Raw genomic sequence first — 70,480 nt, 5'->3', positions numbered from 1 at the left:
CCAGGCTCTTGATTTGGTGGCAGGGAAGCATTACCCCCAGGGAAGCTTCATCAAGGATTTGTCGTTTCCAGATCTGTGAAAATATCGGTTTGCAAATCATCACTTACTTACAAATTAACAAAAAAGTTCCCTGCTTCATAAAAAGTGTTAGGAAGCAATCAAAAAAGGAAAGAGTTTTCTATTATTTTATTAGGGCCCACAGTCTTTCCAGTCCACTGCAACGACTGTATGTTGTGCATGAAGAATAGAAGCGTCAAAGGAGTGAAAATTGTGAGTTAAAACTTCGGGTACCTGTTTACAGGATATGATGCATAATTTGACATGCCTGAAGAGCAGCACTGCAGGGTCTGTGCTGTTCATTCTTGCCGCTCAAGAGCGCAGCCCTGTTTTTTCACCCAAATGCTTGTTTGTCTTTGACTGTAAGGTAGATGATTGTTTAATTTCACACTCTGGTGGTGGTAGAGGAACAGTTTATCACCATCTCTAAAGCAATCCTTACCAGAATTCAGTCTCTCACACTCTCTGAAATTAGAAAATCTCTTTTAAGAAGGTTGCTCCTGCAAGTGAATTAGTGTGGGAAGGAATGTGAAGAGAGGGAAGTCAGCCCTGACGCTAGCTAGCAAACGCTAATTTGTGGACTGGAGCGCCACAGCACCAAGGAGGGGATCGGCGGTGGTAGGCCATGTCTTTTGAACAGGATGCTCTCTGCTTCGGAGGCCGTTACCACACACCCAAGGGCAGGTATGAAGGCATGGCACGGCCCCGGTGAGGACTCCCTGCAGTGCTGATGCTGAAGGCAAAGAAGATCTGGGTACCCCCTGCGCTCTGCGGGCGGTGGTGCCAGGTTTGCAAGGACGAGCAACCAGAGGGCCAGGAAGCCCTGACCGGGCTTTCTGAGTGTTACCGTTAGGAATAAGATGCAAGGACAGGATTGGTGACAAAAATCACAGAAATAGCATATCTGTCCCAGACACGACCAAACCAAAAAGAAAGCAAGTCCTGGACCCACTATAAAGGAGCAAGGAACATAAGAGCCAGTGTGCCGGTGGACACAGTTGCCTCTCCTGTGCTGCCTAACAGCAGTGGTGAAGAAAAGAAAACTAGACATGGCTGGGCACACCGCTTCACGCTTTAGATGTCGCGCGTGGAACAGAGACAGCCTGTGGACACGTCCGTACCCACACTGCTGTGGCCACCGTTCGCTGGCTCAGGCTCTTCGGCACGCATACGCTTATAGCATGAACGCACAGGTGGACAGGGTTTTTTTTTCCCCTTACTTTCCTGATTGAAAAAGCACATCAACTGATTTCCAGTGATTTAAAAATTTAAAAAAAAAAAAAAAAATCCCCAATGGGTCTGATTTTTCTGCTGTATTGCTGCAATTCCAGTCTGCTGCTGCTTCATTTTGATTTAGGTACAGAATCAGTGCACCCAGTCATCTTTCACGACTGGGTGACCAGGAGTGGGGCTTTACGATTGCTACAATCAGGAAAGTGATTGCAATCACTCGGCTGTTACGGGAAATTGAATTAAGTGGAGGAGAGTGCATGAGTGATTGGATTACCAGTTATAGTTCTACACAGAACATCGTTAAAATCTTGTGATTAAGAAAAGCTGTTCTTGATTAGTAATACAAGATTTCTGGCATTTTCTGTTATACATTTTTGTGGGGAACAGTGAAAAACATCTCTGTTTTGCAGTCAAATCAGCCTGCATGTATGCTAGGCAGGGCTGTGGCAGATCGGCCTTTTGGGAAAGGAGTGTTTGAACAAGGGACTTAGTATTTCTGGCTGTAGCCCAGCATTTATATATTCAAGTAAACTCCAAATATTCAAATATATTCCAGTAATTCATCCTGTAGACTTTTGGTTCCAGAAAAATAACGCTGTGTAAACAAGGTGCGCTATCTATACTAGCGCACTTTTTGTTGTTGTTTAACAGAAAATTCAGCTCCCTCAACATTATACAGGCCGCAGTCTTTGTCCTACTACCAACATGGCTGCTCTTGCCATAGCTGTAATCCTACCACTGCTGTCAAAATGCAAACAGCCTGTTTAAAACGTGAATTTTAGTTGGGAGGATTAAAGGCTGTTTCCAAGAAGCAAGACCTGCCACAAGTCTTGTCCTTTCCACTCCCACCACCAGGCTATTCATTGCAGATGTGACAGGTCATAGCGCGTGGATAGAGCCATGGGCTGTATCATCAAGCTGGAGATACTTTTCAGTTTTGAATATGAACCAAAAGACTTAAATTCTTTTAGACCAGAAAAGAATTCATGTTTCTGTCATGCAACATCTTTTGCAAACAAAACTGGGTTAAATTGTGGGAGGCAGCAGTTTCTCATTAGCAAAAACCAATTTTGTAAGTGGCCTGTTTTTCCCCAGATCCTACCCGAGAATCCACTTAATTTGATGAGAACAACCCCTGCTGTCACACAACTCCTCTGCATCTACGGGGGACAAAATTTAAAGTTGCACATCCCTATTCTTGAAGTTCAAACCATCCCCCTCCCCGAGACAGAAAGCATTATGTTTTAATGAAAACACCAACGACTCTTAGAGCCCTGCACTAAATGACTACAACATGCAGCTTCATTACAGCTCAGTACTTACATAAGAGCATGAGTCAGGCTGCCTGACATAATTAATGAAAATGCAGAAGCTAAAACGTAACCTAAGTACATTTAAACACTCTTATGATCGCAACCCACTTTTTAAATTGAGGTGGTGAAACAACAGAGCTTAGGCTGTGCAATCTCAGCACTAGATCACTTCCAACCACTCACCTCGGTCTCTGTTAGTGCTGTATGTCCACAGAAAGGGAACAGCGAGCGAGCGCTTCGCACCATTGGGAGATGACGCAGCTCCTCTCAGTCGTGTAGCTGCTGCTGCCCTTTTCTCCCCCTGTCTGTGGCCGGGGGATGTTTTTACAGCAGCTCGGTGAAGGGAAGAGTGGGAAAGCGTCAGCAGACACGGGCAAGCAGAGAGCAGCAAGGCTGCCTGAGCCAGAGCCACCAGTGAGGACACTGGCACTTGTGGACAGCACATGTAGTTCTCTGGCCTCTTCTAAGTAGTGATCCAGCTGCTGCACGCTCTGTAAAATGCAAGGGAAACAGATGGGAAAGCCAGTGTCCCTGCAGAATGTGCTAGCCAGCGCCTGTCCGGTTACCACTGTATCTCCCATGGCCACCCATGCACCCGGAAAGTAACCGTGACCTGAATTTCAGCAATTAGGTTGGCCCCCACTTCAAATTTACAAGGAAAACTTGGCATCTATCACCTCAAAGAGAAGGGGGGGGAGAAGAGGCTGCAGTTCAATTGTACAGCAGTTACAGAGGTGTATTCCAGACCCCCGAGCAAATCCTTAAGTGCAGTCCCAAGTAAAGGTACAAGGAGTGGGGAAATGGTAGGAGGGCTCTTGCCCACCTGCCTTCCAGTTTGCGGGTGCTTGATCTCCCACCCCCATAAAGGCTAGAACCAGCAAGAGGACCAGCTAGACAGTAGTGGGAGGGCGAGAGAGCCGGCTGCCTGCGCCCAAACCACGCCAAGAGACCAGTGGGCCCCGCTGAGGTGGTCTCCCCTTAACCTGAGTGCAGGAACCCAGCGCACCGAGCCAGACTTTCGGACTACTGCAAAGCGAGCAGAGGCAAGCGCAGGCCCAGGGCCCAGGAGCATTTTTTGCCTTCTGGTTTGTCTCAGACAGTCGGGAAGGGACAACAAGACACAAAAACCTGGGGAACTGGACAACCAAAAGATGCAAGAGAAGCCCTCAGCTCTGAGAGGGAAGTTGAAATGCACGTGACTCAGCTGAAAGTATAAATTGAGTGATGAAACGCTTTTTGTTTTTTCTTAAAAAAAAATAAAATTGGGATCAGTAATTACAAAAAAGCTGCATTTTGAACATACCTGGATTTTCAAGCAAGCAGGACCTTGAACGTCGGAAGAGGTAGGAGGTTCAGAAATGGAGGGGAGGACAGGCTGAACATGCAGGGTTAAGGCACATAGAAAATAATTCTCTAGCAAGGGGGAAGAGAGTGCTGCATTTCCCTTATTCTTAGAATTGCATGTTAAAAAGAAAGCGGGTTTAATACTTGTGAAATATAAAAATAGCTTTAAAATTACTTAAAGTGTAGAAATTAAGGCAAACAAAAAAACCAGAGACACACACTGTCAATGTAGTCCCACCTCTGAAGATATGCCAGGCCTCTTGCATTATTCATCACAGGCCAGTGAAGTAACGTCTTTACCTCAATGAGATAATATGGGCTATTCCTGAGAGACATGCTTCTAGTTTGCTGTAATGCATTTTAGGAGAGACAAGGACACGGTAACGTTTCAGTATTTTAATTTAAAAGATAGAACAGTAATCTTGACAACAGCTGCAAATGTATAACCAGCCACCTCTGTCCACAAAACCGAACGTACAGTGCACAGTACAAAAATGTTCTGGGCAGGAAACATTTTGTTTTGTCTAAATTTGGGCAGAACTTAACATACTGCAGTGCCATTTACTGCCACTACTATTCACGTCCAGCAGAATAATTAAACAAATAGCTAGCAACAGATTTTAAGCAGAACAAAGGCAGAACGGGGGATACGTGACAGTCTCTAATTGCTGCAACAAATGACTACACTTGGCTTTAGGCAAACCTCAACAATTAGAACTATCCTCAAAAATATACACCAAGCTGTCAGGAGCAGTAGCACACAGCCATATAGATGTTATTGCCACAAAGCAGAATTCTTGAAATAATTAATCTAAATAAAGGGCCAAGATGCAGCAAGGGTGAGTTTCAAAAGTAACCTAAAACACACCTAAGAAGCAAGTTCAGATTCACTTTCCAGTGTGTGTCAATATACACAGTATAATTAATGCTGTATTGTTACCACTTATCAAAACAGCATTTGCAAACATGAAATCACCGGGCAGGAAATTCATGGGCCATGGTGGTAAGGTTCTGCTAGCGTGCTTCTCAGCTTCTCCTGCTGAGTTATGGTGAAAGACATATCTCTGCAAATAAAAGTCTGCATCCTACTTTGGAATCCATCACACGTTCTACCACCATTTCTCTAGGGTTCTTAAATGTTAATATTGTGTGGAAAGATACATAAATAATAAATTTTTTTTATAACTATTTAAAAAAAACAAAAAAGGCATTTACAAAGTGCATGGACCGGCTTTCAGGAGATGGCTGTTTCTGTCATTGTTGCAAAGTGCTGAAAATCAGTACTGTATGTTGGGGAGGTGAAATTTCAGTTTTTACCTCATATGGGTGAAAATAAGTGGGGGCTATGACTTAACCGCTGCATGCGGCCTCCTTCCAGATACTGGAGATTAACATTCAGGTAGAACGTTCTGGTGGGAGCTGCTGAACCACAAGGAGGGATGAAGGAAAGAGAGACCCTCGCAAAGATTCAGGTACAAGCCTTACTATCTTGTGTGAACGCCCAAACTAGACAGCTGTGGAAACAGGACTCGGCTCTTTTTCAAAGGTGCAGGCGATCCAAGCCGCCTTTCTCTTCATTGACTCTACAGAGCAAACCACAAACTTCACAGGCCTGAAGCTGGGCAATGTGCATACCCTTCAAGAAGCCAAAATTATGCCCGTCTAAATGCAGCCCTCCTATTATTACCAGTTAGCACCAGTGGATGCTCAATGGTTGCTCTGCTGTTACAGTTCAGTTGATATTTTGCAGAATACAGCTTAGAATAATTGCACTTGGCAGACCTTAACCAGGCAGGAAAAGAAGAATAAATAATTAATACATAAAAATGGGTCTTTCTTGCTACCTTAGCATCATCTGCATTGGGAGAGGCACAGAAGAATAAGCTTCCAGTCTAATGCACCACAATCAAAGCATACTCACCACTCCAATGCCTTCTCCCTTAAACCATCTGCTAAAGCATCCAGCGGGGAAAGAAAGATCAAAATGTGGCATCTAAAAGGCATTCAAGGAACGCAGTGGCACTTGGGTTAGCACAGGGAGATGGCCACAGTGTCCCTCAGTCTTTGCGGTTTTCCTCCCACCCTCGCTCAGATGTAACAGGATGGAGATGTAGGAGATGGCATGTAAGCAGGCAAGCAAGAGCATCGACATTTAGAAGCCTAAAGTCCCCACATAGCTGATAAACTGAGCAGAAAAACTTCCAAAGAGCAGGCCTGGACACCAAAGTCTGATGGCACGGTTTGAGAGCCCTCAGCATCAGCTCCTTTTGATGGATACTGGCAATAACCACACTGTCTAGAGATGTATTTACTGGCCCCATCTGATGTTTTATAGCAAAAGCTGCACTTTTATTCTTCTTTAAATTCTTCTTTAATGCGTCAAACCCTCAAAATCTAATCACAAGGGGGAAAAGGTAGTGATGAAAGCCCTGTATTACCTTGCTAGAAAAATACGTATCAGAGTAAAACGCCTTGTGCAACACATACTCAGAAACCACTGCAGAGAAATTCTCCTTTGACGCATCTGCAGTTACTCAAGTCTGTGTGGAAAAATACTTTAGAAACGTCAGCTCTGCTGAATCTATTTACTCAGGGCAGGAGTTTATGAATCAATGTTAAAATTGTGGCTATTTTCTCCTAAAAATTAGCCTCAAATTAACCATTCATGCACCTTCAATACCATAAGCACACATACAAAAGGAAGGCGTTAGCTTAATTCCTGGCTTTCTGGTTTTTTTGTTCAGCCTGATAACACACAGTATGTGATGATGCGCAATTATAGGCAATTAATTCAAATATCTGGGAAAGAAGAAATCACATCTGCAGTTAATCATCTTGTTCTTTTTCCAAACCATAAATCATTTTTGTAAGGGAAGAGAACAAAGACATAAGAGATATAATTAAATGTGACATTTTCCACAAATCAAACGCTTCCTACAAAAGTGCCGATAACATCACAGAACAGCAAAGCTTTCCAAATTGCTCTAGCGTTTGTATGATGCTCATCACCTCTCCAGGCTCATTTGAGGCAGGGTGCGATACCTATTATAGGCTACCGCGATGCAGAACTGTCACTGCTAACCTAGGAGGTAATTTCACGGTACTGCTCCAAATCCCATCAATGGCCTTGGCCGAAATCACTTCCCAGGTGAAATTGTTCCTTTCATGTGCTGAACTGCAGTTGACACCTACAGTCTATCTATAGCCTGGTCTATAATGGCGGGTGCGGGCTCAGAGTGAAGTTTTGGCCCTTTGGAAGGAAAAGGCAGAACTTAAAGCCCACGCGTGAGCTGGGTGACGCTTCCCAGGTGAGTCCATTCATCACAAACTACCACAGGGCCAAAACGGGCAGAAGCTGTAGCAGTAAAGCGCAGACTTGTTCCTTTCAAAGCAAGACTTGATTTAGCTGAAATGTTCATGTTACAACGTTAGACAATACCATTCAACAATTAGAGAAACTCTTGTACTTCATGTAAAAGTAAAAAGTTTAGTTCGGTTCAGAATTATTTTAAGGATTTCAGTTTGGCAAAAGAAAAAGGTGTCCATTCTAGGGTCCCACTTGGAGGATTTTTTGTGTTATTATTTTTCCCATTTTCACCATCAAAACGGAACAAAACCAAACCATCCAACTGCCCAATGTTCCTCTACAACTCTAACTGGAATTTTACCCTGAAGAATCATTTTCTTTAGATTTAACAAGCTTTATCTTTCTGAATCGACTTCCAGGAAGTGGAAAAAAAAAAAAAAAAAAAAAAAAAAAATCAAGCTTGTGCCTCCATCTCAATATAATATTATTCCCAAAATAAATGGAGGTTTGCAGTACAAACAACCAAGACAACTCAGACTGATTCTGTTAAAGAGAGAGGTAGTTTAGGTGCCAAAAGTTAGGTTTGGTTTCACTTCGGGGGATGGTGATATGAAAAAAAAAAAAATTAAAAAATCTAATACTTAAAGAAATACTATTATGATAAGAAAAAGTTTGTAAAATGTATGTGCTTGATATTTGTGCTCTAATTTATCAGCTTACAGCATCTGTGGCATCAAATGAAAAGCTAGCTAAAACCAGACTAGACTTGCTTCATTGCCCGATTTGAGCAGGACTTCAGAAGAAAATGAAGAATAAAGAAGGAAAATGAAGTCAGTTTTCTTGAGTAACTACTGACTTTCGGTTTCCAAACAGAGAGATTCTCTAAGGGAATTTTATTTTCAAAGATGACTTGGTAATTTCTGAAAATTGTGAGTCTCAAACTGGGCAAGTAGTACCTCCAATGATTTAAAGTCATATCAGAATTTTAATAGATAATACTCATAATGAAAAAAATTGTTCTATTAAAATTAAGATACTATTCCTAACAAAAATAAATATTTTTTCTCTAATAATATTACGATTTTAAAAGACTGCTTGTAAACTTCCCTGCAGTTTCAAGCCACTCAAACCAACCCAGTATAAATCTCAAAAAAAAGAAAAAAAAAACAAACAAAAAAAACCCCACAAACAAAAAAAAAACAAAACAGAAAAAAGGAATGACCATCAAAATTTTTTTAAGGTTTTCGATTCAGCTCTAAATACATTTACGTAATTGTGCACTAGGACAGTTACAGCTGAAAATATTTCCAGCTGTACTTACTCAGCTATCAGTTCATATTGTGTTGTTCAGTCTAGATTTCTTGCAATTTCTGGACTGTGAAGAACAACATTTGTATCTCTCAAACAAGTTACGGTCTTTATTCTTCACAGAAATCATTGAATACTGGTGTTTTGATCTACAAGGAACGATACATTCTTTGAAAGTTTGGGGTTTTCCCAGTAATTTATGTAAGGATTATGTTTCCATATATTTCAATTTGTTTCCTTAGTATTAATACTACATTGCTTCCAAAACCAAAACATTCGTGGAAAAAAATAAAAAAGGTAAGACTAGCTATAGACAAATTTACCAGTTCAAAGACAAAGCTATGTTCTAATTCTGGAAAATTCAGAAGAAATGTTGTTCATTCAGTTTACTGATCTTCCTTTGTCGTATACCCTGAGCCATGAAATTATATTATTATCCAATTTTGCAAGCAGACATGTGCTGTCCTTGAAAAAAAAAGATTATAATCCTATCTCTTTATGGTAGGTGTAGCCCACAACAGCTATTCAAACCAGCATGCTCTTCACATATGACCTGCGTAAGTCCCCAAAGGACGGGGGATCTAAGTAGGTGTAAAATCACTTTAGGAAACCAAATGACAAAATTACTATTGAACAATTTCATGGTTAATAAGATTAATGATTGAATTGGCCCAAAGCCACTCTTTCATTAATTCCACAGTTTACTCACAGGGCGGGAAGGGGGATGTTCAGGAGAAAAAAAAAAAAAAAAAAGTCCCACTCTGGTTAATAATTAACACGCATGGGCACGCCTGAATGGGAACCCAACCCACTCAGAGAAAATTCCACAGTTGTGCAAATCATTCTGGCATGTGCTTTAATCACATCGGTTTACCGCATGAACTGTTGAATCAAGGTCTTAGCTAACTACATCCAAAGCCTGTTTGTGTCATCTCAATGACGTATCAGATGGGGTCAGGCATGTAAGCATATTCCCTCTGCTCAGTGACATCAGAAGATCTTGACTAGAGCTGTCAACTGAATGAAAAACATAGTAATACCACGTAGTTCTCAAAGCCATCTGGGGATTTGTGGCAATTTATTTTCATCAGAGCCTCTTTGATTACATTGAACCAAGTCTGCCTTTTATACAGTGCACTAAAATAACCCAGAGAGTGCCAGAACACCAGCACTGTACACCAGCTCATCTGCTGCCTATTTCTAGTGTGCAACACAGTGCATTGGTGGGCTGCTTGGTGCTGAGCCCGCCATCCTGCACACACTGCACAGCCCAACAAGCAAACATGATAAAGAAAGGTACTTTGCTATCCTTCATAACATTATGGCTTCTTATCTTTCAAATACCAAAGCACAGACTCACTCTGAATCTGCTTGTCCTGTATCTCTGCTGTCTTCTAGGCCATCTTTGACCCAGAAAGAGATAAGTAAACCAGGCATCGCTTATTAAATGGCTAACTAGAGAATTTGCTCGCTCTGTGCCCCCACAGAGGCAGAGGTGCTCGCCAGCTGCACATGACTCACCAGAAGGGACAGAGAAAGCCAGTCTGTAAAAGGCCAAATTCTCAGTGGCTTCAGGAGAAACATAATCTGTACAAGAAGACTGGGTTAAAAACGTGCGCGTGAAAGTGCAGAATGCGTTAAAACCTCACTCGGGGCCTCGATATCCAAGGCGAAGAGCACAACCCTTCCCCACTTCCAAATGGGCAAAGTGACAAGAGCCTGAACACCACTGAAGTCAGGAGTACCTGTGGTACCCCTCAGTAGTTAAAGTCTTTCAGAGTCTGCGTTTTCCCATGCTGGATCTCAGCATTAATATCCCCTCCACAGGAGCTCCCGGACTGTCAATCATCTTCTGCCAGAGGTGCTGTTCTTCCCCTTGAGAGTCCATCCAGTCAACCTCCTTGCCGTTACTTACGCCTGGCAATCACAAAAACATGAGGCATTTTGCCATATTAGAAAGCAGGTACTTGATATCCTCGCTCATTCGCTCCAACAGTGCATAAGAAAGATGACGAGCACTTTACACTATCGCCTGTACCGGGAGTTACACTGAAAACGGGTAGCTCCTGGAGAGCACCAGTTTGTCATTAAACTCCTTTGTGGCATAGAGGCACATAATAACATCCTTACTCTGCACCACAAGCAACTTTCTCCTAACAGAGAAGGAATGGATTCACGCCTCTTCCAGATCACACCATTGTCAGCAGAAAGGCTTCTGCTGGACAAAAGTAGTCCCCTTCTCATTGAGATGCTAAGAAATGCTTCCAAGGTATTCCCAGTTCTTCTAGGCCATGCAGAAGTACAACTGGGCACCAAATTTTTCTGTCTCACTCAATGGAGGAAAGAACTAAATCATCGACAGATTACATGTTGCCTTCTCTCCCTCTTCAGTTTCCGCAAGTTCCCATATACTTTCCATATACTCAGTAACATTTCTGTGCTTCATGTACACAGATCACATGGAGCAAGGAAGAAGGAGAGCAGAACAAGAATAGCAATCATGAGTCAGATGGGATCTTACCATTTCCAGTGCTCAAACGGACACCTCCTAAAAAAATATTACTGGAGAGCGACTCCTTGTCCCACACAGTCAATTCTAGGCAGACATTGCGTATATCCCTCGAATTCAAGCCACTGAAAGCAAAGGTATGATTCCACTGGGGGTTCACACTCTTCTTTATTATGGGAGTTTTGTGTTTTGTAGCTTTGCTGTCATCTGGGAGCAGGTATCTGGGAGAGACAGAAAAGGAAAATTGAATACATAGACAGGTTGTCACATAACATTCACAAAGAATTACAATCATGTCGAGGCTCAAAAGGGATCAAGACCCCATCTCCCCAGTGTTATTAAAATAAGCATATACCTGAAGTGTGTATTTTTCATTTGTGCTCCCTTTGTTCTTATAGTTACAACGTCAGTTACCACCAGCAGAAACTGGAATTAGGTCCCCTTGCCCCAGGTTTTGGGTCTTAACCGCAAACTTTTTATTTCAGTGAGGCTAAATACAGACAGAATCATAAAGATGTTGGCTAGAAGGGGCCTCTGGAGTCACCTCAGCCAGTGTCCCTCTCAAAGCAGGACAGGAGGTTCTCCAGAAAGAAATGGAAATGACTGATAAGGAAGGACTTTAGCAGGTTGGCATCATTAATTTGAGTTGCCTAAAGTCCCATTGAGTGCAGAAACACAAATGCTATGAAGTCTGACAAGCTCTTCCCATTTTAATTTTAGTGGAGAATTCCTTCAATAAAAGTAGAAGAACTTAATACTTTAGTTGAAAATCAGAGGTCTCTACAAACTTTTATAGTCTGTACCTTTACCTCCTTCAGCAAAGCTAATGGAATAACTATGTGGTTGCACATAAATACTAAAGGGTCAGACATACAAATTATGCCATTAGACCTCGATCAGGATTCCTGTGCAGACTTTTACTTGACAATAAACATGAAGTGGTTTACTGCAGTGGGCTAACTGTGGGCTAATCTACATCCAATGTCCTCAAGCTAACAATGCAGATTAGACCACTGCAGCACCTCAACTGGTTCACAGCATCTTGATTATGCATTTCGCCATGACACGACAGACCAATAGTCCGAGGAAAACACACTCCTGTTCCACTGTACTGAATAATCCATGTCAGCAACAGCAACCACCACTAACTAAAGACAGTCCAGAGAATTATTTGCCACGCATTCCTACTGCTAACGTAAAAAGGTTTTGACAACGTTTTCTCCCTGAAGTCTGTTGTGAGCTCCAGGTGGGAACAAGCCATAGTGGGATCAGACACTCTATTTCCAGTAAAAGGAAAAGCCTTCACATCTATCAGGAAAAGAGAGATGCCACGGGAGCACAAATACATAGGAAGAATAGCTCAAACTTTTTCTACATGAAGTGTATGAGCTCAGTGATAGTTTGAAGCACACTATAAGATTAAGATAAATTCTCAGCTCCACCAAGGAATTAAAGCCAGGATGTGTTCTGTGGTCCCCATTTAGTAACAACATTCACACCATTACTAATGAGCTAGAGCATATCTAAAAATCAGCAATTCTGAAATCTAGCATTGACAAAAACTGGCAAAAAAAAAGTTTTAAGGCATCCAATATTTCCTAAATGTAACATTTCTAATGCATAACCTCTATTTATGAAAAATCCAATATAGTGAGGCATGCAGGATTATGTTTTTTATTCAAACACAAGTATATCCTAAATGTAGCATTTTCTGTATAGTTTGAACTCTGACAGTCCAACAAAAAATGCTGCTTATCTAATAAAAAGGCATATGTGTCACACTTTGTATATTTTTATGTACCCACATGAACACAGGCATATAAGTGACACAGACCTTAAATTTCTCAAAATTATGCATCTTTAAAATCAAACCTGAAAGCCATCACAGAAATTTTAAACATCTTCTTTAAAAGAATATAAAACGTTACCGATGAACCACAACTAGAGTTAAGGCACTACGTTTGAAGTCAGCGATAGAATTCCTGGGAACCCTCAGGGTTTAAATGTGCTCCTTGACACTGTACTACATGCTGAAGAGCTTTCCCCCCCAAAAAAAACACCCAAAACTATTTATAGTATAAGAGAGAAAAATATTTTCTCATTTAGCATATTTACTTGAATAAAAACAGGCCTTCCTCACACACACAATGAATTTTCTCTTTCTCCATGTTGTAGGTTCCATCCATTAGAAAGAACCTCAGTTTGATGGAGTGTGACAGCTTTTATAGGCGCTATTTGCAGTTTTACAAGGAATTCAAACAGATTCGTATCTTCCTGAAAACAAGTTTCTTATTCAGGATGTGGTCTGGCTGCGACTCTTGGTAAAAAATACATACCCTTTCAATTTGCTGAAAACGTAAATGTCACCATCAGATCAGGTATCATCTCCAGTGCGAGAACCCTCATTTACAAATTCTTGCCTCCAGGAGTGATGAATGTTCACCTACCTCTCTCTGCCAACTCAGTGGAAGTGTTTTCTTTTACCAAATGTTATATTCTGTAACAGCATGCACATTAGCACCCTGGAGACTTACGTATGAATGGTTCTGTTTCTTGACTGAGTGGTACTTAAACACAACTGTATTGAACCACTGGGACAACTTATACCTCTCTGCCCTTATTCCACAGCATCCTTCCCTTCAGCATGACATTTCAAGCTGCCAATAGCTTTTCAGGACTGAACACACACATATAGATATGTTGAAAAAAATTGGACCAGACAAAATACGGTTCAGTGCAGCCATTAAAAAGTAGGGAGAAAAAAACCCCCACAGACCCTTTCACGAAAGTGTCAGATGTGCCTCCTGATTTCACTGCTGTTAAATTCTTTGCTTCTTTGATGAGGACTTCTAATATACCTCCAGATGGCATGTGAGAGTCTCCCTTCTTTCCTTTTTTAAAGCTCTTCTTTCCTATACATAGAACAGAGTTGCAACATCATCACTGGAAATTAGATATACACTGCAAGACTCATTTGGAAATGTAAATTGTCTTGGCTAGATTTTCTTTTTTAATCATTTACTGCAATGGGATTAAAATATTCCTTATAAGGAGATACTGATTCTCTGTGGGTAGAGAAACTGTTAAGGCAGGGACAGAAAATTCACTCCATATATGATAAAGAACTTGCCCACGTAACTAGCTAGTCCTTGCTAGACACAACAGTGTCCTGTCTGAAGTCCTGCACAAATCTAAGTATTTGTGGATTACTATCCCGAACACAAAGAACTGCAGGTCCTGTAAGCCCTACCCTCTTTTCAGCATTCACTTCCACCAGTGACGTTAAGGCAGCCCTACGCCACAAGCAAGGTGTAAATGCAAAGCTGAAAACGCAGAAATACACCGCACGTGTTCCACGTGTAAGGATGTGGTGCCCCTCGGAGACCGTGACAAAGGACACGGTGCTCACCCACACGCTACTGCTTTCGAACAGCAGCGTGAGGACACGTGTACTTGCTGCCGCTGCAGGTTCCAAGAGGCTTATCAGCGGGGATTGTACACGCTGATTCAGGCTGAAAACATTAGAAAAAAAGATCACGAGTGATGTTAAAATGTACAAGTTTAAAAAAATTCAGACAGTGTATTTCTGGCATTTGCAAACAATTTTTAAGAGTGAAAACCTGGGAATGACTGCTAGCAGAAGGAATGTAATTGTCAAAAAAAGAAAGAAAAAGTCTAATACACCTATCAAACCCTGATGCTAACAAGCAATACTGTCACTAAGACAGTGGTGCACCTGCGTCTGGTATTATCCATGTACACCCAGGTGCTACTCACTGATTGCTTTCACTTCAGATGATTGCTGTTCCTCATGCTACTACAATGCAAAGAGTTAGTAACTATTTTCCCCTGTTCATCATTGATGAAAATAATGGCTTACCCTAAAGAATTCAAATAAAAATTTACAGGACTGAATTACAGCAGTAATACAGTACAACTGGGCAGAGGTAAAGCTGTGTGAAAAAACAGTCATGGTGAGGAGCTAGGTAAGCTTAAATATAATTAAGCGTGAAGAACTAAGTGAAGTCTATTCCTTCATCAGCTGTACGCTGCATATAACTACCTGAACAAAGTACCCACAGGCTATGATGTAGCTAGTTTATTTCTATGTGGCTGTCCTCAATCATATTATTTTTAATTAGGACACAGCCATGCATCAACACTTGACTGCACACTCCTCTTCCCTTCTCTCTCCTTAAGTTCAATGCAAGAGAAGAGGATGGAGCAGGAGAAACATACTCACAGTTCAAAATTACCACAGATAAAGACAACTAGTATATTTGATACCAATCTGCACAAATACTGTCACTTCACCCCAGGTTAGGACTTTTAATACTCAGAGATGTTATTATACGCTGCCGTTAATGTTTGCTTTACCTTGAAACTGCCCTAGAGGAAGCATTAGGTTTCTGTCTGGGGGAATGTAACGTAAAACAACCGTCAGTTCTCCTTTATATTGAAGCCCGGCATCTGTCACAACCTCCACCTGAAAAGAAAGAAAGAAACAAAATGGAAATCCAGCTAAGGTTAATCATTCACCTTCTCTTTCAGATTATAATTTTGTTGTACCAATACAGTATTTGAAACACTTCTTAAACACATCAAGACGTACCAGCCCACTTTCAGATAATTAGACATTCCAGGTTGAACGCAATCACATTTTAGAAGACTTTATGAGCTAGGCAATGCAAGCTCTCAGAAGAATAAAGCCACACAGCACTAGACGCTCTTCAATGAACACAGAGAGGAAAGGGAGATCTAGCATGAATAAGTGAAGAAAACAAACTGAAAAAAACCCCTCAAACTTATTTCTCGACATATAAACTGCATCTAATTTAAGCTGACATTCAGCCCGTATTGACCCCAATCAGGATTTTAAACCAAAATTGGTTTCATGTACTGTAGAGGAGTCACTCCTGAGTCACTCTTGGAATGGAGGTGTGGGGAACAAGGCGAGGGAAGAGAGAGTCCAGCTCTGAAATAGAAAAACTTCTCAAAAACCATTTGAATCCTGCCCAGAAAGAATGCATTCAGTGCTTTCCAGAGCATCCTTGTTAAAAGAACATTAGGCCTTCACTGACGTGCGCTGAACTTCCATCCACATTGTAAGGAGTTGGAAACTACATTTTAAAAACAACAGATGCAGCTCAGAGAGAACATGTCTCAGTTCAAGCCGACTTCTAGAAAAACGAAGTGCAGCGAAACAAAGAAGTCTCGTACATTTACGTTAGAGATCAGGTCTATGAAAAACTCAGGTATATGCTAACCTTGCTCAGTGATGTCCACTAATGGAGGTGGGACTACTCAGATGCTCACATTTCTGTACATGCTTGAGTGCTTAGGTTTGGGTACAAGTCAACATGTCTTCCCTACCTCTCAACAGGGACAAGGCACACGTATGAAAAAGAGAGGACCCTCAAGTGCCAAGACATGCACACACCAAGGTACCACACAAGCCTTTAAAGAACTGCTTACAGATGAATGTCTGATCAGTGACAGTATTTCTCTGAAATGCATTCAGCTTGTTTCCTGGCTCCCCAGGAAGGTCAAAATTCTATTATCAAAAGAAAACAGAACCAAAACCCCCCACCAGAAGCACACACGGTGATATGTGCAGTCAGCACTGCCTTCATATCACAGAGTCCAGGCTCAGGCAGTGACCGTGTTAGTTAGTGGGGCTAAGTCTGTACACAAGGATGGGACAGGGAACAAAGCAATTTTAGTGACAGCAACATAGCCCTTTTGAGACTTCGAAGCACTTTTACAGCAATGCAGGCGTTCCTGCACTGACTCTGAGAAAAACAGTCCTGTCTCCACTACTGTCTGATGCCAGTTTCTACAACAGAGGACAAAAGAAAACCTATAGTAAACGGCTGTGGAATAATTTGCACAACATCTAAATCTTGCCAGTCAGCCAGCTCACTTATGGTCTAAACTATGCAAGTTTAGGTTCAAGCTTCCCATAAAGGCAGAAAGAATTATTTTTTCTCGTCTACTGGTGGACAAGTGATGGTCTAAGTTCTTACGTCAGGAACAATTTGTCAACCTCCCCCACAAACCCACATATAACTCAGCTCTAGACTGCCCCTTCTTTAAACACAGAACCATTTTCTCTTCTTTTTCTTAACCACACACCTCTTGAAAACAGACATTCAATGCTCATAGAAGAAAGAGGTCTTAAAGTCTCCAACCTTTTCTCTAAAGCAGCTAAATGATTCATGGTAGAAAAATTGCTCCTGAGGGAACCAGCAGATGAAGTTGCTAAGCCACTATCCATCATATTTGAGAAGTCACGGCAGTCTGGTGAAGTTCCTGCTGACTAGAAAAGGGGAAACAACGCCCAATTTCAAAAAGGGAAAAAGAGACCACCTGGGGAATTACAGGCCAGTCAGTCTCATCTCTGTGCCCAGCAAGATCATGGAGTGGATCCTTCTGGAAACTATTCTAGGACACATGGAAAATAAGGAGGTGATTGGTGACAGCCAACATGGCTTCACTAAGGGCAAATCGTGCCTGACAAATTTGGTGGCCTTCTATAATGGGGTTACAGTGCTGGTGGATACAGGAAGAGCAACCGACATCATCTATTTTGACTTGTGCAAAGTGTTTGACACTCTCCCACACAACATCCTTGTCTCTAAATTGGAGAGGATGGATTTGACAGATGGACCACTCAGTGAATAAGGAATTGGCTGGATGGTCACACTTAAAGAGTCACAGTCAACGGCTTGATGTATGAGCAGAGACCAGTGACGAGTGGTGTTCTTCAGGGGTTGGTACTGGGACTGGTGCTGTTTAACATCTTTGTTGGTGACATGGACAGTGGGATTGAGTGTACCCTCAGCAAGTCTGCGGACAACACCAAGCTGTGTGGTGTGGTTGACACACCGGAGGGAAGGGAGGCCATCCAGAGGGACCTTGATAGGCTGGAGAGGTGGGCCTGTGTGAACCTCATGAAGTTCAACAAGACCAACTGCAAGGTCCTGCAGCTGGGTCAGGTCAAACCCAAGCACAGATACAGGCTGGGCGATGAGTGGATTGAGAGCAGCCCTGCGGAGAAGGACATATGGGTGTTGGTGGATGAAAAACTGAATATGAGCCAGCAGTGTGTGCTCACAGCCCAGAAAGCCAATCGCATCCTGGGCTGCGTGAAGAGAGGTGTAGCCAGCAGGTCGAGGGAGGTGATTCTGCCCCTCTACTCTGCTCTGGTGAGACCCCACCTACAGTGCTGTGTCCAGCTCTGGGGCCCCCAGAATAAGACAGATATGGACCTGCTTGAGCGGGTCCAGAGTTGGGCCATGAAGATGACCAGGGGGCTGGAGCACCTCCCCTGTGAGGACAGGCTGAGAGAGTTTGGGTTGTTCTGCCTGGCGAAGAGAAGGCTCCGGGAGACCTTACAGCGGCCCTCCAGTGCTTAAAGGGGGCCTGCAGGAAAGGTGGGGAGGGACTCTTGGTCAGGGAGTATAGTGATGAGGCGAGAGGTAATGGTTTCAAACTGGAAGAGGAGAAATTTAGATTAGATATTGGGAAGAAGTTCTTTCCTGTGAGGGTGTTGAGGCGGTCTCTGCTCATACATCAAGCCGTTGACTGTGACTCTTTAAGTCCCCCTCCCTGGCAGTGTTCAAGGCCAGGCTGGATGGGGCTTTGAGCAACCTGGTCTGACGGAAGGTGTCCCTGCCCATGGCAGGGGGCTTGGAACTAGATGATATTTAAGGTCCCTTCCAACCCAAACCATTCTGTCATTCTATGAAATAAAGCGCTGTATTAATCCCAGGAAATGTTTCACTGCCACTCCCATCTCTATCAGGCAGATTATATGGGAGAAAGGCATGTCATTTGCATGTGTATTAACCTGTGCTTTTTTAAAAATTCAAAATGCAATAATTGATATTTTAAAGAAGAGACCAATTTCCTTACGTATCTTCTGGCAAATTATTTACTGATATATACATTTGCGACAGTTTAGATGTAAGCCTCACAAAGGGCTATACCTAGAAATTAATTATACATCTCCCATCTGACAGCAAGGCACAAATCAAACACTCCCTCCTAAAATCCCAAATATAACACTATTTCCTTAAAAATAATGAACACATAGCAAACGAGTAATCTGAGTCTATCTCCATATCACTTGCAGTAAAACCTTGGATTTTTCTGCAGCAAGAAAAATACACTTTCTGAAATGACAATCTAACCCACTGGAATTTCTGGGGATTCTGGCTGCTGCAGGAGCCTTTAATCCTCTAGCTTTCTACAGCTCTTTGAATCTCTTCAAAAAATAAACACCTTTGCCAAAGCAGGGGGTGCCCTAGAGACAGATGTCATCCTATCCTTAGCTAAGTACAGCAAGTCCTGTTTTACAGACCAGTTGACTTGACCGCTGAGAAGTCTTATCTTGTACCTTCCTAGTTAAGGTGGGCAAGAGGTTAGTAAGCAATTTTGTCACAGCTGAAAAGTGTGAAGCACTTTGAACTGAAAAAAAGATATATTTCTTTAATAAAATGTTAAGGGTTCGGTAGGGGGGGTGGTAGAAAAATCCTTTGTTTTACATGCTTTTTAAAAAAAATAATCAATTTCTTTACCAGGTCATTTCTCCACTGTAGTTTATTACCAGATGGACTTGTAGTTTATTTAAAAGGTGTGTGTGTGGGGGGTGTTGTTCGCTCTTAAGTAGCCAATCACTTGTAAAGTTTTCATGAAGACTTTAAAACCAGTACGTTTTGATTGAATGAAGAAGAAAGATTTTATTTTTATTACCGTATTAGACACTCATAAAGTCACTGTTTTATGAACATGTTCTGAAATAACTGAACCTTGCTAAACTTTCTTTGCAACACTTTCACTGGCCCCTGGAAACACTTACCTTGGGCTGGAGCACAAACCACTCATCACACTGATTTTCAAAGTTCCAGGAATCAAATGGAATTTCCACCTCCCCAAGGAAACTGTTGTGTCCAAATCTGTCATAGTGCCAGACAGAAAGCTGCAGGGTTCTGGTTTCTAGCTGAGTGTGGCTGATGACATACTACCAAAAGAACAAGAGAAAAAGAAACTCTCAGAATAAGCATAAATAATAGTTTCCATGGAACCTTTTACAACTCTGCTCAATTTCACGAAGCTCACAGCAACTAACAAATGAAGCATGAGAGAGACATTTGTTTTCTTTGCAAACAAGATTGATCTAGCTAGAAGGCTCATAATGTCAAACCTACCTCTTTTCTTTGCAGTATGCATCCAATGGTAATTAATGTTACTGTCATGATGGTATTATTTATCGGGTATTGATGACTATAAAGTAAATGACGATGCTTAAACTACGATCCTGTTAATTCCTTATAAGTTTATGTAAAAGAAGCAGATCAACCTCAAAGTTCAGTTTGTAAGAAGAAACCCCACTGGTTCTTTCACCCCTAAAGAGAGTCTGCTGTACACTGCTTTCTAGAAACAATATCCTCCTCTCCTTTTCAATTATATCTTTGTAACTCATGAAAACTTGTTCTGGAAACAAGTAAAACTGCATCTGCAAAGCATTCACCATCTCAGTAACCATGGCTGGTTTTGGAAGCTGTTATAAAACTCCCTTGAAGAAACATCATATTCCAGTAAATACACAGAAAATTATAAACATCTGGAATTCCAGCTCTGCACACGCTGCTTTTAGCAAAAAGCCAATTAATTCCTTGAAATTCACCCTTCTCCTAGTGTTAGCTGAGGAGACCCAGATGTCTTCTTTTTTGCATCAGGAACAATGTCTGGACACAGATGCATATCCTCCAAAAGCTGAAGCGGTCAAGTCAGCTGGCGAGCCACACAAGTAGGCTATTCACGTATAGATATGTCTACAATGCTTAACCCTAGATGCCAACAGTTCCACTGTGAGAGATGTCGTATTTAGCAACAACGGAATACAAGTCAAAGAGGGAAGATACAGACAGATTTAATTATTTTTCTTCTCTAACAGTAGTAACAGTTTGGATGAACAGATGTAGCTCTTGCTTACCTACCCAGAATTCAAGTAAATCCTCTTTGTTACAATTCACATTTTTAGCAAGCTGCTATGTCTTATCCATACCAAGTTCCCTACCAGCAAGCTTCTTTAGTGCTATGTTCCTTGCTAAATAGAGTCTAACATCTTTTTTTTTCCAGTTCAGGCAAGTCTTTCCTTTACTATAAACCATTTAAAAATGAGGCTATACAAGAGACTCTCCCTTGGCAAGCATTCTGGCCAGACCAAGTGTGTGTTAGTCTGCAAAATGGTTTTGTAGCCAGGTTAAGCCAAGTATACTGGCCAGGGAACATCTATTAGCCTCTATTATAAGAAACTTACATTAAAACATCACTGGCATTACAAAAAAAAAATATTTCAGGAGAAACTGAAAAGAGTTTCTGGCCTCACAACAGCTGGCTGGGATAACTTTTGTCAATAGGCAAAGAAGGGGAATCACCAGGAGCCTTGTGGTCCACATGTCAGACAAGCAGCAAACTGGGCAGAAACTCTGCCATTCCCACCTGCACCACAGAGACAACGAAGTGAATAAGCAGGTCATGAGGAGTTCAAAATCAAAATAGTTCAGCCTTTGTAGTGGATGTGGGTAAAAGGCAAGGAAGGAAAAGCCTGGGTGCTCTGCTCCACCAGCCTTCAAGGAAGTAAACTGTCACTGTCTTTTGCAACAGAAAATGAACTTTACCACAGCTTTATAGGAAGACAGGTAGTGAAGTTATTGTTTGTATTTTCTCATCAAAGTCAGTTCTGCTTTAAAAATAAAAGCCTCCAGAGAAATTCAGACTTTACTGCAAAATCTTATTTATTTTCTCTTCAAAATCACTTATATAGGAAGTTTTAATCTAGCTCCATTTCAGCATCAGTTGCTAACTTGGGGCTTACAAAATCATTAGGGTGCTTTCAACATCTCTGAGCTCAGGTTAGACAGGAACATCAGCAGTTTTGAAAGAGATCTATGGAAACTAATAGAAGTTTTACCTATAAAGGGAAGAACCAAACAAAAACACTTCCTCAATGCTGAAAGCCAGCAATTACAACTTGTAGGATTACTAGAGGGTTTTGCTTAAATACATTCCTTTTGAGGCATCTCTTCCAAATTCTAATCCCCATACTGGAACACTTACAGAAAATGCCTGTGAACACAGGCAGCACATTCATCACAGACAGAGCGAGACAGTGTTCTCACCTTCAGTGTTTCATTAAATTCTGGATTGGTGCTGTTACTTTTAATTTTGGTCTTGCGTTTACTTTGGCGAGACTTATCAGGCAGAAGGTATGCTTTGACATATCTGCAGATCAAGTAGTAAATTATTAGCAAGGAATAAAAATGACCAGTTTGATCAAGGACCTGACATTGCTGCGTCAGCAACACATATGTAGAAATTAATTTTTGCAGTCTAAACAATGCACACATGTAACAGAATACATGAAACATTGAAAAGCATGGTCTATGAATTTAGCAATGTTTTTCAGATAGGATCAGAACAATAAAAGGCAAAGCTAAATTAATTTACTTATCCTCAGAAATGCAGAAAGCTTTCCTAACACTTTCCCTTTTGTAGTATAAGATTACTGACTGGTTACATACAGAAACACATACACTGAAAACACAAGAGAATGAAAAACTTCATACCTTGGTTACTATAGGATTACACATGATTAAAGACACTAATTACTACTTCCTGATGAGAGAATTTACATGTTATACTGAAAACTATAATGAGAAGCTCAGAAAAGGTGGTCCTTGCAAAGTGAATCTATGGATGCATGAAACCAAAGTTATCTCTATCCCTCTCTCCCTCCAAAATATCACTCCTCTCATATATTTTAGCTTTGATTCTAGAAGTAAGAAATCAATTCAGCCTCCCTATTCCTTTGTATTTTTTGCCCTTGCAGAGATTGCTATCAAACAAGTTGATAATTTAATTATTCTTACTGTTTCGCCAAAACAGGCACACAGTGCCCTAAGAAACACATTAAAAATGCATTTCCCACAGGGAATCCAAACCAAATCATCATCAAAACACTGGCTTGTAGCAACAGGATCCTATGAGTTGTGAGGCTCCTATCACAACCCCAGGCTACGTCACTGTGTGTGATGTGGAGGACACCCCTAGCAGAGCCTAAAAGTAAATTCTTCTCCGTGCTTACGGATCAGTCCTTTGCTTCTTCTCATCTGCAACAGCCAGGTTTCTGCAACTTTTTACCAGGATGTTGAGGGCACCCGTTTTGTAGCTGTAGTTGATGTTGAGAAGGATTTCGCCGCTGACCTTCACGTTGCCATAGTCACCAGTTTCACTATATACACTCAGCATGCTGTTAATGCTGGTCTGGAGGGCGAGAGAAAAAGGGGTGCAGAGGCTTAAACAAATTACTCCTTTCCAGAATCTGCTTTTTTCATAAAATCACAGCCTTGCTATATTGTCACACTTGTTAGGGACTTGCTATGAAAACAGGTACATCAGAGATACCACTTGCTTCTCTTTGATGTAAAAGGGAATAAGAACTATAATTAATAATAGATTAAATGTCTAGACAGTTGATGTTTTTCCATGCAGGACTCAAACTTGTTCATAAACATGACTAAATCTAAATCACCACTATTTAATTCATGCATGAACTGAAGAGCAGACAGGCTACATAAATTGTATGCTCACGTAAGTTCCAAGCCGGGGTGGGGGGGGGGGAAGAATCACCTTCTTGGCTTAGCTGTCCACCTAATTTTTTACTGAGTCTTATAAGACAACTGCTGACAGAACCATTAGAAAAAATTATAAGGCTGCTTCCCATAATGGAGATGGTATAAAACCATGTTTGTTCAAAGTGACACCCACCTATCATTAGAAATTCTAAAAGAATAAGCAAAATTCCATACCCACCATTTCAACAATTTTCCTAAAGCCAAAAGTTTAGCAAAAATCCCACAAAATCTTCCACTGCAGCATAATATATCATCCCCAAATGTCTTTTTTTTTTTTCCACTCATGCCATACAGCATACTGCTATGAGGATTTCCTCTTCCAAAAGATTACAATTAGGAAAGAACTAAATATTTTTAAAGAAAACCAGAGCAATATGCACGCTGCCAGAACCAAAGGCATTTGAGAAATCTGGTGTGCATTTTCTTTTGAGTCATCCAGCAAGATTGCTCAAAAGCTTATATAACCATCTAAACCCTAACACAGAGGAACCTTGCAAGACACACAGGTATAGTCTTCAACAGAAAGGGAGAAAAGAGGAAGAAACCTTAAAAGTAAGCTAAGCAGAGGATTCACGAGAACTCACAGTATCACCGTCTGTTTCAGGCACATTTAAATACGTCCATTTTCTGTCAGAGCCTTCTGGGGAGCTCTTTAAAGAAAGCAGGGCAAAAGGGCAAGAGAAAAGAGCATTACATAGCTGCAGTAAGAAAGAATAAGTGCAGTGACAAATCTTTACCTATACAGACAAGGAAAAGGAACTTTGCATTGCAAAGCCATAGCAAGCAAGCAAGCAAAACGTATCATCAAATCAGAGGAAAGCTAAGTGTTTTCCATATACTTTCAAGTACTGAAGGACACGTGCGTGGCTCAAGGTAATTAAACAGAAACAAAGTATCTGCTGTACCAAAATTAACAAATTACATTTTAGAACATCAGCTCAGCAGATTTGGAATTTGTATTAGACTGTGTTCGGATTTGTCCTCATTTATGTCTGCATAAAGTCAATTCTCACTTAAGCTACTCAAAAGCTAAGCATTCATGTATTTGTAGGATTGGTGCCTTTGTAAGAAATTGCAGTTTCTCTGCGGAGTTTGTAAGAATGGACAAAAATGCAAATGTTTAAACATGTCACTGTCTGGGAAAAAAAATATACAATAACAGAATATCGGGGGAAACATTTTCCCCACCTTTGTTTGCTAGAGGATTATCTGGAAACATCACCAAGGAGCTCAAGGGAAACTGCATCTTGATCTACCTCTTTCCTTATCAGCTGCAGGGAGGAAGGAAGAACACACAAAAAAAATTGGCCTGTGGCAATACTCGGCTCTCGGGCACCTTGCCTAAGGGCCCTGCAGCAAAGAAAGCTGGAGGGATAAGCAGGTCTGTATCAATATGGCAAGCAACAGACACTAAAAACCAGAACAAGCAATTGTTATCCAGAAAGTTAATTTTATACGTCATGTAGGAATAACAAACAGCAAAAAGGGTGGGTTTTTGTATTTCTGCTGGCCTTCTTTATCCCTCATTTGAAAAAAAGAAAAAAGCTTGTCCTTTTATTCCTTTGTACAATTGGCTGAAATTTTATGAACAGGACTGGTTACAATTACTGGAGAATCAGCAACACACACCAACAAACATGTCATATTTCCTCCTATTCCTAACATGCCTCGAGCTAAATTCCAGCCTTTACCATTTATGCATTTCCACCTCTAGCACACATGAAAATGGGTATCCTTGGATTAGTGAATTTACCAGTTCCAGCAAGAGCTACAAAATGCCTAAATTATCCTTGTAACAAGAAAGCAACAAGCTGTGTGCCCACTTCAGAAAAAAACCAAGGTTATACTAACACGAGGAGGAGGATGAGTTCTTCTCTACTGAATCCAAAAGTTCTTTTCCTTGATCCTCCGTTAAGTAGTCAGCGAGGGATAAACGATTGGGAAAAACACCCCACAGAGAGTCCTAAACAAATAGGTGACTTCTGACCCCAGAATTTATGCAAACACAATTTCTGAATTGTTTACAAATCACACACAAAATAACACAAATTTTGTAGAAGTATTTGATATACTTGATTTTTTTTCCCCACAGACTCTGTTCTGTGGCATTTACACTGGACATCACATACACTAAATCTAATGTCCTTAAGAAATCTACTCATTATCCAGTTTCATAAGTAGTAAACAACCACCAGATACAGAGGATGGCAGAGCCCCATTTTAGCACCTCACTAAGAATTACATTTGTTATGCATCATATCTTATTGCTGCAGTAAGGCAGTGAAACAATTAAGTCTTACTCATGTGATAAGTCTTGACAATGCCACGTTAATATGTTTAGAAGAGAAAACGGTGAAGGATGCAGGGAAAACTAAAGACACAGTTCATCTGTTAGCTTTGGGAAAACACAAAGAAAAACACCCTAATTCTGAGATACAGTTCCTGTTCAATGTCACTTTCCGTTTCCATTTTTGCTCACTCATGTTACTGGCAAGTTTCAAGTGTATTTACCCTTTAAGGTATTTATTTCTTCCTTTACTTCAAATGCTCATTGTCAGAGTAGTCATACTGTACTTCAATTTCTCATATTTGAAAAAATAAAGAAAAAATAAATAAAAAACATGCAGTTAGAGCCTATTGTTCATTAATAACATTATTTCAACATGACTTCATAGTACACAGTCATTTGACAGATAAGTACACGGAAAAAAAACATACAGTGCAGAAGGCTCAAAGGCTAACAACAAGCAGAGTAAAGGCAAAAATAAGAGAGGGGGGAACGTTAGTAACTAGCAACACACACTTAAGGGAAACGAAAAAAAAAAACAAAAAACTTGTAAAATTGACCTGCTCTTGCAGGGAGCAGCAGCTTGCCGCTCGCAACTTTGCCATTAACATAGCACGCAGTGACATTAAAAAATCATGTCATGGTGAATACAGAGAAACGAGAGCATCGAGATGTGAGATTATCTCAAAGCTACAGGACTGGAAAAGCTACGCTCTGCTTCAGAAAAAGGTCAAAGGGAAATCTACAGCAAAGGACAAAACCCAGTGCACAGACAGAATGCTGCCTCCAGCACATAAAGGGAAGGCTCTCTAAACGCAGTTCCTCAATTAGAGGCCTAAACGGAGAAAGCACTTAAGCACCTACAATCCTCATACCAATATTGAAAGGAAATAAAAATAATTCTGTCTATAAAATCCACGGGATCAGCAAGCATCGGAAGCAATGAGTCATGGTCAGCCTTGGGTAACTGGGTCTGATTAGACCAGTGTCAACAGGGTACATTTGCTCAAGACTGATTTGGCGTAAGGTGCCACGCACCTCTGTTGTGTCTGTTTCTGTGAACTACACAAATCAGAAGGGAAAAGGGTCTGGATGTGGCCAAAATACTCTGCGATGGCAATTTTCTCAGCTCTTTCTCTTCCTCAGGTAAGCCAAACTTGGATTCAGCCAGCTCCACCTCTCTGGGACCAAGAATTTAAGCAGGCATTCCCTGGGCCCTGCTTGCATGGGAGCTAATAGGGATGCAGGCTAGAAAGGACAGTTGACTGGTTACTGCCATGGACCAAGTATTCTCTTCCTTCTTAGCATACAGACTCCTCATCTCTCTTCATCCTCTTCAACTCTCTTATCTTCTCTCTGGAGTTTGTTGCAGTTTTCTGATACTCTATATGCTGACCAGAGCTATTCTTAGGCACAAGTCATGAATAAGTGTGGCCAGAGAGGGCTCCATGACTTTTCTGAAGATGTTATCAGTTGCCTACTTCCTAAGCACCAGGATCCCAAATACGAGTTACACAGCAGGTAGTCATAAAGGAGACATCTTAAAGGCTACTTTTATCATCCATTTTCTTTCCCAGTGAATAACAGACAGCATAATGAACTGCGTTAAGGCTTGTTATACCAATTTTCTTGCATCTCAAGTACCTGTTACAACCTGAAAATGCAGCTATCCTTTTAAAACCAAGGTAAGTTGCAACAGTTAGACAACTATAAGACTCAGACATCTGATTTACAGCATATAGTTTGTGGGTATGACGAGAAACAAACGGATATTACAGAAAAATATTACAATTATTGCAGAAGGTAGAAAAGTGGTCACCAACCAAAATCCCCAAGTATCTCCCTCCTCACTGTAAGGAGAAATACTTTTCAGATACGCATGGCATAGCAATCGTCACAAAGAATGGGGGAAGCTGGGTTGGGGGATGGACGTTGCCACCACAGAAGTGGTATGTATGCAAACACACAGACAGGTATTTTTGTCCCAAGAACTTGAACACTCAGAAAGTGGTTTCAGATGGAAGATCCCACCACAGCCTTGTTCTATTCATTTCAAGTAAATTAGGATTAAGTGCTCCTCTGCAAAGATGAGCACTCAAGTACTGCAAACACCTACGGGTTTTGCCTTCTCCACATGCCAGCCTGGTGGTAACCTAAGCACGTGTGGAAATCTGCTGATGAGTAAGCAAAATGGTTTCCTCTTCCCATGCACTGCAGAGAACAGCATTTTAGCTTTGAACAGCATTTAAAATATGTTAGAAAAACTATCTACATATACAAGGATGTTTCTCAAGCGCAGGATGAAAGATGATTGTAGCTAGGTAGCATGAAGTTAAACTCCTTTTTGGAGCAACAATGGTCTTTTGTGGAAGGGAAAAGCAGATGTTTTCTACTCAAGATCTTACTGTTGATAATCCACTTGTCAACTGTCCATGTTTCCTTGAATAACGAGAGGCCATTATCTCATCAATATCTCCTTCTGTTTCATCCAGATAATCCTAAATGACAAACAGGCATTTTAGTTGTCCTGTTCTGCTCTGTATTTGGTCAGCCTCTGTCGCTTAGTTTTGTTTCGTATATTTTTCACTTCAGGAAGATGGTGCAGGATGCATTCAAAATTCTAATCTCTAGAGGAATTTCGATTTACATTTTCTACATCTTTGCACAGGCACACAGCATAAGGGGAGAAGACACTGTGAGGGTTTCAGGGTTCAATTGCTTAAGAACTGAAAAACTCGACACAAATACTTCACATCTTATTCTGAAGGCTCATACCTTTGCATGGCCAACAACCATGCACATAAACAAAACCCACTTCCATGCCTGCTAACAATCCCATGTGAATTACCTTACCCTACTTACTACTGTTTCCACTCAGGAATTCAGGTCTGGAAAGCTTAGAGGGACACAATGGGAATATTTCAAATCTTAACAAAAGAAAAGAGTGAATTAAGGTCCGATACCAGGGGATCATTGATATTGGTTTACCATTTGTAGCCAGAAGACATTAGATGATTGATTTCTTGGTTACAGTCCAGGTTCCACGTTTTTTGTGGGAATTATTTTTTACAACCCAACAAATCCAGTTTTCCAATTATTATCCACATGTATATCAGTCACACTCCCACAAACTGACAAGCACACAATTTGCATTACACTTGCACCCTTTCACGCTGTCTTTGGTGAGAGGCAATGATTTTGTGAACGAGCTCATTAACACAAACCCACTTTCTAACAAGCAGTGCTGAAAGCCCTGGATTATTGTCAAACCACATGGGAAGAAACTTGTCCTGCCGTTATACACACTCAATATAGTTGAGGGGTAAACAAAACAAACAGTTTATGTGCATGGTTTGAAAATAATTAAACTCCTGTATTATTTTAATAATTTAAAAAAGCGGGGGGAGGGGAGTAAAAAAATCAGTAATTGCACAGCTTCATATATATGCCTGAGTTTTAATAAGCAAGACTGAATTGTAATATCATTAGCTCACATACAGGAAAAAAAATGTTCATTTTTTAAACACAGCAATAAAGTAAAATCTAAAAAGAAACTTAAAACCTGGTTGATGGTCTTAATAGGACTGCTAACTTTAAGTAAAAGTCACAGGAGAAAAAAAACAACAGACAGCTATCATCGTATTAAATGTATCGGAAATTTCAAGTGTTTCCTTAAACCTTATGGCAGGTATTTTGAAAGACTCTGCTTTTAGCTTTAATGGAAGTCAAACGTTCAGCTTCCTTATATCTGCTTTGCAGCTACAAAAATCTCGTGTGGTAACCTACCTCATTCTCTATTGCTTAGTCGCTCTCACTCTCCTAAACTAAACAGAGAAGTACTGTATTCAAACTCAGGAGTCTCAAAGGCTTCTATCAGGAAAAACAGCAGAGAAGAAATGCTGCTGGAGAGTTGAACTGTCACAGTTCATGTAAAGATGGGCAGAGCATTTGTCATTAGTATGGATAAACCCAGCCGTTACATCCGTTCTCCTTTGCTCCAGTGACTGAACTGAAATAAAACCAGCTGAAAGTGACGCAAAGTTTTCTATTACTACCTTCCAATTGTAACTGCATATTTAATATTGCACAGAGGGGAACCAGGACAAGCCATCATTCTATTTGGGACCAAAATTTTCATACAGAAACAAACATTCTTCTTAGCTTCATGTTCTTACCATGAGCTTCCTCTGCTGGTTCAGGGCATTGTTACTACCCCACAGAAAAAAGAAGTCATAGTTATTTTGTACTCCAAGGAAAAAGTCCATGGAGACCCAGGCACAACAGAGCAAACTATTTCAGGAAGATTGGGAGCTGAAAGTAAAAACAAACAAACAAAAAACCCTAAAATAAGAACAAAAAACCCCTCCCCACCCTTCACTTCTACTCTCCTCATTGACTTCAGAATTCAGGTGACATACTCAAGTGTAAAACTTGGTACAAGAATACACAGTTTTCTTTCTTGCTCATACAACAGCAAACAGCAAGTCTGGTAACACACGCAAAACTCCTTCCTTTATGCTGTTGTAGACAAACCTGTGGACTTTGAAATAAATGATGGTACATTTTTATTGCTGAATAATTAAATACAGCACAAAAAAACAGTACGGCAACATCTTTAGACTGGGGTGCTTCAGGTCTAGACGCTCAAATATTAACAGTGCTTCACAGAGAATCCTAACAGCAGCTAGCCAACTACCAACTTCTAGCTGCAAGCAGATATCTAAACCAAGAAAAACACCACCCCAACCTATTTAACCTATGCTCGTAATTCATTTTGCACCACAATGGTTATGTTTCTCAGGAGGTGTTATAGAACTGCAACCACATAATTGGTTAGTGTTATTAGCTTATTAAAGTTGGAGCTAGTAAGGGATTAATGTCATTGTCTCCAGTGGGGGTTATAAAACGCACATTATCCAATTACTTCTAATAAAGCAGCTGAGCATGTAACGAACACTACTTGGTCAGGATTTCAACACACACCTCTCTAGGTAAGGTGCTCACACTTGAACACAACACCAGATTTAACTGATTCCCCATAATCCTCAATAAATACATTCTGCAGAACGCAGATTTCTGAGGGCTGTCCCTTTTCATTATCACACTAAGAGCGATGTTAAGTTAGAGAAGTAAAATACTCATTCAATTTTCCAGCTGATGTCTCTGTATGTGTAATGGGTTTTCCTGATAAAGCTAGGAGCAGAGCGGCTAAAAGCCTTCTCCCACCCTGTCAGCCGACAAATTCCAGCAATCTGCATATCCTATTGACACGTGGCATCTCCCACACCACTGCTGTCAGCTCCCGTCACCCCGGAATGAGACTGAAGGACCTCAGCTAGCTCCACCAGCTGGCCAGGAGAAAAGGAGGTATAACTTCTCTCAGGCTGCAAGAGCTGTTGGTATCTTCACCAAATAACTTTCTTTTTGCCTCTTATACTGAGCACCAAATAAACTAAACTCCAGCAATAATACAACTTTTATCTCAAAACACTGCATCCATAATGAATATGGGGCAAGACTCTGAAGGACTCCTGTAAGTCAAACTACTCTAAAAAAACCCCTAAAGCTGATGAATGCAATCAATTTATTTCATAAGACAGAACAACAAGGACATGGGTAGAATCAGAGATCTATGAACTGCATTATGAGAGAAGCTTAAAGGGGAATTAGCATTGTCACAGACCCCAGAGCAACTGAATCAAGGTTATGCCACAAGAGAGGTCTCCTATGTCAGCAAAGAGACTTGCTGAAACGCAACCTGTAATTTCATTCAGAGTCAGCAAGAAGAAAAAAAAAAAAAAAAAAAAGAAAAAAAGAAAAAAACCCTCTGAATAAAAGGAAGACAAGAATCAAAGAACAGAAAACTGCTCTGGACTTGGCATCTCTGGCACCTGCCTCAGAGAAATCCCTAAGTGATAACTACTGCACCCTGTACAATTAGAGCAAAAAACTGACAGAAAAAGATATGTAAAGTTTGTAATTTCTTATTTTATGCTTTTCTTCTGCAATATTTTCCAGCCTCTTAATCGAGAAAACATTGGGTTTATTTACTACAATTAAAAAATAAATGACTTATTTTTGAAGATTTTCTTCCACAGAAATCTGACACACAGGAAGGGCTTTTTTAATTTCCTTCAAGATTAACCCAAACAAAGCAATGCTGCAGGCAAATTCTCCAAGCGCTTACAATCCAAGAAACAGATGGCAATCACAGCACATTGTTTTCCACCAAGCCGCAGGTATCAAATCTACAAGAAGGGGAGACACCTCCCATGGCTGATGTTCTTCTGAAAAGAGCAAACTGTGACAACAGACAAAATGCACAAACCATAACGCAGAGGTTATGGGTTTTTAAGCTACAAACACACATTTGGAAACTTCAGAACAAACTATGATTAGATGAAGAACTATTTAAATGACTCTTCTTTTTTTTTCCCCCCCTCATGCATATGTAACAAGCTTGGAAATTGGCTTTTTTTTAGCATTGATGCACATCTGCAACTTGTGTATCTTGGATGTGTGTGTAAGAGGAGATGGACATTGTGAATCACTTCAGGAAGAGCAGCCTGGAGAATACATAGAAAAAGGCACAGAGATGTATGGGAGAGAACAGCGAACAGGAAGAAGAGGCAAGCAGCAGTGACAGAAAATAAAGTTGGGGCTTCATTCGCTGAAAATATATGTAAAGGGAAAATCAAAAGCAGACAAAGATTAATGCCTTGAAAGTATAGCATTTCTCAGCACCAAAATTAAAATCTAAGAAGGTGAGAATTAACAGAACTTTGAGGTATGTATAATATAGTGCTTGAAATTTATTTTCAGGCCAGATTTCTTTCACCTGTAAACTAAAAATCCCAGCAAATTGATAACAAACTGTAGCCGTGACTATTCATTGGAATCATTCTACAGCTAACTTACTCAAAATATGAAACTGTTGAAAAACTCATTAAAGATTCCTGAAACAATGCTCTGCATTACTTATATTTTACATAGATACACATACAGTGCTGATTTCATAAGTCTGAACAAACAGGATTTCCACCAGATAAGCATTTACATATTTCTAACTCACCAGTTCCTGATCTAAGGCACTAGGTACAGATTTGCTTCTTATGCTCAGAGTATCCTCATTTCCTTCAGAGAAAGATTCACTCAAATCTATCTCAGATCGGCTACGATCTGGAAAATAAAAACAATTAAAACATTTGCTATAACTTGTACAAAAATATTCTTTTTCATCTTCCACACTTTAGTAAGCGTTGTCTCAAACCCAATTGTTTTTTAAGAAAAAAAAAATCAAAACAACATTTTAGGTATCTGTCACAAAGTCTATGACAAATGAACATCAATATGCTTTCTGATGCTGTTCAGCCTTCTGTCCCATACTTTTCCCCCTGCACTATTTATCTGCTGTAGTCGTCTCCTGTGGATGATATTATAGATCAAGACTTTGAATTTCTCTGGTAGGCCTGTCAGCCTAGAATATTGCAAAACTCGCAGTCCAAGCGTTCACAGCGATTATCACATCTCCCACCACCACCAACTGTGCCCAGTGTCTGCTTCAAAATTAAGTAACTAGGGATACAGATGGACGTAGAAAGTACTTCTGTCACTACTGGTGTTCTCTGGGCAGAAAGGAGGAGGAAGTGAACAAGTCTTGAGACCTACATGAGTTTCTTTCAGCCCTACGGTTCTCATCCACTCTATAGGCATAAGATACATTAAATGTCTTGAAGAAAGATTTTCTTAGCCATATAAATATTTTGCGCAACTTTTCAATATCACATCACCATAGAATGGTTTGGGTTGGAAGGGACCTTAAAGACCAACCCGTTCCAACCCCCCTGCCATGGGCAGTGACACCTTTCACCAGACCAGGTTGCTCCAAGCCCCATCCAACCTGGCCTTGAACACTGCCAGGGAGGGGGCAGCCACAGCTTCTCTGGGCAACCTGTGCCAGTGTCTCACCACCTTCACAGGAAAGAACTTCTTCCTTATATCTAATCTAAATCTCCCCTCTTCCAGTTTGAAACCATTACCTCTCGCCTCATCACTGTACTCCCTGACCAAGAGTCCCTCCCCACCTTTCCTGCAGGCCCCCTTTAAGCACTAGAAGGCCGCTGTAAGGTCTCCCCGGAGCCTTCTCTTCTCCAGGCTGAACAACCCCAACTCTCTCAGCCTGTTCTCACAGGGGACATGCTCCAGCCCCCTGGTCATCTTCATGGCCCTCCTCTGGGAGCTCGAGCAAGTCCATATCTGTCTTATGCTGGGGTCCCCAGAGCTGGACACAGCACTGTAGGAGGGGTCTCACCAGAGCAGAGTAGAGGGGCAGAATCACCTCCCTCGACCTGCTGGCCACACCTCTCTTCACGCAGCCCAGGATGCGATTGGCTTTCTGGGCTGTGAGCTCACGTTCAGTTTTTCAACCACCAACACCCTTATGTCCTTCTCCGCAGGGCTGCTCTCAACCCACTCACTGCCCAGCCTGGTGCTTGGGACTGATCTGTGCTTTGGATTGATGCAACCCAGGTGCAGGACCTTGCACTTGGTCTTGTTGAACTTCATGATAACAGAAAATGAAATGAGGGAAATTACAGGTGAATCAACTGTTTCAGTGCACCACGTATAAAAATGAAATCATAGACTCATTAAATAGTTTGGGTCGGAAGTGACATTCAAAGGTCACCTAGTCTGAGCTCCCTGCAGTCAGTAGGGACATCTTTAGCTAGATCAGGTTGCTCAGAGCCCCATCCAACCTGACCGTGAATGTTTCCAGGGATGGGGCTTTCTAACACCTCTCTGGGCAGCCTGTGTTTCACCACCCTCGTTGTAAAAAAAAAAACCAAATTTCCTCACATCTAGTCTAAATCTACTCTCTTCTAGTTTGAAACCATTACTCCTTTTCCTGTCGCAACAGACTGCTAAAAAGATTACATCCATCCTTCTTATAGGCCCCTTTTAAGTACTGAAAGGCCGCTGTAAGGTCTCTCCTTCTCTTCTCCAGGCTGAACAACCCCAACTTTCTCAGCTTGTCCTCACAGAAGAAGTACTACAGCCCCCTAGTCATTTTTGTGGACCTCCTTTGGACTCGCTCCAATAGGTCCATAACATGAAGTCTCTAAGGGACTTGGTCTCCAACAGCTTATTTTTTCCAAAATTTGCTTCTGGGCAAAGTGGGTGTAAAATGTAACGGCAGCAGAGCAGCAGTATTTTATACAGATTACAGATAGGTAGTATTTTATACAGTTGACTGCACAGAGGATGATTTAACAATTTGCAATTATGAATGAAATCTTACAAAAATTCTAAGAGCACGTGATTTACCCAATACTAGCATTGTGCCAGCATTACTGGGGTTAGGATTACCATTTTTTCAAATGTAAAGCTTGTGAAGTTGTATGAACTTGGTTAGTAAAAGGGAAGAATTTTCAGACTGAATACGAACAAATTTATGAAGCTTACATCTGCTCTTTCAACGTGCTTTAAAAACAAAAGGAGCAGACTCATAAGAACAGGAACACTCCCCTGATAACAAAGGCTGGCAGAAAGAAGGAAAAGAGTTAATACTTGCCTGATGACAAAGATACCCTAGAAACCGCAATGGAAGGTGTTCCAGATGCTTTCCTACAGTGCTGCTTTACTAAATCTTCAGGCACACTTTCACTTGCTGGAATAATCATGCCATTTTCTGAGCCAGTGTCCTGCTCAATAAGAAAAATGCACATCCCATAAATAAAAAAGTAAGCTTATTCACTATCAGTCTACAAAAGCACCATTTCTATTAGCTCCCAGAACTCCAAAGCTCCTTTAGCATCCAGTCTGTTACTGAATAGATTACAATCTAATCCACTTTGCTTAGCACAGATCATGCATAAAATTTGCACAAAGATGCGATCCATACATACATTCTGAGCTTGCAATTGAAGAATCAGAGCAATGCACCAGCAGTGAGAAGAGGCAAGAGAAACACTCAAATCTATTAAAAGTTCACTTAGCTTGGAAATTAAAAAAAAAAAAAAAAAAAAAAAGATAAAACCTATTGTTTTTTCTACCAGCATAATGATTTCACTCATGGTAAAACCAAATGGACTTGGAGTAATTAAATTACGCCAGTATGACCCCTGAAATAAAGCCAATACACTTGATATGATTATGGCTTTTTGCCTTCCTGTAAGGGAATAGCTAACGACATAACTCCATCTAAATTAAATGGATTGGCCTTTTTCAACCAAATCTAATGCACTTGAAATCAAGTCAGTATGTGTTCCACAACAATACAAATAAAACTACTACTAATCTATTTAGAGCTCCTGAAACTGCCCTTCATATATACTAACTTAATTTCTATTAAGACAGACAATATATTAGACCAAGTATTTAGAAGTTAGAAAAAAAATCAACACGTTCAATACGGCTCTGACCTCAAATGCTCATCTACTTTTTTCCAAAAATTAATGGTAAAAGGCATTACCTGACTATAAATTTCACTTTCCTTGTACATTAAGTCATGGCAACTCTGAATAACTTGCTAGTACATCCTTAAGAGGGGTGACTGAAACAAATTCAGGATGGGGGTCTCAGTACACAGCCAGGAGTTGCTGCTGGACAAACAGGCAGGCTGTCTGGGAACAGAGAGAGTATCTGGCTAGATGAGCCACATCCTCCTGCTTATTTACAAAACAGCCAAGGTGGCTAGCTAAGACGTGGCCACCTACGACCCAAGAGGCCTAACAGCAGGCAAGAGGAATCCCACCTTTCATTTTGATCAGGCATACATTTTGTGTTATGCCATAATTTATGCAGAACCCCACGTCCAAATCCAGAAAAAACTAAAATCAGTATGGCCTGATCATCTGCAAGTGCTGAGCTTGCAAAGTTTCGCTTAGAAGTCAGTGGGAGCATGCTGGACCCTGCAGGCCTGAAAGATACCTCATTAGCTCACCAGACTTACTCAAGGCCCTGAAGTACCAAAAATGCTTACCCCCACCCCTTGCACTTCCCAGTTCAGAATCTGTAACTCATTACGTAATGCTGGACATTAACAACGATTTTTAGACAAAAGAAAAATGTCTGCCAAACCAAAAACCACATCACTGATAGAGCATGACAAATTCTGTTCTAGTCGAGATCTTTAATGGTCCCAGCAGAATTAGGGAAGAAACAAAATCTCAGTCAGGCTTCTCCTGTCTGGGCTACAAATCGATCCTAGAGGGCAGATATCAGCCAAGTCATCTTGTCTGGTGTCAGCTCGACATGACTGTACTTACCCTGCTATAATCTGCAGTCATGCTGCGCATGCCGAGTGCCAGAGACCTCGGGAGGGAAGGTATGGAAACACTGCCTCTGTCCACAGGACCCACGGCCCCTTTCAGGTGGCCTGCAGCAGCCTCTGCATCACTGCTGTTCAGCGAAAGGGTGCTCCCTCTGGGACGGAGAGAAGAACATCCAAGTGTTATTGCTTTGAGCAAACCAAGGGAACCCATTTAGCAAACCACTGCAAGAAAACAGCTGTGGTAGCAGTCTACCAGAACAACACTGCCCTGGATGAACTGTGGGATCCACTGCAAGGAAATAGTCACCTGGAAAGAAAGACACAGGCAAAGGTGAATTACAATTACTTTATACAAGTAATAAATATTTTCAGCACTTCTACCACAACAGCAAACAGTCCATCAGTTCTTGCCCAGGCTGCAGAAGTTCCACGTATCCATGTTCATTTTGCACTGCAATGGCATCCCAACAGCAGGTACAACGACTCCTGTAACACTTCCTACCAGACTGCTCCTGGGTTTAAAGGAAAACTACATTGACATGACAGTTGTGGCCACTCTGCAGCCAACGTTAATGCCAGCACCATCTCCAGAAAGTCTAAAATCTTTGGCTGTCTGCTCTCCGTCCTTTCCAGAAAAACAACTTGTTCACTGTCCTATTTATATTGCAGTAATGACCCTTGACCCGAACTGGTCAATTCTTTCAACCAGCATGGAAAGCTAGGAAAGCTGGACAAGTCTTTTTGCCAGGTTTCACGTCAGTAAAAAGTGACAAAAAAGCATCTGTGATCAGCATATCAGAACTCAATTGCTGTCTATTACCACAACAGGCAGAAATTTTTCCATGGTACATTCTCTATTAGAAAATACTGATTAGTCCATGTGAACACTGAGGGTTAGAAAGGGTAAACTCTTGCACTTTTTTGACCTTTTGAAACAACAGAAATTATTTCTGAATGTATTTCAAGCTGGAGAGGTGGGCCCAGGTGAACCTCATGAGGTTCAACAAGGACAAGTGCAGGGTCCTGGGGCAACTGCCGGTGTCAATACAGGCTGGGAGAAGACATGCTAGAGAGCAGCCCTGTGGAAACAGACTTGGGGGTACTAGTGGATGAAAAGCTGGATATGAGCCACCACAATGCACAAAATACAAGTTCTTAGCTGATCTACTCTTCTTTCTCCACAAACGTCAATTCAAACTTTTTCATTTTTCTTCACAATTCAGAGAAATCTCAAAAAGTCTTGCAGGACAGCAACAATTCTGCATATATTCCTACTTACTACTATTAAAAAAATTACTGGTAAATAGGAATTGATGAAGGAATTGCATCCTTTTCATATGGAAAATACAATGTCAGACGACAATAGTAGTGCAAATTTGCTGGAGAAAATTTTTGCAACTTACAGCATATTTTCAGCCAAAAGAGGCTTGCTTAATAAATATTTCAGATTTGCAGGCATTTTCATTGTGCTGGACAACTGCTGAATTTCATCTTCACTTGGTTTAGGCTGTCATATCGTGTTTAGAGTAACTGCAGCAAAAATCTTCCCTACCACAATGGAAATTTTTATTAGAACTACTGTTAAACTGAGGAAGAAACACTCTGGAACACAACTCCTGTCTCATCACTACATTAAGCAGGGAGCACAGGCTCTGAATCCACATTGGTGCAGTTTCTGAAAACAAGGAATACAAAGGAAAACCCCAAACACCAGGACTGTCTGCAAATGTTGTGCAACCATGTTTTCGTCTTTTAGTGAGCATACGGTAACTTATTTAACAATTACTATCCAATTTCATATATCAACAACAGTAGATAATGCATAATAAACAAGCCCTTATGCATGTGCACTTCACAGACATGCACTGCTACTTTTTAATTTGATGAGCTTGTGATCAACAAATCATACTAAATGTGCTTTGGTTTAATTTTAGTCCTATCTGTTTACATAAAGATCTGTCTTTGGTGCTGCAAAGTCAAAAAAATCAAGGTTACTGGCTGTCATCTGTATTTTGTCAAAGCTGCTGGACTTAGATGGACACACCTTTATTTCCAAACCTGCCGGCGTATGGAAAGTAGCCAAAATGTTGAGAACCTAAGTTTTATGTTATGGCACACCACTTTTGATGGACTGCTGTGACTTTCTGTTACAAAAACTGTCGTTGCTGACTTTTTTTTCCCTCACTGTAAACTAATGTTAATCAAGAGAAGTGTTCAGAAGTAATAGTGGGCTGGTATAAAAGATCTGAAAACATGTTACAAGAGGTTCTGCAGGAGTCATCAGTCAGACTAAGCACTCGCACACCAAACTGGCTAAACAGACCCCTCCTGTACTTTGCCCTTATTTCAGTCTGCTTCTAGAGAGAGGTTCTACACATTTTACACGCATATTAAGTAGAAAACAAAAGAAAAATGTTGTTATAAGGTGACTATGCCAGGTATTTTCATGTGGTAGACAAGACCTCAGTACGACGGAGTAGTGCGTCTGTGCAGATGAGCCTGAAATTCCTACGCTATTTCTCCTAGAAGTATCCTGATGCAGCCTCCCAGTTCATTCAGTTGCAAAATCAGTAAATATTTTTGCTGCAGTAGAAATAAACCAGTTGAAGAGATGAAGTCATGGTCTGGGACTCCCTGTTCCCAGCTCAGTACACCTTCTCTTAAGGAGAATTGTTTAGATAGAATAAAAATTCTCTCAGTTCCCCTGCTGGTAGATGAAACACCACCAATTTTGGCGATGCAGCTAAAAAGATGACGGCGATTACAAAGATCCAGATATATGCAGGAAAATCTAGGACAGCTACAGTGTCACAAGATGTTGTATTCTTTTAATTCGAAACTCAAAGCAGTTACAGAGGGTAGCCTGGGAAGCTTTGCTGTCATTTTTAATAATTACTACTCAGTGCTATAAATTAACGATAGATGAACTAAAGCAAGCATCCTCAGATATCTAATTAAGTATTTAACCATACATGTACAAGACAGGAATTTTTATCCCTCTACTAAGAAATACAAGCTGCTCCTCATCCTTCCACAAACTAATATTTAGAAAGTGCTGTACCTTCCATGGACAGTAAAATAATTCGTGCCCTCTACCAAAAACATCTCCTGGCAACACAGCTAGGTTACTATGTACTTCGACACAGGACACCAATTTGAATAGATAAGGAAGAGATGACAGGTAGAGGAGGAAGATGCCATAATGACTTAATGCACCTAATTTAATAAATCCTGCACCCTGTCTCTGGGTGAAAACTAGGAATTGATGTTTTATGTGAAAGTTAAGCAAGACAATCAAACATAAAGGCTATTTTTATAGACTACTTCACTCTAGTTATCCTTCTAAGTCTGTACACATAGCTTATCAGGTGCTCAATTCTACCACCACAAACAAAATTATTTTGCTTCATTATGGTTAACTGCATGGTAACTTTCTTGCAGTCTGGCACATCAAAACAGCTGCACAGATCTCTCACAAGCATCCCTTTGTCCTTATTCTGGTAAATTCTTAGAGAAAGTTACTTAATATTGCAAAACCTTAGTGTCAAGCAGCAGAGACACCAGATTCCTGAGTTTTTTGTCTCATATCCTTCACTCATCTCTACTCTATTCAACGAAAAGCAAAACAAATCCAGAAAAACAGCAAAAATACTTTTTCTGGGCTCATAAGAGTCAGGTATGAATCCAGTTAGATACAGAAGGACTAATTAGCTTAGTGCAAAAAAAACCAAACCACAAAATCACTTAGTGAACTGTTTATGGATTCAAGAAGAAAATTAGCTTTAAAGCTGATTTGGCTAGTAACTGCTGCAGCAACCAGTGAAAAAAAAAATAAATCAAATTATCAACTTTTAAGAAGATTGTCATCATCAACTTCAGGCCTGTTGCAAAACATCCAACAATCGGGTTTTTGAATTGTAGGTAACAAAGGGAAGCAAGTTCTTGCTTAAATAAGAAGGCTCATCTGTCCCAACACTGGACACTTTTAAGATTCAGCTGGGCAGGGTGCTGGGCCATCTTGTCTAGACCATGCTTTTGCCAAGAAAGGTTGGACCAGATGATCCTTGAGGTCCCTTCCAACCTGATATTCTATGATTCTATGAACTAAACTTCATGATGTTCCTTTTACCTGATATACTGTGTTCCTGTATACCTATTTGGAAGCGCACAGGAACACTGTTTTAGAGCTTGAAGTTTCTATTGTATCTTAGAGCAAATTATTTTTCAAGCCAGATTGTAAAGTTCGTGGGTCTACATCCAGTATAGACTACCCAACTGAACAAGAAAATAGTGAGCTATTTTGGCTTTATTTTGGAGGCAGTACATGAGAAGAATGTTGCATCTGGCATTTTATAATGCTATCAGAGGCAATAACAGAGATCTCTTAAGCTCAGAAGAATGATGAACGGAATTCTATTAGAAATAACTGGGACAAAAATCATGGAAAGAGAAAGACAAACAGAGCCTTTGAAAAAGAAAGTATAAATTATAATCAATTAACATGTCATTACCAAACAAAAACTTTGGAACAAAGGGCCTCAGTTCTGTAACAGGAACACAGCTCATCAATTAAAAGCCAGAAAACAAAAGACAACGTACTGACAGCAATCACCAGCCAAACACAAGGAGAGAAAAGGAAGATGGAGATAATTTTTAGCGGTTTGTTGGGGTTTTTTTTTAAACATAAGCTCTGCTTTTCAGATAGTGTTAATGCTGCGCATTCAAAGACACAGTGCAACACAGAGGACTGGTACACACCCTAGGCCAGCCTTGGCATGAGCTGTACCAGATTTTGCTGCTCACCTCTCAGAGCAAGGCGTTGACTTGCCACTGCGTAGACTTTGGGTTTCAGCTTCTGAGCCTGTGTTCCTTTCACCTTCATATTTTGCATTTGCAACTTCTCCTTTGGTAACCGTCCTAATTACCTTCCTGATGAAAACAGGGAATAAAAGATTTTAAAAGTTGTCAGATTTCTCCCAGGAAACAGCTGCCTGACTGAAACACTGCGATGTGTGTACTCCATTAATTTCACCTGTCTGACCTACAGACAGCTCTGGATATAAGGGTCAATAGCACACCAAATCTGGCTATCAAAGTGATTACTATGAACAAAAAAACCCCACAAAAACCCAACAAAACCAAAAAAAAAAAATCATATTTGCTATAAACTGCTTTTTAAGACACAAAATATTAAAACATCCCTCCTACTCAACATGGCCACTTCAAGCTTTGAACCAGAAGTGCCTTTTGTGAAAATTCCTCTATTTTATTTTTTTACATTAGTTTATGAACAGCCAAGTATTTTTGACTAAGTATGTGTATTTTCCCCCAGAAAATGACATTATATGTATTTTCTCTTAAAGATTTCTTTGCAATTTCTATAATTATATGCATCATTACCCCAAACATGCTATGTTCCAAAACCATAACATCACCCCCTTACCCTGCAACACGTGACCTAATAAGAAAAAATGAAAGAAAGAAAATAAAGTTTTGAAAAGTAATAGTATTCTTCATAGTCTATTGTCGTTTGTAAATCTAAGTTATCCCACAACACTAAGCATCAGTAGGAGTTTGCCCCAAAATGGCTTTGCTAAAACAAGTCCGCTCACGAGATGTATGAGAGTGGAACCTGAGGTAGGAAGAAGCAGCAAGGAACAAAGAGGAGGAGTAATGAACTACTTCTAAGAAAGGCTACAAAACATACTAGGAAAAGCAAGTCTTAATACTCGTAGGATTAAGTTTCTTTTATGGGGAACATCACCGTCAAAAAACATTTCTGGCCACAAACTGAAAAATGCTGGACACCAGTAAAATAAACAACAGATAATTAATTAAATTAATGAATAATTTAATTAATTAAAAAAATAATTGTTTCTCATAGGGGAATATGACTAATAGATTTACATAAAGGATTTAGATGAAAAGAGGATTACGAAAGTAAACTTGCATTCACTCTTACTATATCTACCAATTAGCATGATTTAGAGCAACACTTAGATCCTATTATAGTAGATTCCCTAAGCTGGTTCTTTCTTCACCTTAATCTGAGAAGCCAGAGGCATTCTGATGCTCTTTGTCCCCAGTATTAAAGAGCAATAAATCATTCCTGTTAATTTCTGGAGTCACCGGAACAAGTAATTCCATACTCAGCTCTCCTCAGAAGTAAAAAAGCTGCAGAAAGCTGTCTACCTACCCTGTATTTAGGACCCATAAAAAAATGTGTTCTTTCTTCCAACAGAAACAAAGTTTTCCAACTACCAGCCATACCACCAACATTCATCCGATTTTTCTTCCTTTTCACCCAACAGCCTTAAGTTACATCCAGACACCACTTGTGCAACCATATATTCAATGCATCTGTCCATTTTCCCTGAGAGTAAGCAAGGGGTCCTCTAAGGGCATAGCCAAAATGGGGTTACACACGTCACTGAGACTGCAAGATGACCAGCACCATATCTGTTTATTCACTGTCACATGCACAAAAAAGGGGCACTGCTTGACTGTTAGACTGCATTTGCACAGCTGGAAGATAACGGAAAACTTAACTTGTGAGCGGAACTGACCGTAAAAAAACCTCAGGCCTTCCAAATACTATTTTTTGCATTTGCTTCTTCAGCAAACCTGCCTTTAGGGATGCTCTGTTACTTCTGAGTATAAACAAGAAAAATCCAGGAGTAAAATTGCCTTTCTTCTGTTACCTTTATAGCTGAAGAGTAATTATTGCTGCATTTCCTAGGAAACAGCAGTCTAATTACAGTAAGTATGCTTTTAAACGAAGGCTGTTTCTAACCCTGGGAAGTTTGAGGTTGATGTGGAACGCTGGAGAAACTTGAAAGAAAATCCATCCAGCCATATTCAGCTGTTATCCAATTTATCAGTTTCCAAAAGAAAAGGCTTTACCCTATCTTTCTAGGTCCACTGAAGACTGATTTATGCCCATTTGTGGAGGTGACTGATACATCTGGCCTTTCTTCTGCATTCTCTTGGGGTTGATCTTTAGATGTTCTTCCCTCGTCCTTACTGGAAACTGTATCTTCAGTGCGGGGGAAAGAAAAAGGAGTGAATGTTTGCACACAAAAGGCAGCACATGTCAAACAACCTACAAAACCAGATTTTCCATTTTTCAATATTAAGTAAAACCATATGACAAAATATCATTAAAAAAACCTTGGGGGGTTCTTTGGCTTTTCCTTTTAGTGAAAGAAATAAAAAAAACTTCAAGTATCATGAAATGTTTCTTATTATCAACTTGTCTTGAACTATGCTTCTGAATTTATTACTGCCAACATTTAATAACCAAATGGCCTGAAACATAATTTTGCAGTGTACAGTATTTTCTACGTTAAATGAAAGAATGCGTTACTAATTAAAAAGCTTGTTCAACTAGGAGCAAGGTGTGAGAAAATAACTTAAATATTTTTCAATATGTCTATCAAATAACAAAGTAACAAATCAAAAATACCCAATTTGACAAGCTGCATAATATCAAAACCCAAAGAACATTAGATACTCACAAGTGACAGCTTCTGAAGCAGAGCGATATTGACAAGATCAGCATTTTGTCAAGCAGTGTATTTGCACCAGGCATTTTTCCAATGGCAGTAAACCAGTCCCTATCCCGACGGCAGTAAACTGCTCATACCCCTCACTTGCCTACTGAAAGTGTTACATGTTACATCTGAAAACAGACTACCTGAATAACAGCTTCTGTGTGCAAAGTGAAAGAGTTAAATGAAGACTCTTAAACTAGTGGTCCTGTGGTACTATGCAAGACAGACACAGTACACTTGCTGGTTTTGGTCAAGACAACCAGACTGTTCACAGTATCTAAAAGTGCAGGGGCAATTTACTGGAGATATCTAGGCAAATGGAAAGTCAAGTGAGAACTAAGAAGTATCAAAAAGTCTGGATGTAGCCCATGATCCATCATACAGCAGAGGAGTTAACATTTATCTTTCCAATTTAGAGAGAAAAAGAAAAATGGAATACTTTTTGCACATCACCATAGAACGGTTTGGGTTGGAAGGGACCTTAAAGACCATCTCATTCCAACCCCCCTGCCATGGGCAGGGACACTTTCCACTAGACCAGGTTGCTCAAAGCCCCATCCAGCCTGGCCTTGAACACTGCCAGGGAGGGGGCAGCCACAGCTTCTCTGGGCAACCTCTTCCAGTGCCTCAACACCCTCACAGTGAAGAATTTCTTCCTAAAAATCACAAATAAGGAAGCCAAAGTTAAAAAAAGGCAGGGTTTAGATCTCTGCATACAGCCAAACTTCCCAGCAGGAACTGAGAATGAACTTTTAGAGCTTCTGCTGCTGACTTTGCAGCTGAATAATACTGTCCACTTGTTTGGACAGTGAGATTTTAAGCAGTTCTATCTCCACAGAGATACTTCTTCGTTCATCTATACCTTACCTTTCCTGTATATTAGTTGTTCACAAATCACTGCATAGTAATACCTAAATACGAAATTAAGATTAAAATACTGATTATACTTACACCTTCAACAGTGAAGAACAAAATACAGTACAAGTCAAACACTCCAGAAATAAAGTTTGAATGTACTAAGCATAAGCAAATCTCTCTTGTGGTCCCTACCTGGGAATTTGCGCAGGATAGATTGTCTGACAACATCGGTTCCAAGAAGATTTGATTGTTTGAAGCGCTTTGCTCTCTCTTCAAAAAACCATTCTCCTGTCACTATCCGTAGCTGTCTATATGGAGAAAAAGAAAAAAGCCAGAGAGAAATGAACATTAACAATCTTGGCCAATCAAAGCTACTCCTTAAACTTTTGGGTCATCATTCAACTGCCATGTTCACAAACTCTGGACAACATCTGCACAGTTCAAAATAAAGAGTAAAAAGATTGATTGCAAAGCTTGGGATAGTAGGACACGTAGCAGAGAAACAGTATCATCTTGCTTTGTGAATGAAAAGTAATTTTCGCTACATGGAAATTTACTTGGCAAAAAAGTGTTTCAACCACTTTTACCAGATTCCCATAGCAAACACGTAACATACTATCTCCCTAGTCCTTTGGACAGTGACCTGATCAACCTCACAGTTTTCAGTATCTCCAAAATGACAGGAGATGTAGAAACAACAACAGTGGATAGAGGGAGAAAAACGCCCACCAAAGCTCCTGCCAGCCAAGTCAGCAGTTCATGGACCCAACCTGGTTTTATATACAGTTCACTGCAAGCCTATATATATTTTTCATCTCTAAGTTTCATATGCTGCCACTCTATGTAGTCTCTTCACATGACAATGCCCCGTTACGAATTAGCAATGTGTCAGAGGTTCAGAGCAATGAACTTTTGTCTTTGTTACTGTTCTGGACAATGCTGCTTGTTCTGGTTTCCAATTGTCTTACCTATACTAGCAACAAAGAAATCCTGTACTGGCATTGCTGTTTTCCATTTCCATTTTTGTACTGATTGTTAGCCTTTTCCTGAATTAGTTTCATTATGGTAAAGCATCACCATTTCTACCGCCTCACTACATACAGTTGATGGCAAAAAGCTACTAAACACGAATACTCAAATAAAAATCAAACAAACAAACTAAAAAAACCCCAACACCATTAAAAACTGATGTAGCTCCAGACATGTTCCTGCTTACTTAATGCTTAGTAAGAAAACTTATTTCCAAACCTATACTGGAAAAGAAATCATCTAGTCTCTTGGGCATGAAAATTACTTCAGATGGATTTAGAGCCCTGATTAATATCTTTCCTCTTAAATTACTTTTGAGTCATGCCTGAATGGAGAGTCTTACTTGGGAAAATACTAAAAATTATAGAATAGGATCCTGCCATTGGTAAAAAGACTCTTAAGGTCACCAGTTCCTCCTAACCTATTAATGAATCATGCACCTTTGCATGAGTCATCTAAAAAAAAAAAATCATCAAAATCCAGAACATGTGCCCACAAGCATAGAAATTGAAGGTTATTGGCTTATCTTGTTGTTGCAGACTCCTAGTGACAAAACCCCCTGTAATTCTTCATCACAATCAGCCAGTCATTATGCAAGACATTATATAAAATATCTACATTTCCACTCAGAATTTTTAAATTACTTTTGTTAGGCACAAACACTGGAAAGAATTCATTGCATTAGAGACTATGCATGGTCTGGCTAGGATGAAAAACAGGTTTTCTCTGAATGTGTATTTTACCATTCATTTACAGCACACACTTCTCTGTGCAGTTATTTTTATATTAAGGTTTACAGCAAATTTTACAGCAAGATTAATGCTTTATATCAAACATAAACCTTTCAGACCTTTGACTATGCCATCAGATTCCGTTGCAATATAAACGGCATATTACACTGCAGTATGAATTACACGGTTCATTCATTTTTTGCCTCAGTTACTCCTGGGTTTAACCATAAAACTCAACAAGTGCCGTTTTCCCCTTGGATACAGATTTTATTCGTCCCCAGTATCTTACCAGCAATACTTAACTTGATCAAGGTCAGACAAGGCACTCCCCATCCCCTTACCCAGACAAGCACCTTCACCCTTCTCTGAGCTCAGGACAATCTGAAGGAGAATATGTGACCTACAGCCAGGGTTTCAGCAGCGTGGGAGGCTGCCCCACACAAAGCTACAGGCTTTTACAAGCAAAAACTTGTAAATATTTCCACTGAATTATTTCCCTGAACTGTGCCACCCGCCTGGGCTGCTGTGGTTCATGAAGGGGCAAACCCTCTGCCACAGGGCCCCTGGAGAGCCATCTCCTATACTTTCTGGCCAGATGTGAACAGCAACGAGGGAACCTCTCTGGTGCCTCCTGCACCACAAACACCCAGGGGGCCTCAGTCTGGGTGGAATGGTGGCTGAGACTGGTGTGTCTGCTTGTTTTACCATATAGGAGTCTTCTAATCTGCTGTGGAGATTCAATCTTGCAGCAGCAGGATTAAGGGCTCAAGGAGGGTCACAGAGGCTGGAGAGATCCAAGGAGCTGCAGCCAAGGGAAGGATGATTGGGGCAGCTGTAGGAGAAGGCCGGGAAGGAAGAGGATGGAGGGCTGCTGGGCTGTGCCAGGAAAGATCAGTGGGGGTGCTGTTGATGAAGGGAGGAGGTCTTGCCCCAGCATCCATCCCTGGGAGAGGGTCTTCCTCTCCTCCTCCACTCCACTGCAGTATGCGTCACCCGCACCCTTAGAGCTCACCATCAGTCTCCCTCTCTTTGTTCCCACTCATCCCCTGTGATCCCAACAACCTTTCCTTTGCTCACTTTGGAGCAAAGCAGCCTGCCAGAGGGGAAGCGCTGGCGCCAGGTCAGGGAGCAAAGGACGAGTACCGTGGAGAAGGACTTTTCTCTTCCTCTTGCCATCCACTTCTAACAGTAACTACTGACCCCATACATAACTTCCTCGCAGTTGCATAAAGCTGTTCAGGGAAGAAATAGGTTAATCTGTTTGGGCAATAACAGTTAATCCCTATATCTTCTGGCAAATGATAAATAAGCAATCTACTTCTCTTAGTAATCTCTCTCTGCAGGCTGTAACCTGCCACCATTAAATAGCTCCTAATTATGTAGCTGGTGCCCTCTTGTTTTGCCAAGGAAGTTTGAGGTCATCACTGCATGCTCTGGCAAACACAAACCAGACCCCAAGGAAAGAGGAGGGTGTGAACAATCCCTTTTGCAGGCCTGAATGGGCACGCCAGCGTGACAGCCGCTACACTGATGGAGCTGAACCGTGTGCGGGTTCAGCTAACGATGGTAAACACAATTGCCCATCTTCTTCACCTGGCTGATCTTGTTAACCAGTAATAAGATCTACATTTTAAATTGAGATGCCAGCTCCTTGGCAGGACTACTTTGACAACTACACCCATTCTGCTCTGACTTCACCAAGAGAATCAGATCTGAGGTAAAACAGACAACTCCCTCAACTGAGGCACAAACCACAGCAAATAAAGGGAGTATTGCCTTGTTTTGGACAAGTGCTTCACCTTTCTAGCCAATCCTGTCATCCAGAGCAAAGAGGGGGAAAAAAATCAGCCATCAATAGCCAGCCATTGCAAGTGTCGCATGGAGTAAGTTTAGAGGCCTCAACCTTCACTTCAGACCTTCGTCCTTATTATCAACAACGTTACTGTCAATCTTGGGATGGTGACTTCAGCTGGCAGTCCTCTTTTGTGAAAACATCTTTACCCAACAGATCACCTCTACAAAAACCTTATGTTCTAATGAATAAGGCGAAAAGCCTTAAGCTTTGCCGCTTCAAATTTCTAGTGCACTAATATTGGATGTATTTTTCACATATACTGAACAACTCACAGAAAGACTAGTGTTCATGTTATCCAAATCATTCATACATGTCAGGATTACCTATTAAAACAATTTTTGTTCTACACATAAATAGAAATGAATTCAGCTTAAATGATTGCCTAAGTCTCTGACTCGAAGTTTGAATTTCATAATTGCGTTTGACATTCTGAATCAAAAATTGAAGAGCGAGACCTAAACAGTCTTATAATAATGTTATTTTCATGCATTTATAATTATGACAAAGGGAGACTGTCTTTCCTACTGAGATAGTGCTCCTTTCTTCTATTTCTGATACAGGACTTAAATGAACCCTTCCTATTTACATAATTGTTTGAGCGGGAAAAGGAACAAGGGCGTTTACTCAATAGTATGTCAAATCAGTGCTTGCAGGTTTGGTTTTCGTTGTTTTTAAAATGGGTCCAAGGTCTATACTGACTGTAAATCATGGTAAGCGCATGCATTTTCTTTACTTTCCTTTCTCAGTTTGCACAGAGAATACAAAAAAAAAAAGTGTTCTACCAAAACAGTGTCTAGACTGGCCTTCCAAGGTGTGCAACAGATGCTGAAGCCAGTAGCTTTAGAAAGAAGGAAAACTGTTATAAATTTCAATAGCGACAATTTTTACATGATTGCTCTTTCCTATACTCAGAATTACTAGAAAAATTTTAAAGAAAAATCACATTCAAGTAGCTAAGTTTAGTAGCAAATACTTTAGGTATCTGCTAAAGTCCTTATACATTAATTACTGATCCACCTACTCACATTATCATGTGAGAGGGAGCACATTACATTTTCATGCTGCTTCTCCCTCTATGATCTCCTACTAAATGGATTAACTTCACTAATGTGCTGCCTGGTTTAAAAATGGAACAAAACCTGTGGCCTACCCCTGCCAAAAACTTTGCTTGTTATTTTCCACTCTGTAATGGGTCTGTGTGGCAAGGTTTTGGTAGCGGGGGGGGGGTGGGGGTGGGGGTACAGGGGTGGCTTCTGTACGAAGCTGCTAGAAGTTTCCCCTATGTCGGACGCAGCCAATGCCAGCCGGCTTTAAGACAGACCCGCCGCTGGCCAAGGCCGAGCCCATCAGCGACAGCGTTTTTCGCCTCTGGGATAACGTATTTAAGAGAGTGAAAAAGTTATTGCACAGCAGTAATTGCTGTGAGTGAGAGGAGTGAGAGTATGTGAGAGAAACATCCTGCAGACACCCAGGTCAGTGCAGAAGGAGGGGGAGGAGATGCTCCAGGCAGCGGAGCAGCGATTCCCCTGCGGCCTGTGGTGAAGACCATGGTGAGGCAGGTTGTCCCCCTGCAGCCCATGGGTGGTGGAGCAGATGACTGCCTGCACCCCGTGAAGGGCCCCCACGCCGGAGCAGGTGGATGCCTGAAGGAAGCTGCACCGGCGCAGGCTCCTGGCAGGATCTGTGGCCCGTGGAGAGAGAGAAGCCCACGCTGGAGCAGGTTTGCTGCTAGTGACCCCGTGAGGGGGGCTCACGTTGGAGCAGGTGGTTCCTGAAGGACTGCACCCCATGAAGGAGACCCACGCTGGAGCAGTTCATGAAGAACTGAACCCGTGGGAAGACTCACGTTGGAGAAGTCATGGAGGACTTTCTCCCGTGAGGGGGACCCCACATTGGAGCAGGGGAAATGTGTGAGGAGTCCTCCCCCTGAGGAGGAAGAAGTGGCAGAAAACAACAGAGTGATGAACTGACCACAACCCCCATTCCCTGGTTTTCCCCCTGTGCCACTGGGGGGAGGAGGGAGAGAAATCGGGATCAAAGTTAAGCCCAGGAAAGGAAGGAAGGGTTGGGGGGAGGTGTTTTAAGATTTGGTTTTCTTTCTCATTACTCCTCTCTGAGTTAATTGGTGATAAATTACATTTTTCTGTAGTCGAGTCTGTTTTGCCTGTGACGGTAAATGCCGAGTGATCTCCCTGTCCTTATCTCAACCCCACAAGCCTGTTGTTTTTTTTTTTTTTTCCTCTCCCCTGTTCAGTTAAGGAGGGAGAGTGATAGAGTGGCTTGGGTGAGCACCTGGCATTTGGCCAGGGTCAACCCACCACACATTCTTACTTTTGCAAGACACTTAATGGTTAAATGCCCAATTATAAAAATTCCATTTAAGGTGGAAAGTCCCAATTGCTCTTTTTAATCATTTCTTTTGGGAAAAACACATTGGTAAAACTGTTTCACTATCCATTTGATCATCCAGACTAACCCACATCCACAATAGAGGAAAGAGATTTAGTCTAGCTTCCTTTCCCTCTCCCTGTTCCTCAAGTTATTTTACTTCCTCCTTGGGTGTATAATTTGGAAAAAAATGGCAAGACCAAAGGCTGGCTAAAATGCAGCCTGTACATGAACATACCAAAATATACCCACTCATCTTTGCATGTATTCAATTCCACAGAGTATTTTCTATAACATAAATTAATTCCAGAGTAATTTTTAATATGCTGTAAGGCTATTAAATAGAGTTTTTTGACCCTTTTAAAAGAAGGCAAACTTGCTTAGAAGTTACTAAATAAAAATAAATTATAAGAAATCTGAAAAGCATTTGCATACTAAAACACTTGAAATGCCTCTATTTTTAGGCTCCTAATGGAAATAAGTGTTACTAAGGTACTGATGAATTTTCATGATACTTTAAGACAACATAATTATTTCGAAGATGAAGATAAATTTCCCATTACTGCTTTGCTCCGCTGTAATAACTTGGGCTACCTCGGCCTTTTACTTTGCTGAAGAACTCAATCAAAATAAAGGCATTATTTGCAGATATCTAGATAAAGACAACATCAAGATGTAAAACCAGATTGTCAGCAGACTGCTTGAAGAACATGATTTCTCTCAACCTACCGATCATTTTAGATGCCAAATTTAAAACACAAACTGAAAAAAGTGACCTTAATGGAAAGTTTCTCTTTTAGCACCTGTGTTTGAATCTCCTGATGACCTCAGTTCCTTGTATACAGAGAATAGAGCAGAAAGCTTCCTTTTTCATCAGGTGCATTGCTACTACAGCAACGTGACCATCAAACGTGCAATCACATAAGCAAAGACTGTCTTGTTCTCTGCCCTCAACTGCAGAACTAAGGATTTGGCAGACGACTTAGCTCTAACCCCTCTTGATTTTTAAATGCTTCATCTTGCAACTTTATATTCTAGCTGGTAATAACTCCCATGGGGGGAAAAAAAACTCAGTAATTTTCTCTTTATGGACATTTAAGGTGAATATACTTTTTCAGTAACTGTAAATTGTAAGACAATTCATATATAAACCTCAGTTTGTTATACTTAAAAATACTGATGAACATCTCTCACTATTCACATTCAATTGTTTTTCCTCGTATTCACTAGAATTAGTGAATAATTAATGTGTTGTAACGAGCTTCCCTATCACCATAAGCTGCTTTTTAGGTATCTGACTTTGGAGAAACAGCAGACGAAATGGTTTAAAGATTATTTTGGAGGAGAGAGGTCAGATTCACTTGTTTCCAGATGAAGATGTTCTGGCTGACAGATGAACAGATAGGTCGTATTATTAGGCAAAGTGGTATCTCAACCCTAAAGCTACCTTCAAGCTACTATGTAATTTTTTTTAATTTGTTCAGAAAATAATAGCATGTTTTACCATAACCTTAAAAAAATAGCATCTTGAAATGACCTGATCCTCAAGACACAGTCAGCATACTTGCAGTTTGCTACCATCATTTCTTTGGGGGTTTTTTTGGTAGCTGGTCATAAATCCCACCATAAATGTTAAAGCAATGACAACATTTGATCCCAGGCTGTGTGACAGAATGTCCTTTTGCTGTACTACAGGTATCCCAAGCTCCTGTGCTATGAGGAGATAGGCAGGACTCAAGATGCTCAGAAGGAAGGAAAGGTCAAAATGTGTTAAACAAAGCAACAGGCACAAGCTGGCTGATACCATCTACAATTTCTTTTATTGCCACAAGCCCTTCTTTGTTTCAGTAACCATTCTGGATCATCTGTGTAATTCAAGGGATTTCTGCAGTAATTTCTGTAGTACTTGTCAACCTCGCTTTGAAAGAACAGACTCAACATCCTGTATCAGACCTTCCTCACTGATACCAGGTGTAATGCAGTAGGCTTTCCAACAGTTATGGAAAACTTGCTTCTGAAGGTATTCCTGCAGGTATAACCTATGACTATATAACAGAACTCGTACAAGTTACTACTATCACCATCTGTCACCGTCATCACCTTACGCAGTGCTTAATAGACATTCTTGAGGACAATTTTGGCAGAACAGCCAAGAGCTAATATAGCACCAAAACTGGAATGAGCTCACGAAGGCCACGAATCCTTCTCCCTGCCTTTTAAGGGTCTCACAGTATGTATGACAACATACATACACATTATAACATCAGTATAACCTGGCTCTCCTAATGGAACAGCACAGCAGGTGCTAGACTCTATACAGATACTGACATTAACCTAGCTTCACTCATCAAGGTTGCTAAAACAAAAGGATAAGGGCAAAAAAAAAAAGTTTCCTAACACATTTTGCAAAGCCACCAGTATGGTGAAACAGTCGACCTTGACAAACAGAAATGCTGTATACAGATCAATGCTAGAGCTAAAAATTTTTCTCCCCTCCTCCCGCCTTTAGTTTGCAGCTCATACAGCATTAACTGTCTCTAACACTGGATTCCTATTTTCTTTTCCTTTCCTTCTGCCTTTTAGTCTTGTCAAAGGCCCTATTCTCATTAACTTAATCAGCTCCTCCTTCAAATGTAATTCAAAAAGCCTAGAAATCCTGATTTTCCCTGCATTTCTTTCTCGCTTAAGCGCGAGAGAGCAAAGCAGAACTGAAAGAATTTAAACTAGAACCATGCACAATGATTTAACTGAAATATCTGTCTCAAACTTTCATCTCTACACTGCCCACACAGAAGATAATCTCTCTGTGTACTTCCAGCACTGTAAAAGGTATTTTACAGATCATTAACTGTCGCTATAGTGCTGCAAAAACACAGCATAGGAACAAAAAGAAAGGACAGAGAGGTATTTCAATTTAATAAAGATGCCCAACACCGATAAAACTTTAGCACTTGCAAAGTTTAGCATTTTGCAAGAAAATCATACCATGGTTTGTAATAATGTAAAGGCACACCTCAACCAGAATTAATTTTCAAGATGATTGCTAAGACCACTGCTTGGCATACAGAATTGCAGCACATTCACAAGAAGCAGAGGTGGCATATGTTTTGAGAAGTTACCTCATCCATCTTTCAGCCCCAAAAGAGGACTATCTTTACTGATGTCATCATTCCTGAGATAGGTTTATCCAACCTGTTTTTAAAACAAGATTCTGCAACCTCTCCAAGTTATACCAATATTCATAGCACCTAACCTAAATCCTTTCGCTGCAATTTAAGTATCACATCATGTTTCTTATCCAAGTGAGTACACAGAACAGCCTGTATGCCTCCTCAATGCAGCTGCCCTTTGTAGATTTAAAACTCAGTTATTTTTGGTTTTCTCTTGCCTGGGACAAACGCTTCTGACTCCTTACGTTACTCTGGACACACTGTGTGCTAGGCTTGTGATTGTTATTTTCTGCTGAACTTTCTCCAGCTGGCCAATGTGAAACGCGCTACACAAAACCGGGCAGGTACTCTACATAATCCAGGATTGCATCATGTATTTTACAGGCCATAAATCAGCTTGCACACCCTTGGGTGATGCTGGACTTTTCTACAGTGGAAAACACTGTTGATTCACGTTCAGCTTTTCATTCCATACAGTACCCGGATCCTTTCACAACGAACAGCTGCATAAGCTGTTTTTATCCTCATTCTATGTTTCCGCAGCTGTTTTTGCCCAATCGTAGTACTTCCATATGCCCGTAGGGAGCCACCACCTGTTTTTGCTTCAAACCACTTCTCTAAATTGTAAGCATCGCTTTGAATCCTAATCCTGTCCTTCAGCACGCCTGCAGCACCTCTCAGTTTTATGTCACCTGCAGGTCTAACTGGCAAACTTATCTGCTGCATCATCAAAGTCCTTAACTAAAATACTTAAAATGCCAGGAAACATTCTGCTCTATACCACTGCCTTTTTTTTCCTTCCCGTTTTTCCTTTTGTTTTCTTTTTGGACAGCAAAATGTCTGTAACTACTCTGAGAATGGAGGTTTATAACTTTCCAGGCAGGTCTGCAATCTCACTGACAGAATTTATTCCTGGTCATAGCTCCCCTTGTTTATCAGCTTATTAGAACAGCACAAGATAAAGCATCAAAAGGTTCACTTAAGTGAAGTTATAAGACATCAACAGATCCTCTATTCACGAGGTCTGTCCCTCTGTCAAAGGAGGAAATTGAATTGGTTTTGACAATACTTGTTCTTGAGATAGCTCTTACTCATCGTCCTGTCATCTTCTCTCGGCTTTGAAACAGCACAGAAATCATCTGTTTCAGTGTTTTTAGAGAAATTAAAGGTAGCTTGACAGGGTCAACAAATCCCTTGTTCTTCCTTCCTTTACTTTTGAAGAGTTGTATTGTGTTTGCCATTCTCCACTCTGTCATCTCACCTTCACCCCATCATTTCTGAAAGGCACAGTACTGAGATCATCTCAGGAACCAGCTGAAGCTCCTACTACAGGTAGCTCAGCCAGGCCCCTATCAATTTAAATTAATTTCACAAAATCAAGCACTTGAACATGTTTCATCTTCAGAGGTGAGACACTGTGCTCTGCACGTGCCCCACTGACTGCAGAGAAGGTTAAGGCATTTAGCTGAAAACAGATGTTAACCTTCTAAAGCTGAAGTTAGAAGACACAAACTGTAAACTCTATATCCTGCTGCATGAACTGTTCCCTAACTGTCTAGGTAGCCAAAGTCTGATGTAACTAGCAATTTGGGTTTGCTTTCTGATACAACTTACAAAAAGCCTTATCTTCCTGATGGTCTTTAAAAAAACCCCAAATCCTTCTGAAATTACTCTGACTCTTTCCCTCTTTAACATGATTATTTTATCATGTCTTTTTCTTATACGGTCCAGTTCTTATATCAGGATACATAACTGAATTTTGTTGCCCAACACATTTCTTCTTTTCTTTCATGACTATCTTATCGAGTCAAGCTACAAAATCCCGTATTACCATACCAATCAAGTGAATTATTCTTCCAAGTATTCACCAAGTAAATATCTTTGAATATATAACATCTGGTTTTGTTTATTCACTTGATACCCTGTGTTAGAGTACCAATTCTCTACTTTTCAGCACTGTGATCTGCTACTCTCCTCCTCCATTCCCCATGCTCAATATTGCAACCGTGAGAAATGTGATATCGCCTTTTGGTTTACCTCCCACCAGAGCACAATTTGCTTTAGAACACTCACTAATAGAGACATTATAAATGATAGAAACATGGATTGAAGTGCTTTGACTCACAATTTTTACATCTCTTTCCTTACAAATCCACCTACCATGTGAATCGGAACATACAGACCTCACTGGTTCTCAATTTCGTTTTGTTTGTTTTGAATTACTTGATTCTTACATTTCTGTCTTCACAATGTGAATAGACTGTCACTGGCTTGTAACTGATTTTCTGTCATTTTCAGAGTACTCCCCACCAACAGCTTAGTATCCGTGATACTTGCAACTCTCTTTAGAAAGCAAGCTAGTTGAAACTGGCCTGGAACTGGAAAAAAAAGATGGTACAAAATAGTGCAGCAAATAAACCCACCAGATAAGCCTCTTCCCTTGTGTACTTGCTATGCTTTTGTGCTAATGGCGTGTAAAACAGTAACACCAGCACATTACTTATACAGCAGTAATCTCTAAATGTACTTATGAAAGCTGCACAACTTACGCAATCTTGGCACACACCGAGCACTTCCACTGCCCGTCAGTTCCCACAACACGACACTTATTGCAAACTCGAAGTTTGCAGGCTTGGCACGGGTCTCCTCTGTCAAAGATTAAGCCCAGGCTTTTCTGACAGCGAACACAGACTCTGCTGTTGTCTTGTTGACAATGACGGTTTCCACCTTTCCTTCTCACTTCCAGAAGCTCATTTTTCAATTTCCTAGAAGTAAGAAAATAAAATCTTTTAATTTGGAGTTACAACTCGATGATCTGTAAGAACTTTTTAACAGATTAAGATTTATCTCTAAAAACTACAATACACAAATAAGTACAATATAATTTTTTTTGTATTTGCTGTATTTTTTCCACACACGGATGACAAAGAAGAATAAATCTGTCCTCCACCTCAGACATGCAGTCAAGAGGAAAATCTTGAGGTGAATCAGTATAAGTAACTGCAAACAGCTGAGCAATCCTGGACAATTGGTAAACTATTTTTGCCTGTCCCTCATCAATAATTCAAGTCATGCTGAGCCCAAGTTGACAGCAGCTCAAACCTGGGACTATCCTGTGCATCCACAGAAGGAAAAGAATATATTTCCTTTAATTAGGGTGCATTTAATACTACGCCAGTATAGAGTTAGCTAGGAACACATATGCAATTCTGCACCAGCTATTCAAAGCCTAAAAAAACCCCAACCCAAAACATCTAAATAGATAGTGGTATTATGCTGTGATGCCACAATTATTAAAAAAAAGGAAGATGTCAGTTTAAATAATAAACTTGCAGATTACCAGTTCTGCCCCTGACTCTGCAGCATAAAACTATTTGTATTTAATACCTAATTTTGAAACCTGCAATTTCAATGGTGCATGAGTTGGGTCCTTAAAAAGAAAACAACCGTAAGTGAGATGTAACTAGTCTATTTCCAACAGCAAAAAAAGGAGTTTGAAGAGAAAGAGTCAGGAAGGATGACAGGAGAGGAAGTTTTCTATGCCTCTCTTCCCAAATCAGTGACTCAAGCAGGACCCCATCATAAACCACACCTCTCACTAATACCCCCTTGTACCTCGGTTCCTGACCTCAACTCCAGAGCTTTCTCTCCTTCACCCTTCCCACTCCCAACCTTTCCAAGGTTGGAGGGGAATATTGGAGGTGACCTAGTCTAAACTCGCAGCCAAAGCAGGGCCAACCAGACTGGGTTGATCAAGGCTTTGTCCAACTGAATCTTGAGTAACACAACAACTCCAAGTGAAGAGCCTACAACGCATCTGGGCATCAGTGCCAGAATCTGATTAACTTTATGTTTGTTTCGTATTTTTAAAAAGAGCCTTCCCAATACCTAACTAGACCCTCCCACATTCCAGCTCGTTCCCATTGCCTCTTCTCTTTCCACTGCGTACCTCTGAAAGGAGTTTGGCTCCATTTTTCCTATACCGTCACCCTAAGGACTTGAAGACAGCAATTGTGTCTTGCCTTTGCCTTCTCTTCTGAAGGCTAAGCAAACCCAGTTCCCTCCGGCTCTGCTTCTACATCATGTGCTTCAGCCCTCTAATTATCTTGATTGCGCTCCACTGAACGTGCTCCAGTATGTCAATAACCCTCCTGTTCTGGGGAGCTCCAAACTGGAAACTGTATTCCAGATGTGGCCTCACAATTGCTGAACAGAGGGGATAGTCACTGGCCTCAACTGCTAATATAGTCCTGCGTGTGGTCAAAATTGTTATGTCCTCTCAACGCTTCTCAGCTGAAGCTCCATCCACTCAATTCCCATGCTCCTCTTACCCTCTCATCCATCTCAACCTTGCCAATAAACAACCTACAGGTCTCCTACCCTCTCTAGTCCCTTTCCTGGCTTCCCCCCACACCAAACCCCTCCTATCTTAAGCTCCTCTATTCTTTCAAACCCTTCCTGCACTCTGCCCCAGAATACCTCCTCCCCAAGGCCCTAGCTCAGCAGCTGCTAAGTTCTTTCAGCTTTACATGCCTGGGTGTTGCTGTGTCCCCATTGCTTCATGCTTGTTTCATGCACTGATATCAGCCAAGAGCCTCCAGAGTCCCTCCATCTTGAAGCCCTCCAGCTCACTGAAATCACAGTCTCTGCATACACATAGATAATTTAAGGGGGATTTAAAAAACCTGGCTACCAGCTTCACCTAAAGATCAGTAAAAAGGTGTCAGTAAGAAAAACACTTTGGGAAGATAAAACCAATAAAAGGTTGCAGCCCGGTGAAGGAGGCCAGGAACATTGCTTAGGCCGCCAGGGACTAAGCTCTGACAGAATTAGGTTATTTGTGGACATGTTGCCTGGCTAAAAGGTTGACTAGCATTTTGCTTCCCACTGGGATCTCATGAACAACAGCTGCTCTGCAGCCACCTGGCCTGCGGATGCTCAACCTCTGACAGCTTTTGAAAAAGGGCATGCCCAATCCCTCCAGGCAGCAACTATAAAGCCTATCAAGCATTTTCCTCTGCTGGCATCTACCCAAAAGTGATTTCTTCATTCTGCTTTGGACCCTTCTTCTCCCACACTCAATCCAAACAGCCTTTCTCTCATACCATAGCCTTCAAAAGTCTGCCCCAAGCTTTCTTGGTACTTTGCTAATTGTTCTTGCAGTTTATTGATTGCACCTTAACCTCCCTACCTCCTGCAAAGATACACTTAGTTACAGGTCTCTGTCATTTTTCTTCTGTCAGTCAGCCAGTTCCAGATGCATATGGGTGACCTGCACTACAGCAACTGCCAGCTGCACTGCAGTATTGCTGTTGTGCACAAGGCAGGCAGATGATCATAGAATCACAGAACGGTTTGGGTTGGAAGGGACCTCAAAGATCATCTAGTTCTAATCCCTCTGCCATGGCATGGGCACCTCCCACTACACCAGGCTGCACCACTTCTGCCAACCCCTCCTTGGATCTACCTCCTAAACAAGCTGGCTTTCAAACAGCAAAAGTTAATTTATCTGCTTCTTTCGGACTGAGAACTAAAGGCAAAAAAAAAAAACCAAACCCAAACCAAAACCTGCTACTAGATTGCTCTTGACCACATCATTTTAAAAGAGATATCACATCTACCCACCTGAATAACAAATACACTTTCCAGTGCTTGTGAAGACATCTAACTACCACTGAAGTTATGGTCACATTTCACTAAATATCAAACAACATTCACAAAATGCTTGATGATTTACTGTCTCCCCTCTCAGCAGTGTGACTTTGTCAAAGATAAATTACTGTGCTACATGGCCCTTTTATTTTAGTGCAGCCACTTTCAGTACCAACTGATCTCAGGGAAATTTCTTAAGATGGGATTGTGCTTTCACACATTGAGGAGTAGATATCCCAGCACTGTCCAGGCTCAGCCCCAAAGCCCTCCCTGTCTTAGCTGAGTGTCCTTCTCCACTAGGAATTCTTAATCTGGCCAATACTCGGTGCTTCTGTCCCCCTCATGTACTTTTTGTCTTCCTGGAGCTTGCTGTAGTCATCCACTTGCCCCTCTTAGGGTCCATCCAAGGAACAGTGCTCAGAGCTGCAATGGGGAACTGTCAGGAGACTTTCAAGCACGGAAAATGCAGACCCAAGAAAAAGAGGAGGAAGGGCAGATCCAGTTTGCACCTGCCACTTGGATCACCACCTTCAGCTGCACCCACCAATTTCTGTTCTACCTTCCCCCCTGAGCTGACAGCAGACAAGGACGCAGTGTCCAACTGAAGCTCTGGGACTGCTCCTTGCTTCCACGTGGCCTCTGATTCTCCTCCACTAAGGGCAAAATTACTTTGCCCTGGACTTCCCAATGATCTCAGGCACCTGGGATTCCTGAAGACCTGTCTTACCAGTAAAGACTGAGGTGAAGAAGGCATTCTGCACCTTGGCTGTTTCCACATGCTTTGTCACTAGGTCCTCTGTTCTACTCGGCAGCAGGCCCACACTTTTCTTAGCCTTCCTTTTGTTGCTGGTGTACTTGTAAAATGTTTGTTGTTGCTCTTCACCTCCTTTCCCAGGTTTAAGTTCAGGTATATTTCAGATTTCCTAATCCTATACTCACGTGCTTAGACTCTCAGGTCACTTGTCCCTACTTCCACCTCCTGTATGTTTCCTTTTTTATGTCCATGTTTTGTCAGGAGTTCCTTGTTCATCCATGCAGGCCTCCTGCCACCTTCACTTACTTTCCTGCTCTCACAACCGACGGCTCCTGAGCTTGGAAGAGGTGATCCTTCACAACACTCAGCCTCGCCCCCTGCAAAAACCCACCGAACCAAAAAAATCTCCACCCCAAACAGCTCTCTTGGACCTCTCTTCTCCCCAGTACAGTCTCCCATGAGATTCTTCCCATCAAGGCCCTGAACAACCTAAAATCTGCTCTCCTGAAGTCCAGAGTTGTGATGTTTTTTGCTTTCTTCCTTCCACTCAGAATCTTCCACTCTACTCATGGTCACTTCAGCAAGGCTGTCCTAACCTTCATGTATCTGGCCTGTTCTTCCTTGTTGGTAAGTTTATGTGAATATGCCTGGCACAGGCCCTATTCCACCCTATCTTCCTGATTACGTTTCTCTTGTTCACCTAATCCCACTTCATTTGCTTGGTAACCTGGACCACCAGTTCTTTACTTGATCATTGGTCATTCTCTCTCCACCTCATCTTTTTCATGGTCTCCTGTCAAAACTGTGAGTTTTTAGACATTATAACTGCCAGCCAGTATGCAACAGAGGTAGTCTTTGAGAGACAATTGTATTTTCACTTTTTATTCAGTTTTGCAAAGATTTGGCAAATCACATAACACAGAACTAAAGGGGCACATACAACTCAGGTCCAGTTTATTTTGGGACTTTAATACCTGCACGCAAAACAACCACCTGAACCTTGCCCAAGTGTCAGGGTAACTCAGAAGATAAATATTGTTAATCCTCAGATCTCAAAAGGGTTAAAACACTAAGCACTAGCAAAGGCTCATTTTTTGTACCAGATTTATTTCTAGTGGCTCATATTTACTTCAAAAAATAAAATCAACAGTCACCCATAGCATTTCAGGAACTCCACAGGCAGTATGATGCCATCTTTTTGGTAATTATCAGTGTGTCCTATAGACTGCATCCAGCTGTCTAACACTGAAACAAAGCCTTCACTGAACTCCTTCCATCCCAGCCTTCTCCCTGCCCCCACTGCCCTGCAACTTTCAAGCCCCTTTGTGCTTAATTAGAAGCATCATTGGGCACCAAGCCCGTGTTTTAAATAGTTCCAATTTAAAATAAGGAAATCTCTATCAGCCCAAACCAATAAACAGTGCATTTTTAAATAAAAGCTTGCTTAGAGATCAACATATTGAAAAACTTATCACTAGTCTTTTGACATTAAAAAAGCATTATTCCCACTATCCAGTAGTGGCAATTGCAACAGTATTTTCCACTGCTTATGCAATACAAAATCTTGAATTATTATCAGATGATAGTTGATCTGCTAACAGCATGAATTCTGAAAAGTGTTTGTTTTCTTGTTTTTTAATACAGAGTTGCCTTTGATGACTTTCAGGGAACCAAGATAAAATAAATCAACCCACAGCTTCTCCACTCAATTAATCAAACAAATAAAATAGAAAAATTTAACAAAAGGAAGCAATGTATGGACAGATATATTGGATATGAACTTTCTTTTGGGATTCCCTCTACTATTTGTGGAACTGAACCACTGACTGACTGTAAGAGGTATGTTCAGATCTTTGGAAAATAAAGAATGAAATGTTTCAAGGGCCAGGAAGAGTAGGAGGAGGTGGGCGAGTCATCTGAAAAAAAATCCATCATCATAACAGCCTCTAAACAACCACAGCCTAGCTGCACTAGTTGCACAATATTGAAAAGGGATAACAACTGCAGCATGTAGCTGAACTGACCTACTGTTACTGTTTAATCCCCAAGACAGGAACCAGCTGTATTAAAAACACCCAGTTTCCTTTTGCCATTCTAACATTTGAGCTCTCCTTAATTTTAAAGGAATCTAATTAACCATGCCATTAGATATTTTTAATCTCTAATATTAAACAAGAATTAATTTTTATCAATCCTCTTCTAGTAATATGAAAGAGAAAATAAACTCAGCAGAAGCCAATTTAACAAGCTGCTGGAGAAAAAGGATCCTATCATACACTGAAGTTTCCGAACCACCTATTATAACAGCTGCTTGATAAAAGATAGCTATTAAAAAGAAATTTGTTACTACCAAGGACAGCAGAACACTTAGCCATTCCTCTAACTGTGAATTTATATTAAGACCCCTCTACTGTCTGAGAATATATGTTAAGTGCATTGGAGAACAGTCCTGTTGTAACTATCATTCCAGGTAACACTGAATGACTTAATCTAAGCCTCTCCAAATGGGGCCTTAAAAGGCCTATACAAAATAGCAAAGCAGGAAATAAAGAAAAAACCCCAACTGACCGAAAGACTTGGCCAACGCCAAATTTGAAAAATGACTCAGATCCTGGAGTAAGTCCATCCAACAAGTAAATATGAAAACCTAATGCCTTGAAAAGAAAGACAGGCAGCAAGGACCACAGTTCTACAAAACTCAAACCAAAGAACAGCAAGCAGTCACAGCTCTTGGCACAGTTACCCACTGCCTGCAAGAGGCACAAAAGAGGCCCTAGAAGTGTTTGACACTTCCCTACTGATGATAGAAGTCACGAGGCAATCAAAGGTGCTCGTTCCCTCACAAATGCAGCATCCAGAGATGGAATATTCCTGAACCCTTATAATCTTGAAAAGAGGAAGCAGCAATGAGAAGCCTTAACAGAGCCACTTTTTCTTAATAGCATGCTTTACCCTAGAGGACACTTATTCCCCAAATACAAAAAAGTAGAATAGCTATACTGCTGCAAGAGGCAAGACACTGACTGCTCAAGCATGAATGCCATTGTTTTCTCTAACTCTGTAAACACAATCCACTTGCTTTGAGCTGGGTAACTTTTTGTTCAGAGCGCAATAAAATATTACAGTAAAAAAACTTGTCCTCAACCAACTATAATTAAAGACTTCAGCGGGGAAAAAAGTTTAGCTATATGGAACTGCTCCAGTCTTTCACCCGTTCTTAAGAAAGTTCTGTTTCCTGCACAGATGAGTTGACACATCTTCTTTCTGAAGCTTTACGGCTGTTAACTTAGATACCAGAGAATTTTTCTGAGCAGGAACAGGTACCAACATGCTTCTGGATGCTGAGGGAGAAAGGAAATTTCCTCCCCAGACTGATTCCCAGTACCTCCTCCAAATTCAGCCAGATTCCCTCCACTGCCTGACACAATATGTGGAAAGTAACAGTAAATTTTATTGACAATTCACAAAAGGATGGGCTATTACCCATTTCCAGTGAGATCTCCTTGCATTGTAAAATCTAGCCATTTGAGTACCTGAAGTATTTTCTAGGTTCTTATTTTATAAGCACAGATTTTCACATTTTGCTTATGTAACAGATCTGTATGATTGAAAACTCTCTTAAGGATATCTGAGTACGGAGGTATATTGGTCACAATGAAAGGAATCAGGGAAATGCAAAGAATGGATTTGCAAAGGAAAAGAGAACTGGCAGGACAAATGGCAGACCAGAGCCCAGCAAACAGAAGGAGGCATGGGAACTGAAATTATATTTGATACTATAATGATGACAAACTTCCACAGATTAGCCTTTTTCTGAGTAACTCCCTCATTCTCTCAACTAAAAATTGTTACTAAGATTTAAAAAAACAAAATAAAATGCAAATTGCTTGTTGGTTTTTTAGTAGTCTTTGATCAAATAAATTGTACCTAGAGTATGAGAATTAATCACCATCAGAAATTCTTTCACCAATGGAGGATTCTTCATTCTCGAAGAACACTGGAAAGCAAAACGAGCATCTCTACCATTAGAGCATTGGTAATAGTAACTACTTTTGATGAAAAGGTCTCTGGTTCAAAGAATAACAATGTGCTAAATTCATTTGACAAACGAGACAGCTGCCAGACAAGCAACCTCCTAACTTCCCAGACACATGTGGATAAGCAATATGCTTTAGGACTCTTTCCTTCAAGTATTTATAGGCAGTTTTGCAAAAACAGACCATATTCATACTATATACTATCTTGCAATCATTTCGCGTTTATAGACAAGTCCAAATGCATACTCAGCAAACAAGTCAATTCCCATTCTCCATACTCAAACGGTTTGCTTTTTTTTTTTTCTAAAGTGCTTGCCTGTAGTTACCACATGGTGGTGTCCATGCTAACAGTTTCTCCAATGTTGTAATGACGTTAACACCCTAAATTGCTTCTGTGGATCTCTCTTTTAGTTAACCAAAAATACAGGAATGCCAGCTTTCCTTGTCAATACAGATCTGCGACTGGTACAATTCTTACACAACTTCTGGCAACCTGAGTGCTGAGGGAATGATTCAAGTAATAACCCAGTAAAGCCTTTTCCTTGGAAGACATTGGCACGTTCCTTCCGTGTTTTCTCAGTTCAGCAATTATTACGCTGGTATCTCCTCTTCTAAAAGCATGGTGTTCACAGCTTTGCTTCGTAAAGAATGAAGAGAGCCTTTGTATTTTAAAAGCTGTCCAGGAAAATAGTTGAGGTAAGAAAGCAACGTACATTAGCAGTAAGCGTGTCATGCGTGTTTGGTCTGCAGTAGCACGACAATATGGAGATGAAGAGCTACTCCAAATTCAAATCGCTAAGACCATCAGACGCAGTTCCCACAGCTGGGGAGGATGCAGCGGGGCTGCTGTTCAAACAGAAACAAAGCAACCACAGCTAGATGAAACACACCTAGGACATGGTACACCCCCTTTTGGCCAATACGTTCTTTCGATTTAGTATTATTTAGTGACTTGTGACACTACACATTAAATGTGATATGGGTTCTTATAGAAAAAGTCTTAAAAGGACAAAACTATTTTAAAAGAGTAAAAAGATGGGGAAATAAGGAAAAAGATAAATGTTTCTGACTGACATTATCTGGATGCAAGTTTCTCCCAGCAACTCACATGTTAAAAAGACCCCTACTTTTTCACCCTCAATATGATTGAGTTCACTATTTTCAGCTATTTTAGCTCTATGTACTTTAATGATTTCACCAAAATAACCTTGAAAACAATCACGATGGTCATTCGACTGACATCAAAAGTATTGTAGAGCAACGTTTAGAACACTGTAGGTTATTTGCACAAGTAATCTACTAACAGCCTTAAATCAATATTCAAACAGAATTTCCCGTCACACAAGATGCACACTTAAAGTCAAGAACATAAACCCTAACATTTATTCAGCTGGTTGCTTATTTGTATTAGCAAAACTAGACCACAGAAAGAGCACTTGCTGCCTTCTGTCTCTCTCTCACACGTAGGTGAAATATTTGTACATCAAGTAAAAATACAAGAACAGGCACCTGCACTCCAGAACACGAGTACGAGCAGTGATACTGAAAAAAAGTCTCAAAAATTTAATTGTTAGGACATCCTCCTACACTTACTGTTGCTTTCATGTTGAATAGAAAGACCCTTTCAAGTTACAATGGCTTTTGAACAGAAAAAAACAATTACCAAGACAGATTCAGAAAGAGTGGAACAGACTAATAAAAATTCTTCAGTACAACGCACAAGTAAGCATCTTGCCAGAATGAAAAATGCCTTGAAAATAAATACAAAACGACTAGTTCTTCTGCAAAGTACTTCAATAAAATATATAACAGATTGCACCAAATGGAGTTCCAAAGACAACAAATGTTCCTCTGAAGTACGCTTCTACACCATAATTAAAGATATTTTTGCCAAGCTGTATTCAGGAAGAAAAGTTATGAAGCCTCCTAGGAAGCAGTTACCTACCCAGCTCTTTATAGTTTGTGTATCTTGGAAGTCTTTTATAGACTACATTCCACCAGTATCAGGCACAGCATGGTCAAGTGACAATTCTCCAAATACACTCTATCTGAAACCAATTAGTTCACATATTGGTGCTAGAAGTATGCATAAGCATCACATTGTATCGTTAGTTATCCTAATTAGCATTATATTTCAGATTAACTTCATTTTCAGCCTTTTCTTAGGGTGCTCTTTCCATTTGTACTAAAACACAGATAAGCCAATACCGCCTGCTGCTTTACTGAACTGCATCCTCCAGAGGTGCCTTGGGGAGTTCTCAAACTCAGGTTTGGCAGTGTGATTTCCAGTAGAGCCAAAAAAAAAGGCAGAAAACTAGGGGGTTTAAGATATCATATTCAAACAAACAAACAAACAAACAACAAAACAACACAACAAAAAAAAAAACACAAAAAAAACCAAACCCAACCCCCAAAAACCAACAAACCAAACAAAAATCCCCACGAAACCTCAGGAGTTTCAACTTTCCACTTGAGATCAGGAAACAACAGTAGTAGAAAAGAAAGCTTTCTGGGCACTTGGGAAGCTAGTGATCTGATACGCTGCTGCACTTCATACTGACGCCTTTGATCGATGACTGCTGGCACTCACACATTTCCAAGGACACCATCTTCAAAATCTGAAATGCTTACCTTGAAATGCTTACCCTATTACAAAACAGAGCACAATGCCTGGCACAAACAGTGCTCCATCTGTTTTCTTGTATTGTTTTCTTCCCTATGTGACAAATCATGAAGGAGATGAAAGGATTCATTTGTCCACATCACCATAAAGAAGCACCTTTCCTTTCAGTCTTGCAGTAGAGGCTGCAACCATTTTTAGTCCACTTCATTTAGATGAGCCACTATGTTTCCCCAGTTAAATGGGCTGCACACCAACAGGGGCACTGCACTTAGACGCGGTTCTCTAAAGGTAGAAAGACTTCCTAGAACAGTGGCTAACGCTGCATGGATTTCCAAATAATAGTTTTATACAAAAGAAGCCTCAGCAGGTGCTGAATGTACCTCTCTGCAATGCACAATGTCTAAAATGGTTTTTAGAAAATCAAAGGAATGAACAATGCAGCCTGGCCTTGGAATACACGGACAGAAACCAGCAAAGGCTGGAAATCTTCCCTTTGTCATCCATGACGCTCAGCAGCCTCGGCAACACCAAGTGCTGCGTACAACCACACCAAGCCTGTTTCTCAGAATCAGTTTAAAAGGGCAGCATGGAGAAGTGAGAGGAAGCAGCAACAACATACTGGAAAAGCATATGAACCTTTGCAGAACTACTACTTAGCTGAACTAACTCGAGTCCTCTAAAATAGCTAACTCCCAGCCTGCCTTGTTCTCTGAACTTTGATTTTTACCTTTTTTCCTCAGAAAGGAACACATGGACTCTATTAACACCCCGAGTCTCTATTTCTCCCATCAGCAACTTTTGAGATCCATACCTGAGATTTTCAGTTTTATTTATTTATTTGTAAATCTAAGTAATTTGACAAATGAAGTGCCCGTCCTCCTCCCTATTCTGTAAGTACTGCAACAGAAAGAAAAAGGTCACTATCTTGCATTTGCCCCATGTTGTACGGACTCGTGTTCAGAGGCAGGCACCTACTTTCTCTCCCTGTGACACCTTCCAAACTTCCCCTCCTGCAGCCAGCTCTGAAGGCACAAAGGGTACAGCTCCATAGAGCTCCTCTCAGAGGAAGAAAGTTCAAGAGCCTTACTAAAGCCTTCCATTCACATGGGGGAAATTCAGCCAAACTGGGCAAAATCTACAGAATCTGAAATTTAAAAGCCTTCACTGTGTATTTTTACATTTGTTATCATACTCTTTTGCCTTGAAGCAATGGACACGATCTTTTGTTTACAGAGAGCCACACCAGCAAGCAATTTTCTTTTTAACAAACTTTACTTTGACTTATAATTAACTGTGCCACCTCACAACACTCATCCGTCTCCTGAGGCAGCTAGAAAATCTTCACTGGGTACCACAAAAGTATCTAGCCTACAGATCATATTTTAAAGAATAATAAAAAGTGTTACCTTATCCTTTTATCTTCAGCTTTTTTCAGATACTCATCTCTTTTCAATACTCCCAATATTGTTTCCCTTTCATGTTCCAACAGAAATGACAAATTGATGATTTCCAAGTGCTTCGTCATAATTCTTCAACAGCCGCTCTTTCAGTGACTGCTTTGCCCAATCAATTCTTACAGTGATGTATTTGCACAAGTCCAAAGGCACGCTTGTGTCACAGTTACAAGATCCACACAGTCAAGAGGTATTTTGAAAAATGCTTCTTTTAGTTAACCAGGTGTCAAGGTTGTATTGCTTTGCCTTCCAGCTACGCAAGAAATAAAGGTTTTTTCTGTGTTTCTTCCTCAAGAAAGCCAGTCATTTTCCTGGTTACCGAACACCCTTGTGTTGTGGCTGATGCTCGCCAGCACGCTGCAGACCTTCAGACTGCATTCGCAAGCAGCTGCGGAATCAACTTCCTGGCATAATTGTAGTTTGGAGCCACAAAATAGCTGGGTATATTTATTTCAAAGTACCTGGAAGTCAAAACAAACAAGTGTAGGTGATTTTTACATTACCGTCATGGTCTAATTTACGAAAGGCTTGATCTAGTAATGGTTTGAAAGCCACCAAAGAATGGCTTGCAGATGGATCAGGTTATCTCAGGGGCTACTTATACGTCATGTTTTCTATTTTGTTGTTTATTTACTTGCTAATGGTTGATTGTTATGCTCCCACGAGGACTCTGCAATTATCTTCCTACTGCAACACATTAAATTACTATATTCACCTTGTAATACTTCCATCCGAACAGTAATAATCACAGGGGCAGAGAGGAAGGAATCATTCTACTAATTTCCCTGAGATCACTTTAAGGGAAAAGTAAAAATTAACAAGTGGAAAGGCTTCAGAGGACAGCACTAAAGATAAGACTCACCTCAAAACAAGCATACACCTGCATCTCAGCCAGTCATCCATTACACTCGCTTCACAGTCAATTCAGAGAAATAGGAGCTTTCAAGGAGTGATTTATCTGCTTACTGCAGACATTTAATTTAAGATGACATGTTCTAGAAATGCCCATTCCTTTCCAGGAAGAACTTAGAGTGACTTCTAA

General features: G+C 40.7%; 1 protein-coding gene across 4 annotated transcripts; it reads right to left on the bottom strand.

Moving 5' to 3' along the window:
• Nucleotides 1-10,336: 10,336 nt before the first annotated feature.
• On the bottom strand, nucleotides 10,337-69,509 carry SYTL5 (synaptotagmin like 5). 4 transcript variants are annotated; one of them, XM_086470589.1, is made up of 17 exons: nucleotides 69,391-69,509; nucleotides 57,468-57,683; nucleotides 45,938-46,053; nucleotides 44,238-44,370; nucleotides 42,138-42,263; nucleotides 37,330-37,486; nucleotides 35,634-35,766; nucleotides 33,135-33,241; nucleotides 28,468-28,560; nucleotides 24,360-24,425; nucleotides 23,226-23,404; nucleotides 22,261-22,363; nucleotides 19,935-20,096; nucleotides 15,449-15,557; nucleotides 13,848-13,983; nucleotides 11,084-11,292; nucleotides 10,337-10,479 (listed from the first exon to the last, which is right to left on the bottom strand). In XM_086470589.1, exons 1-17 carry the CDS (start codon nucleotides 69,507-69,509, stop codon nucleotides 10,337-10,339), a joined length of 2,307 nt encoding a protein of 768 aa, XP_086326715.1. The 4 variants fall into 4 exon arrangements, with proteins under 4 accessions (XP_086326715.1, XP_086326788.1, XP_086326846.1 ...); XM_086470662.1 differs by having other exon boundaries at nucleotides 35,634-35,763; nucleotides 44,238-44,378; nucleotides 45,943-46,053; XM_086470720.1 differs by lacking the exon at nucleotides 24,360-24,425 and having other exon boundaries at nucleotides 35,634-35,763.
• Nucleotides 69,510-70,480: the final 971 nt, after the last annotated feature.

The sequence above is a fragment of the Leptosomus discolor genome, chromosome 1, assembly GCF_034619465.1.
Source record: "Leptosomus discolor isolate bLepDis1 chromosome 1, bLepDis1.hap2, whole genome shotgun sequence".
NCBI lineage: Eukaryota > Metazoa > Chordata > Aves > Leptosomiformes > Leptosomidae > Leptosomus > Leptosomus discolor.
Note: the sequence above shows the minus strand (reverse complement) of the source record. Positions and strands in the feature narration are given on the sequence as shown.

Bases quoted from the DNA above. Each gene is read 5' to 3' on its own strand.
- SYTL5 (XM_086470589.1), bottom strand. From the start codon at position 69,509: ATGACGAAGCACTTGGAAATCATCAATTTGTCATTTCTGTTGGAACAT. The intron at 28,561-33,134 runs GTGAGTTAGAAA...TTTGTCATTTAG, and splicing joins GTGCCTTAGATCAGGAACTG to GATTATCTGGATGAAACAGA. The intron at 11,293-13,847 runs GTCTGTGGGGGT...TGTCTCTCCCAG, and splicing joins TCTGACACTTTCGTGAAAGG to ATACCTGCTCCCAGATGACA.